This window comes from Nicotiana tabacum, chromosome 2, assembly GCF_000715075.1.
Source record: "Nicotiana tabacum cultivar K326 chromosome 2, ASM71507v2, whole genome shotgun sequence".
Classification (NCBI taxonomy): Eukaryota; Viridiplantae; Streptophyta; class Magnoliopsida; order Solanales; family Solanaceae; genus Nicotiana; species Nicotiana tabacum.
In genome coordinates, this window is record NC_134081.1 from 99,273,697 (window position 1) to 99,345,785 (window position 72,089).

The window sequence follows — 72,089 nt, forward strand, 5'->3', positions numbered from 1 at the left end:
ACTTGTCACGACCCAAAAATCCTAACCTATCATGATGGTGCCTATCTCAATACTAGGCAAGCCGACAATCTTAATAAGCCACAATTTCTTTTAAGTTTGAAAACATAATATTTGAATTTCCATAGAAAATATCACAAATTACTGACATAAGATACATTCACAAAATCCGGTGTCACTGGGTACATGAGCATATAAATGATAATAAAGTCTGACTGATAAAAATATTGTCTGAAAATATAGAACATTACAATAACTGAAAGGAAGTGAGTCAAGGTCAGCGGACGCCAAGCAGCTACCTTGATAGTCTCCAACTGATAACACTCTGAGATCTATCACTTTTCATATCCGAAAGTACCTGAATCTGCACACGAGGTGCAGGGTGTAGTATGAGTACAACCAAATCAGCAAGTAACAATACTAAATAAAGAATTAAAAGTAGTGACGAGCTTCACAACTAAGTCCAATTACAGTAATTTCCAACATAAGAAAGTAGGCATGCTTGCAAGTTCAACAATTAAGGCCCAAACAGTAATTTCATATCAAGTTCGACTGAAACAGAAGATAATATCTCTCAGAAATTTCCAAAACAATGATATATGACAAATGTAGTACAACAATAATGAAATCAATGCATCATCTTAGAGCAACAGTCACTCAGTCCTCCCACTCGCTCAACACTCACACTCAGTAGGTACATGCGTTTACTAGGGGTGTGTACAGACTCCGGAGGGGCTCCTTCATCCCAAGCGCTATAATCTGCACGGACAACTCATGTATTGTACGGACAACTCACGTGCTATAGTATAATATCTGGATCCACACGGATAACTCACGTGCTGCATGGACAACTCACATGCTATAGTATAATATTTGGATCCGTACAGACAACTCACGTGCTATAGTATAATATCTCACAATCAGGCCCTCGGCCTCACTCAGTCATAAATCTCTCCAGTCTCTCGGGCTCTCAGTAATCATGAAAATCAGCCCCAACAGAAATAGCATAATGTATCAACAAGGAACAATAGAGACTGAGATAAAATAAACAAGTAAACTATGACTCAATACAAAATAGCAATTTAGCAGATAATTCAACATGTACACGACCTCTCTTGGTCCCTACAATGCCAAGACATAATCTAAACATGATTTCTAACATGGTTGGTGGTTCAATTTCTCTACTACATGGAGAATGTACAGATAACAACAGATTATTCAACTACACATTTCCATGGAATTTGACCAAGTCACAATTTCTATGGTGCACGCCCACACCCCCGTCACCTAGCATGTGCATCACCTCAAAACCGATCACATAACATATAATCCGGGTTTTCATGCTCTCAGAACCAAATTTAGAACTATTACTTACCTCAAACCGTGTAATTCATTATTCTGCTATGCCTCTGCCTCGCGAATCAGTCTCCAAACGCCTCGAATCTAGTCACAAATAATTCGATTAAGTCAATACAAATTATAGGAATTAATTCCATATGAAAATACTAATTTTTCAACAAAATCCGAAATTGCACTCAAAAATCGCCCATGGAGACCACGTCTCGGAACCCGACAAAAGTTACAAAATATGAATGCCCATTCAACCACGAGTCCATCCATTTCAAATTTACCAAATTCCGACATCAACGCGACCTCCAAATCTTAAATTATTATTTTGAAATCACTAGGCCCAAATCCTCTAATTTCACTTCCAAAATATGTAATCTAGTCAAAATACTCAATGATAATTCAATATTATCGACTAACAATGATCATAAGTGACTTACCTCAAGTTTTCCCGTGAATTCTCTCTGAAAAATCGCCTCAACCCGTGTTTGGAATGTCCAAAAATGAGAAAATCTAGGATCACTCTGTTTTTGTACACTGCCCAGAGGTTCCGCACCTGCAGAATTTTTAACCGCTCTTGCGCAACCGCTTCTGTGCCATTCTCGCTTCTGCGAAGAAGCATCCGCTTCTGTGGTCCAGTGCCTTCCTGGCCCAGGCCGCATCTGCGACCATGTTGTCGCTTCTGCAGTCGCGCTTCTGCGACATTTTGTCCACTTCTGCGCACCACACGCTTCTGCGATTCCAGGATCGCTTCTGCGAGCTCGCACTTGCGAGCCAAATTCCGCAGGTATGATTGCATCAGAAGACAAAAGGTTTCCAGTTTTGTTCTAAGTCCGAATTTGATCCGTTAACCATCCTAAACTCACCTGATGCCCTCGGGTCCTTAACCAAATATACCAACAAGTCTTAAAACATCATACGAACTTAGTCAAAACCTCAAATCACATCAAACAACGCTAAAACTATGAATCATACCCCAATTCAAGCTTAATGAAACTAAGAATTTTTCAACTTTTACATTCGATGCCGAAACCTATCAAATCAAGTCCGATTGACCTCAAATTTTGCACACAAGTCATAAATGACATAATGGACATATTCTAATTTCCAGAATTGGATTCTGACCCTAATATCAAAAAGTCAATTCTCCGGTCAAACTTCCAAACTTAAATTTTCATTTTAGTCAATTCAAGCCTACTTTAACTACGGACTTCCAAATAATTTTTCGGACACACTCCTAAGTCCAAAATCACCATACGGAGTTATTAGATTCATCAAAACTCTATTCCGGGGTCGTTTATACATAGTTAACATCCGGTCAACTATTTCAACTTAAACTTTAAACCTTGGAACAAAGTGTTCCAATTCATTCCAAAACCTCATCGGACCCGAACCAATTACCCCGACAAGTCGCATGACAATTATAAAGCATAAATCGAGTAGGAAATGAGGGAACAAGATTGTAATACTCAAAACGACCGGCCGGATCATTACAACTATAAAAATCAGAGAGCCTACGGGGCTAAACACTTTTTTCTTTTGTGTTCAGATAAATATTTTTCCGGTATGATTTCTTTAGTTTTTACTCGAAGTATGTAGTTTTTTGCCACCCTGAAGGTATTTTTGCTTTTTGAAACAAGCTAATAAAAATATCCAGATCACCATAAGATATCAAGAACTTATACTTCTTTCTTTAATCATCATACTATACTAAACGTAGGAAGACTTTAAGTTGTAAAGTTGATTTACTAAAATATTCTTAAAAAACTAGATGACATTTATACCCTCATCTAAATAATACTCATCATATCATCATACTATACTAAAAGTGGGAAGACTCTAAGTTGTAAAGTTGATTTACTAAAATATCCATAAAAAACTAGACGACATTTTTACCCCTCATCTAAATACTACTCATATAATAAATTTTTACTAAATAGTAAATTTACATTCCAATAAATAATAAATATATCAATTAAATGGGAATTCATTGGCTTGAAAGCTCCATGTATCTGCCAAGCACTTATTCACTTTCTTGAAATTTGAATTACTTTCATCTTCCAGTAATTATTACTATGCCTATTCATTAATGTTTTGAAAACTTTCACTTTCAAACAATATTGTCTCAAAATTAGCCGAAGAGTTGTAACAGAACTGGGTTCTTGTGGCCAGCCTTTAATAGGACAATCTATATTACAAGTGTCACGACCCAAAATCCATTATAAGTCATGATGGCACCTAACGCCGACGTCAGGCAAGCGAACTGTGATTGATCAATTTAATTACTCATTTTATTACTTTCAAAATCATAAATTTTAATAAGAAATAAAATTTACACTTTTAAATCCACAAGAATGTACAAAATTTATAGTTTGTAAGAGAAATAAAAGGCGATGATAATATACAGAACCGTAAGCATCAATATTATATCCCAAAACTCGATGTCATAAGCATGAGCATTTACTAAGTAGTACAATAATAATACAACATCTATCTAGAATGTAAATGAGATGGGATAAAATAAATAGTACGATGGAGAATCTGTGGACTGCGATGCGTAGCCTGGAATGCAACTCACGTAAAGTCTCTTCAACAACTGCGCCTACGCGCCAAGATGATCGCCAAATGAACTTGTTAGATCATGCACATTTAGTGCAGAAGAGCAGCATGAGTACGTAAATCAACGCGTACCCAGTAAGTATCTAGCCTAACCCCAAAGAAGTAGTGACGAGAGGTCGATATTGACACTTACTAGTGGTCCAATAAATCAATATGGTAAATCATAAACAGATAAGAAGTACAACAGTAGTAGTGAGGTAAATCTGTAATTAACACAATATTCTAATAATTTCTTTAAACGATATCAATCTCTTATCTCGTATTCTATCTTGATAAGTGGGGATTTTGACTACTTATTATCACCTTTTATCTTTCGTTTTAGTCCAAAACCTTTTAATTGTGTTCCCAAAAACTGATGACATATGCTTAATTGTAGGAATATTGAAAAATGAGCCTCCAAGATAAAATCCAACTCAAGAATTAGTGATCTGAATTCAAGGACAAAAACAGACACAAAAGCTTAAAGTGCGGACCGCGGAACATCATATATGGCTGCAGATTGTGCAGAAGAACTTATCAGAGAACTGTGAGAAGTGCGTCCGCAGAAGCTAGGCAAGAGCAAAAGTACAGAGAACCTACATATAAAGTTCTACGGATGTGTGGACCGCACAATTATTGTGCGGACGCAGAAGATCAGCTACACGGCCGCATGTTCATTTGTTCGATTCGAAAAAGAGCCATGTGGGGCCGCACTCAAAAATGTGTGGACTGTAGAAAGAGAGAGATGCGGTCGCGGTTTAGAATTGTATGGCCGCAAGATTCCAATCCTGTCAGGTTGAAGCAAAGTGCAAAACCTCCGAAAATACATTTTTGTCCAAAAATTTCAGCTCTGTATAAATAGAAGAGTTTCACTTTTTTAGGTTAAGTTTTTGACATCAGCAGCTACAGTAGCCATTTTTCTTTACTCTCTTTAGTAGTTTTTGCCATTTTGAGCTTTTTAAACATAGATTTCTTTATTTTAATTATCAATATGAGTTTAATTATTATTTCTTCTTCTATTTCTTCCATCTTAAGCATGAGTAGCTAGATTTTTACTAGGGTTGTGACCCAAACCTAGAGTGTAAACTTAATGGGTATTTGATTTATTGCTTACTTATAGTTAGGTGTTTATTATTTAGCATTGTTTGTGTTTTTAGTTGTAGAATTAATGGTTACAAATATTAGTTCATACCTATTTGACTTGGTCTCTACTTGAGAAAGAGAGACTTAGTCTAGAAAAATTTGGCTAACAAAAAATTAGGGTGAATCAAGAGATTGATAGTCCCAATTAAAGGCTTGAATCTAGAGATAGTAAAACCCGACCTGAGCTTTGTATCAACCATTTTGTTCAACACCCATTTGGATTTGAGAAAGTCAAATTGGGCAAAGTCACTCTCTGACCGAGAAGTATTGAGTGGGTACTCAAGTGTTGACAGCTATAATACACCCCGACCAATAAAACAAGCTTTAAAGTTTACAACCCGTTAGGCAAACACCTAGGTAAAGGTCATAGCCCTAAGCCTTTTACAGTATTTGAAAAACAACAACAAAATCAATTCCTTAGTTTTATTACTTAATCTTGCAATCTTAAATTGGAATAGACATAGAACAAGCATCAATTTGTGGAAGTGTAATTTGAAATAGTTCATACTCATACACTGAAATTTATACTCCTAAATCCCACGTATAGCTCCCTGTGGAATTCGACCCCGACTCCTTGTTGGGTATTACTATTGCAATCGACCATTTCATAACCTTGAATTAAGGTATGAACTTGGACGAGATCAATTTTTGGCATCGTTGCCGGGGAGCTAAAAACGGATTTAGCTATATATTTGGTTTTGTGTGTGAATTGTCTTCTTTTTCTTCCTTGTTACTGATTTGTGTGAATCAATTGTAGGTACCATAATGGCAAACAACAACGATCAACTCGGAAACATGCATGTGGGGGATGTGACATTGCAGATGACCAAGTTGAGGAGGTTCCTCTTGAACCTCAAGCAAATAGAAGAGGTCGGGCACCTCAAGACAACGTCCCAACTCCACCTCCACCAAGAGCGGCTCCACACCAGGTGTTGCCGAATGAAGGGTATGCAAGTTTCATTGTCCCGCTCCGTATTAGGGCGGGCAACGTTCAAATCACGAATGTAATGCTCACATTGTTAGAGCAACGAGGATTCTTCACCGGGGCTCCGAGTCAAAATGCATACAAACACTTGAAGGGGTTTGTGAATACTTGTTGGGGGAGTAAACAGACAAACGTCTCTGAGGATGCTTTTAAGGTTGAGGCTATTTTCTTTCTCTCTACAGGGGAAAGCCTTGTATTGGCTAGAAAGATTGCCAAATCACTCCATCCATACATGGGATGAATTGGCGGAGAAATTTATTTCCAAGTTCTTTTCTCCCTGCATATGGATACCCTTAGAGACGAGATTCTAGCATTCAAACAAGAGCCCAATGAACCGTTGCATGAAATATGGGAGAGGTACCGAACTATGGTCAAAGAGTGCCCAAATAATGACATGACGGAGGCTATGATTCAACAAACTTTCTATTGGGGGATCAATACTACTAATCAGTATGTGGTTAATCAACTTGCCGGTGAAAATTTCATGACAACATCGTATGCGGAAGCTTGTGAGATTTTAGATGAAATGGCGGATAATTCTTCGGTATGGAAAAGTAGAGCAAATGTTCCTCAAGGTGATCCGAACATGATTTACCTACATAAAGAATTGCATGACAATGGGCAAGCCATTGTCGAGTTGACCACCACAATGAATCAATTAGCCAAATCTCAACTTCAACAAGTGCAAAATCTTAAGCAAATCAATGCCATGGAGGGAGTTAGTATGATGGTGAACAAAAGAAGGCCCAAAGGTCCACAAGTGCTAATCCGAGTGGAGAATTAGTGCAAGAAGATAGTGGGTTTGATCAAGATAAATCTTACAATGAATAAGAGGAGGAAGTGCAATATGTGAACAACTTTCAAGGGCAAAGAAACAACTCTCAAGGCTCGAATCAACAACAATGGCGACCTCAAGGTAATCAAGGGAATTGGAATTCTAACAACTAAGGTAATTGGAATGGTGGCAACACTCAAGGGAATTGGAATAGTAACAATAATCAAGGAAATTGGAGTGGTGGTAATAACCAAGGCAATTGGAGTGGCGATAATCAAGGATATTGGGGAGGCAACAACCAAGGGGTATGGAACAATAATCAAGGCATTCGGGGGCCGGATTTTCAAAGGCCCCCGATGTATCAACAATTGAGCAACCCGCCTCCTTATCCTTCCCATGGTTCAAATTCTTCCAACAATGAGATGGGACGAATTGAAAATATGTTTAAGCAAATGGTGGAAAAAAATGCCGACTTCGATGCCTAACTTGCCTCTCATAATATATATATCCGAAACTTGGAAGTCCAAATGGGGCAAATCTCTCAAGCCCTAAACAGTCGACCTAAGGGGGCACTACCAAGTGACACGGTGGTGAACCCAAAAGGTGGAAATAATACGGGACATGCCATGGTCGTTACTACAAGGAGTGGAAAAGGTGGGGATGCACCCACCTCGAATCAACGGAAGCTTGTGGATGATGAGCAAGTGGTTCAAGAAAATGAGATCCTGGACAATGTGGTGAAAGAAAATGAGGAAGTGCAGATTGATATTGATGACAATGTGGAGGAAGCTCAAGAGGAAGTGAACCCGTCTAGGGATTACATTTTTGACATACCGTAACCGGTAGTGCAAAAGGCTAAGGCACCAATGCCTAGGCCTCCTCCTCTATATCCTCAAACGCTCGCCAAGCAAAATGGCAAGAATCAATTCAAAAGGTTTATGGACATGATGAAGAGCCTATCTATCAATGTGCCATTGGTTGAAGCCTTGGAGCAAATGCCCAGTTATGCAAAGTTATGAAGGATTTAGTGACAAAGAAGCGATCGATGAATTTTGAAACCATAAAAATGACTCATCAAGTGAGTGCAATTATGCATTTAATGTCTCCCAAAGTGGAGGATCCCTACGCTTTCACGATTCCTTGTACCATTGGGAGTGTCGATTTTGCAAAAGCTCTTTGTGATCTTGGGAAAAGTATCAATTTGATGCCCTATTCGGTTTTCAAGACTTTGGGAATTAGGCAACCAAGACCCGCATCTATGAGATTACAAATGGTCTATCGTACCATGAAGATACAATTGGGAGTGATTGAAGATGTATTGGTTCATATTGATAAATTCATTCTCCCAGCGGATTTTGTCATTCTTGATTGTGAGGTTGATTATGAGGTGCCGATTATTCTTCGTAGACCTTTCCTTGCTACGGGGAAGGCTCTAGTTGATATTGAGGCCGAATAACTTACCTTCCGGGGTGGTGATGAAAAAGTGATTTTCCATGTGTGTAAGTCCATGTGGCAACCCAATAGCAAAGAGGTGTGTTCTTTCGTAGACTTGCTGACCGATGTGATTGTAGATGAAAAAAGTGTTGTGATGAATGTTGATGATACATTGGAGGCCGTCTTGCTCAACTTTGATGTTGACGAAATGGATGGATTCATGGAATGTGTGAAATCGCTGCAAGGAATGGGGTCGTACGCTTATGAGCCCTGCAAATTGTCCTTGGATCTTGAAAATAGGACAACTCCTCAAACAAAGCCCTCGATCGAGGAGCCTCCTATCTTGGAGTTGAATCCATTGCCTCCACATCTTCGGTATGAATTTCTTGGCCCTTATTATACTTTACCAGTTATTCTTTCCTCTTGTTTGACTAACATGCAGGTAGACTCTACATTGGCGGTGCTACAAAAGAGGAAGAAGGCTATTGGATGGACATTGGAGGATATTCGGTGGATAAGCCTGGCATTTTGCATGTACAAGATTAACTTGGAGGAAGGTGCCAAACCATATATTGAACATAAAAGGAGACTCAACGAAGCAATGCAAGAAGTTATCAAAAAGGAGATCATCAAGTGGTTGGATTCTGGGGTTGTCTATCCCATTTCCTATAGTTCGTGGACTTCTCCGGTTCAATGTGTCCCAAAGAATGGGGGCATGACGGTGGTCACCAATGATAAGAATGAGTTGATTCCTATAAGAACGGTGACCAGGTGGAGAGTGTGTATGGACTATCGTAAGCTCAACAAAGTCATAAGGAAAGACCATTTTCCACTTCCCTTCCTAGATCAAATACTTGATAGATTGGTTGGCCGTGCTTTTTATTGTTTTCTTGATGGGTATTCCGGCTACAACCAAATTCTTATTGCTCCGGAGGATCAAGAGAAGACTACTTTTACATGTCCTTATGGTACTTTTGCCTTCAAGCGGATGCCATTTGGGTTGTGGAATGTACCGACGACTTTTCAAAGGTGTATGATGGAGATCTTCACGGATATGGTGGAGGATTACCTTGAAGTCTTAATAGATGACTTCTCAGTGGTAGGGAATTCTTTTGATGATTGTCTCGCAAACTTTAATAAAGTGTTGGCAAGATGTGAAGAAACAAACTTGGTGATCAATTGGGAGAAATGTCATTTTATGGTCGAGGAAGGCTTTGTCCTTGGCCACAAGATCTCAAAGAATGGCATTGAAGTCGACAAGGCAAATATTGAGGTGATTTCTAAACTTCCACCTCCAACTTCAGTGAAAGGCGTACAGAGTTTCTTAGGTCACGCGGGATTTTACCGGCATTTCATCAAAGATTTCTCTAGAGTGGTGAACCCGTTGTGCAAGCTTTTGGAGAAAGATGCTAAGTTCCACTTCAATGATTATTGCATGAAAGCCTTTGAATTGCTAAAGTTCAAGTTAACTACTACTCCCATTATTACCGCTCCAACTTGGAGTATTCCTTTTGAGCTCATGTGCGACGCAAGTGATGTGGTGGTAGGGGCTGTTTTGGGACAACACATCAACAAGTTTTTTCATCTAGTCTACTATTCTAGTAAAACCATGAATAGTTCCCAAGTCAACTACACCATCACGAAGAAAGAGCTCTTTTCCATTGTCTTTGCTGTGGAGAAGTTCCGCTCGTAGTTGATGGGTGCAAAAGTCATTGTCCATACGGATCATGCGGCACTTCGCTATCTTATGAGCAAGAAATATTCCAAATCCCGGTTGATGATATGGGTGCTTTTATTGCAAGAGTTTGATATTAACATCCAAGATCTCAAAGGAAGTAAAAACAAGTGGCGGACCACTTATCTCGTTTGGAGGAGGAGGGGAGGCCGCATGATGGCCTTGAAATCAATGACTCCTTCCCCGATGATCAACCCTTGGCTATTTCAATAAAAGAGGTGCCATGGTTCGCGGATCTATCAAACATCCTTGTAAGTGGTATCATCCCGAATGAGTTCTCCCCAAACCAAAGGAAGAAGCTAAAACGGGATTGTAAAGACTATTATTGGGATGAACCGTACCTTTTTCGAATTTGTACAGATAGAAAGATTAGAAGATGAGTACCGGAGGAGGAACAAGTTGAAATTCTTAGGGCCTGTCATTCTTCGCCATATGGTGGCCACCATGGTAGAGCAAGAACGACGGTCAAAGTGCTAAATTGCGGTTTCTATTGGCTCACACTTTACAAGGATGCAAGTGGTCTAGTCAAGCGTTGTGATGAATGTCAAAGGACCGGTGGAATCTCAAATAAAAATGAAATGCCCTTCACCACCATTTTGGAGATTGATATTTTCAATGTGTGGGGTATTGACTTCATGGGTCCTTTTGTGAGTTCTTGTGAAAACACCTACATCTTGGTCGCGGTTGATTATGTGTCCAAATAGGTTGAGGCCGTTGCTCTACCAAACAATGAAGTGAAAAGTGTGGTGGCATTTTTGAAGAAACATATTTTCACAAGATTTGGTACTCCAAGGGCTATCATAAGTGATGGGGGATCGCATTTTTGCAACAAAGCTTTCGACACCTTACTCACCAAGTATGGTATCACTCATAAAGTCACAATTCCCTATCATCCACAAGTAAGCGGTCAAGTGAAATTCTTCAATCGGGAGATAAAGAGTATTTTGTCCAAAACAGTGAATGCTAACCGAACGGATTTGTCCAAGAAACTTGATGATGTTGTATGGGCTTATAGTACGGCTTACAAAACACCTATCGAAATGTCTCCATACCGTTTTGTGTTTGGAAAAGCTTGTCATCTTCCGGTGGAACTTGAGCACAAAGCCATATGGGCTTTAAAGAAGTTGAATCTTGAGTAGGATGTCACCGCCAACTTAAGGGTGGCACATTTGAACGAGTTGGATGAGTTCTGGTATCATGCATACACAAGTTCGTCCTTATACAAAGAGAAGATAAAATATCTTCATGACAAGTTCATTTGGAACAAAGAGTTTAAAGAGGGTGATCTTATGTTGTTGTTCAATTCGCGGTTATGGATGTTTCTCGGAAAGTAAAAGTCTAAATGGTGTGGCCCGTTTGAGGTTGTGGGTATGACACCCTTTGGTGCTTTGGACTTGAAGAATAAAAATGATGAGGTATTTAGAGTCAATGGTCATCGGGTGAAGCATTATCTGGGAAAAGTTAGTGATGGCCACGTCGTGGCGGTAATTAATTTCAAATGATGGTAATCTGCGTCGTGCCGCAACGTTAAATCAGGCACTTCTTGGGAGGCAACCTATGTTTATTTTTCTTTAGATAGGTCTTATTTTGTGCTTACTGGTTTTGAAGTGTGTTGCAGGAACTGTGCTCAGACAAATTATCTAAGTATGGAAAAAGTGCGGACCACACATGTACTGTGCGGACCGCACAATTTTGAATGCTATAGCAGAAGTCAATTGGAGCCGCACAATTCTTGTGCGGACCGCACAACTTGAGATGGGAAAATGCAAACTCTCTAAAGTTTGTTTATCAGAGAAATGGCCATAGTGCGGCCGCACAAGGAAATCTGCGGACCACATCAACATCTGCGGTCGCACAGCTAATTATGTGGACCGTAAATTAACTAAGGGAACTCGAACAATAGGTAACAAAGTGCGGACCGCAGAAGGAATTCTGCGGCCGCACTCGTCTCTTGAACCATTAGCCAAAACCGGTTAGTATAAATAGTAGCCCTAATGCTGCTGTTGAAACTTTCCAATCTCTAAGAAATTAAAATAAAGGCTACAATCTTGCACACAACTGATTCAAACATCTGCCACTAAATTGAGCATCTGTGATCACTTCTTAGAACTGTTGGGGAATATTGGTGTTGGACCCGACCTTTCTGTTTGCTCGTTACTACTTTCAACCTAAGGTTAGGTTTGTTACTTATTGAGTATATGGGGTCGGTTGTACTCATACTACACTTCTGCACCTTGCATGCAGATGTTGGTTGCTGATATTGCTGTGTTCGATGGGAGATGGATTAAAGATGTACATGCGTTCCGGTTATAGCTGCCCCTTGTTTGTGGTAGCTTTAGGTCTATAAAACTCTGTTTATGTACTTTTCAAACAAGACTATATATTTAATTCATTTCAGCTTTGTAAACTCTATTCTTAGAAGCTCATGATTTGTACTACCAGTTCTTGAAAAATATATTAGATTCAAATATTTCTTCACTTAATTGCTTTATTAATTGTTATTGGAATTGGTTAGTGGTTAATTGGTTTACCTAGTGGGTTGGGTTAGGTGCCATCATGACTAGTCGGATTTTGGGTCGTGACAAGGTGGTATCAGAGCTCTAGGTTCATAGGTTCTACAAGTCATGAGCAAATGTCTAGTAGAGTCTTGCGGATCGATATGATAACGTCCATACCTATCTTCGAGAGGCTACATGACATTTAGAATATACTTCCCATCTTTCTTTCCTTATCGTGCGACATTGATTCAGCTTGAAGCGTAACTCTTTGAATTCCTTCCACACATCCGTATACGCATGCGATCGCTCGGTATCAGCTGTGCATCGCCGTCTTGTGATTCTATGAACGGGGTGCGAGATATGATTTCTGTGTGCTAATGATGGGCCAGTCTGGAGGACTGGAAGCCAAGTTTTGACTGTAGCTTAATCACGAAGATTTTGATTGTATGAGCACGTTCTTTTAGGACTTATACGTCCGGTAGCATTCCTATGGGTGGAATTTGTGGCTCGATGAGCGGTAGAATGACTATGTGGTGAGTATGATGTGACTGTAAAATGTGTTCAGATTGTTCAAATGTGACGAGAAGATTTACTTGATATGTAGCAAGGACTATGGGGTGTCTGATTTCTATCTTGATTTGGCGTATGATCTCGAGTTATGGGTGTGTTGAGGGATCTCTCATGTTGTTTAGTTGTGGAGTGAAGTAGATTCTCATGTCTTGTCGATGAGTTCAGAATCAAGAAGATTAAGTGATTGCGTATTAGTCGTGACTGTAGAAGGGTATAGAGAGATGTCAGTTTGAGGCAGAGCATACGGGTTATCTCTTGCGAGGTGTCCTAAGGTTATGTGGTCCTTATGATGTTTTGTAGAGAGTTCTCTTTTACCAGTGAATGATATATGTTGCAATTTGAGTTTGGATCGCTTGTGGAAGTTGGCTTGACTATTACAAGGGTGAATGCGAGATTTGCAGATGATTTTAAGGTATTATATGGTTTGTGTTACACGGGCTTGCGAAGGATTTAGTTGAATTTCAGCGCGGAATTCTAGCAGCAATAGAGTATGGATATCGTGATGTTATCGACTGTTTTGTTCTATGGCTTCGAGCCAAGTGGGGAAATATGCTATCGACGAGTGGATTGCACGGTTATGTGTTATATTGGTTTCAGTTTGAGGTATACTGGTGAATCAGTTATGACTTGTAGAAGTTGAGATTGAGGATGACTCGAGTAAGGGAATTTCTGGATACGGGTTGTATTACACTCTATGGGTATATGGGAATCATAAAATAATTGAGTGGTTATTCACAAAGGATGTAGTGTTCATGGAGTAGGAATTTGCTCGGTTACTTAGGAGTGTGGGTTACTCTTTATTCCCTTGGGTGTTGGTGTGCTAATGGGGCACAGGTCGTTCGGTCCATTTGGTCGGTTCAATTGAGTTGAGTTGAGTGGATAACTCTCGAGAATGGTTCTAATGGATTCAAGATTTATATGTAGCGATTTGGAACTTTCAAAATTTATATATGGCTAGAAACTGGGAGTTGCATTGGATGATGTCGAAACTTATGGCATTTTATATCATGGTGGATTGTGCATTTCAGTATCAAGAAGGTGAAGGAAACCGTTTTAGGTTCACATAAGGTCTCTTTAGAGTGGGTGTCTCGGTTGTGGTGCCTTGGGGTGCATAAGAGGGGAGTCAGCGGCTTATGGGCCTTAGGGCGTTATGGTTTTATACTAGGGTCTCTTGTGTGGTGAATTTTGGTTAGGGATCGTGATGTTCTATCAAGGAGAAATACCAATTTGAAGGCAATTTGGAAAGGACTTGGAGAAATAAGATAGCGTGGTAGTAGGTTGGGTTAGCACAGTAATGGGTATGATCGGTTCTCTGGGTACTTATGATGTGGCTAGCCTCCACAGGTGTTTCGTGGCAATGCTCTTGGGTTTTGGCGACCTGCGTGGCTGGGTTGAGTTAGAAAGATTCGGTTCTGATAGCTTGGTTGTGTGCAAATGGGTTTCGAAGAGTTCTCAATGGTTTTTACCACGTTTTGAGAAGTATATTTCCTACCGGTGTGAGGAATATGTGGTGTATTGGGATTTTCTCCGGGATAAGATCAAATGGAAGGTCCTTGGCTAATTGAGTATGTAGTTGCTTGTGACTCAGAGCGGACTATGAAGTTATCGTATTTTTCATATGATGGCATGGTATATGCGGTGTGTTGTGTGGGATTGAGATTTACGTGAGCGGGATCACAGTTCTGTTTGGAAGCATGGACGGTTTCAGATGACTAGGTAAATAATATTACTATTTGGTATGGCTTGATGAGAGCATACATTTCAGAAGGGGCAATGTGCTTTGATTTATGGATACTTCACTGGTATTGCGGCACTCTTCTGGTTTATCGACTGCTGATATTCAAATTTTGCTATGTGGCACGGAAGAATTTTAAAAGTATTCCTCGTGGGATGATCGTGTATGAGAGATGAGTTAGACATTCTGGCGATAGAGTTGGGATCAGATATGGGATTCGTGTGTTCTATGGATTTAGAGACTGGGAGTTCTCAAGAGCAGGTTGTTTTCATGGTTGTGGAGCCGAAGCTAGCTAGATGATAGTAAGCGTTATGATTCGGTTATTGTGGGCTTTTGGAGGGCTATTTATCCATGTGTGGGTGCCCGGAGTTGAGTTGGGGGAGGGGGGTCCATTGGTAGGCCCAATTAGGATGTTTATTCTACACCGAGCCGGATTGGTTGGCTCCATACTGTTATTGTTGAGGGATGTGTCATTCGGTTGTAGATGAGCTTATTCGTGTTCTCTTATGTTCGGTGAGTTACTCTTCTATGCTACGAGGGGTCGTGATTTGTTGGTTGTATGCACCTATGGTGCAGTTCTATTGGGGCCTTACAACAGAATTCACGTGAGATGGGTATTTGGGTGATGCATGAATGGTTGCGCATTGGTTATGTTCGTTCGGGTTTGTGTGGCATTGTGTCATTTGCTTCTCCATGGTTATGGTAATGCACTGTGAGTACTTGATGTCGGATTGCGCGTAATTATTGATTTTGAGCATGGTGGATAAGGTATTTCATATGGATCAGTGTTTGGATGGGGTCGCACATTGCGGCAGAGTTATGTTGAGATATGATCCTTTGTGTTAGATTCGTTTGTTATGGTAATACGGTGTGTGATGGGTTCTTTGCATTGTGTTGGGGTGGTACCCGTCGAGCTTGTGGGATGGTTCTCTTATTTGAGTCATTTTCGTGATTGAGTACATTTAGAATAATGCTTATTGGTGCACGGATCTAGGATGGGTGCTATCAGATTTGATTGTGGTATATTTGGAAGGAAAATATCGAAAGTCGGCTTAGAAATTTGCTATGGTTCTTGTCGAAGGAGAGAGAGCTCCATGGCTGGTGGATCTGATGAATGGTTACGAGTTTCTGCGTGTTTCTTTCATCATCGGTAGTGTACGAAGGTTTTAGAATGGAGTCCTATTTGATATGAGGTTTATTACCGAGATTGGGTTGTTTTGAGCAGCTACTGTGATTAGAAATCATTGCTTCGAGCATTTGAGCTATGTGGTATTTGAGTTTTGAGTATTTGAGTTATGGTTATGGCTTTTGGTACAGCTTGTTCAGACTTATACAGTGTGTAAGTTGCGGGATCCAGATCTTATAAGAAATTCTGGATGTTGGAAATTGGATTCGAAGGCTTGTGGGCTAGGTTGCATTAAGAAATTTCAGTTATGTTATGTTATCGGACCTGTATGGGATAGGGTGATGTGGGATCACCCCCGGGTATGTGCATGGTAAGGTTATATGGAGGTTTGATGGCTTTGAGAACAACTCTGGACATGTTCGAGGACGAACGTATGTTTAAGCGGGGGAGGATGTAACGACCCGACCGGTCGTTTTGAGTATTTGCAATTTGCTCGGTAGTTTACGGGCATGAATAGCTCTGTATGATACAGTATGACTTATGTGAATCGTCGGTTTTGATTTTCAGGTTATTCGGAATCGAATTGGAAGAATGGATTTCATTGTCGAAGCTTTAAATTGGGAGAGCTGACCAAGTTTGACTTTTTGTGAATTTGAACCCGGAACGGAGTTTTGATGGTTCTGTTAGCTCTGTTGGGTGATTTTGGACTTAGGAGTGCGTCCGGATTGTGATTCGGAGGTCCGTAGTGAAATTTGGCTTGAAATGGCGAAAGTTGAAATTTTGGAAAGTTTGACCGGGAGTGGACTTTTTGATATCGGGGTCGGAATACAATTCTAGAAATTGGAATAGGTCTTTAATGTGAAATGTGACGTGTGTGTAAAATTTGAGGTCAATCGGATGTAATTCGATAGGTTTCGGCATCGGTTGTGGAAGTTGAAGTTTCAAAGTTCATATATTTCGATTTGAGGTGCACTTCGTTGTTTCGATGTGGTTATGCGTGATTTGAGGCCTCGAGTAGGTCCGTGTTATGTTATTGGACTTGTTAGTATATTCGGACGGGGCCCCGATTGGCCCGGATGAGTTTTGGATGAGGTTCAGATCATTTTCACTTCATGTGCAAAGCTGGAGGCTGTTGGTTCTGGTATGATTGCACCTGCGGTTGGTTTATGCAGGTGCGATGGCCGCAATAGCAACAAAGGCATCGCAGATGTGAGAATAGTGTTGGGTGAGAAAGACCGCAGAAGCGGAGATTTGGGCGCATATGCGATGCCTCAGGTGCGGTAGATCGAGCACAGGTGCGGAGTTGGAGGGTGTCAGCAGAGGTCACAGGTGCGATAGGATTTATGCACCTGCGATGGCGCAGATACGGGCAGGAAGTCACAGAAGTAGAAATGGTGAGGAAGCCAAGCAGCGCAGGTGCGAGGTGTTTCCGCAAAAGCGGTGGTCGCAGGTGCGACGAATTTTCCGCAAATGCGGATGTGCTGGGCAGAATGTTATATACAAAAGTTCGCGCTTTTGGCTTCATTTTTGCATTTTCAAGCTCGGATTGAGGCGAGTTTTGGAGCAATTTTCACCATATGAATTGAAGTAAGTGTTCTCTACTCGGTTTTGATTATATTCCATGAATCTATCTTCGATTCTAGCTTTTGGTTGATGAATTTAAAAGAGGAAATTGGGGGGTTTGGCCTAAAGTTTCATAATATGAATTTTTGAGTTTTCAACATCGAATTGAAGTCGGATTTGAGTGAAACTAGTATGGTTGGACTCGTAATTGAATGGGTTGTTGAATTTTGTAAATTTTGTCGGGTTCCGAGGTACGGGCCCGGGTTGGGCTTTTGGCTGATTTCGGGTTTTTGATTCAAGATTTGATCTTTTTCGATCGGGATTGGTTCCTTTAGCATTGTTTGATGTACTTGAGTTATTTTTGGTTAGTTTCGAGCCGTTTGGAGGTCGGAACGCACAAGATGGCATCTTTGGAGCACCTCTTGACTTGTTCGGCATTGGTATTGGCTTGTTCGAGGTAAGTAACTCTTCTAGTCTTAGTGCTGAGGGTATGAAACCCCGAAATACGTGTTATATGATTGGTATTGAGGTGATGCACATGCTAGGTAACAGGCGTGTGGGCGTGCACCATGTGAATTGGGACTTTGTTGTTTCCATGGCACTGTATAGTGGTCCTACTTTGTTGATATCCGTATTTTCATCATGTGACAAAGTAGTTAAGCTGTCAATCATGCTAGATATCATGTTTAGGCATTTTGCCGATATTGTTTGGACCCATAGTGGTCGTTTCTTACTGTCATCTCACTGATTTCATTGATATTTCGTACTCAGTCATATTCATACATTCATATCATATCTCAGTCTCAGTTATTTATCGATACATTATATCATTGTTATCGGGCTAGTTTCATTACATTGTGAGCCCGTGAGTGAGACTGGAGAGATTGATGACTGAGTGAGGGCGGGGGTCTGTTTGTGAGGATGTTGTCACTATAGCATGTGAGTTGTCCATGCCATTCCAGATGTTGATATTATAGCACGTGAGTTGTCCGTGCGATTCCAGATATTGATATTATGGCACGTGAGTTATCCGTGCAGCACGTGAGTTGTCCGTGCAGATTATAGCGCTTGGGCTGAAAGGAGCCCTTCCAGAGTCTGCACACCCCCAGTGAGCGCAGTCGACTATAAATAGGGATCGGGTTGCACGCTGCAGCGGGTATGGTACAACGCTGAGTGTTTGAGTGTGCTGAGCATAATGAGAGAGAATGCGAGACAGTGAAATTGAGTACTCTGAGAGTGTGAGTACATGAGCTCATTATCGAGATGCATTGCCTTTGACATGCGTACTTGAGATAAATGCATAGAGGTGCATTTCCTTTTGCTACCCAGTTTTGGGGACATTTATGATTTTACCTATATCTTGACATGTAGGCATAGAGATGTACTTTACTCATGCTATATGAAAATGAAACATTTTACTATTTGTTGAAAGGAGTTTTGGAAAAAATCACAGTTTTCAAACTTACTCGTATATTGGCTTTTCGGTAAAAGATTTGGATTTTCACTGAGATACTTGAAAAGAAATGCCTATTTTTCTGGAAGTGTGAACGAACTGAGCCTTTTATTTCTAAGATTCTTCTTTTGTTATTGTACTATGTTGTTATGAACTATTGGGGAATATTGGTGTTGGACCCGACCTTTCTGTTAGCTCGTCACTACTTTCAATCTAAGGTTAGGTTTGTTATTTATTGAGTACATGGGGTCGGTTGTACTCATATTACACTTCTGCACCTTGCGTGCAGATGTTGATTGTTGATGTTGATGTGTTCGATGGGAGCTGGATTAAAAATGTACTTGTATTCCGGTTGTAGATGCCCCTTGTTCGTGGTAGCTTTAGGTCTATGAAACTCTGTTTATGTACTTTTCAAACAAGACTATGTATTTAATTCATTTCAGCTTTGTAAACTCTATTCTTAGAATCTCATTATTTGTACTACCAGTTCTTGGAGAATGTATTAGATTCAGATATTTCTTTACTTAATTATTTTATTAATTGTTATTGGAATTGGTTAGTGGTTAATTGGCTTACCTAGCGGGTTGGGTTAGGTGCCATCACGACTAGTCGAATTTTGGGTCGTGACAGTCCTAGGGGTATGAAACCCCGGAATATGTATTATGTGATTAGTTTTGAGGTGGCGCACATGCTAGGTGACGGGCGTATGGGTGTGCGCCGTAGGAATTATGACTTGGTCAATTCCATGAAACTGTGTAGTTGAAAAATCTATTGATATCCGTACATTTTTCCCCGTATTAGAAAAATTGATCTATAAATCATGTTTAAATCATATGTTTACACTGTTAGGACCCACAGAGGTCGTGTACTTGTGAAATTATTTGCTAAATTATTGTTTTGCACTTAGTCACAGTTCTATTTGCACATTTTTACCTCAGTTTCTCTTATTCATTATTGATGCATCATATCATTATTGTTGGGTTGCTTATCATGATTTCTGAGAGCCCGAGAGACTGCAGAGGTTGATGACTGAGTGAGGTCGAGGGCCTAATTGTGAGGATATTTATGGATCGGGCTGCACGCCGCAGCATGTTCATTGATTTATGCCATGATTGGCTTGATATAGTGCTTGGGCTGAAGGAGCCCCTCCGGAGTCTGTACACACCCCAAGTGAGCGCAGGTACCTACTGAGTGCGAGTGCCGAGTGATGAGTGACTATGAGGAATGAGCGACTGTGAGGAAAGAGTGACTGTGAGGTTGGAGCGAATGGGAGGACTGAGTGACATTTACTCTGAGAGGATGCATTAATTTCATTATTTGCTGCATTTCAACTGTCATATATCACTATTTTTGGAAGTTTCGGAAAAATATTATTTTCTGTTTCGGTCAAACTTGATATGAAATTTCAATGAAATCTTAAATGTTAAACTTGAGAGCAGGCCTACTCTTTTATATTAGAAAGTATTGTATTTGGACGTAGCTAAGAAGCTCGTCACTACTTTCAGTTCTTTATTTATTATTGTTACTTACTGAGTTGGTTGTACTCATACTACACCCTGTACTTCGTGTGCAGATCCAGATGATCCCGGATACAGTGGGTGTTGATTCTTTCACACAGTCGATTTTTCGGAGATTCAGAGGTAGCTGCCATGTTTCGCAGACCTTGTCTCTCCTTCCCTATCCTTTTGTTTATTGTATTTGATCTCAGATTATTATAGACCACGTTTTCCAGACTTGTAATGTATAGATGCTCATGTACTCAGTGACACCGGATTTTGGGAGTGTGTGTATCGGTATTTGCGAAACTTGTGGATTGTGTGTAAATATTATATTATTGAGGTTATCGGCTTGCCTAGTATCGAGATAGGCGCCGTCACGATAGGTTAGGATTTTGGGTCATGAGAACTTACCAATTGCATCCCTATACAATTTTCTTAAATAACTCTATGTCAATCTGTCCCCTGGTAGTCAGGTCGATTCTATTGGCATAGTTGAGTTCAACCATCATGATAGCAAAGAACTTATTAAATTTTTATACTCCCCGGGTAGTCCAGGCGTCTACTGTAAAATTAAATAATTCTTTCAATCCATGCATCTAATGCAATAAATAATTTTAACATATTCTCAAACTATAAGTTTTCTGGTTGTCAGGCCGCTCCTTATAAACAAAAAATAAATAAAATTATTTATTTTGATGGATAGCTTTATAATAAAATATCTTATATTTTATTAGTAAGAACTCAAATTTTAACAAGAGGGAATTGTTACTAAAACAAATTTTAATAACAAGATGATCAAATCTTTTATAGAACATGAATTTTGTTCAAGTTGTCTACACGCTTAGTCCTAAATTAATTAACATCACATGTAATAAATAATTCAAAATCGTATAACGAACAAGCACGTGACATAAAAACGGAATTCAACATACTTCTAACATGTTTATCTTATATATCACATAAAAAATTCATGCCATAATATATTATTAATTAATATCTCATAGACTAATAACAATTAAAATAATTGTATAATCTAATAACCTATTATAGATTACCGCCGTATCTTATACGATATTTCAAATTCAAGTTACGAACTATCTCGGTAGTTTAACTTATATGAATACATATTTTATTCACAATAAAATAATATCAATCCATATGTATTCAAATAATTTGACTATTGCACAAGACACATGTATTATGGTTTGAACTTTTCAAATATAATCTTAAAATATTTCGTAAATAAATTTTAGACATGAGAAACCATGGCTCTGATACCACTGTAGGAATGATGGAGGTATTCATAACATGCAACGGAAGACAATAATAATTTTAGACAGGTCTTTTGTGTTTAAAATTTATTTACATGTCAAAGGAAAGGTTAGAGGCGGTGAACTTTTGTACAATTTTAAACCAAAAGTAAGTTGCTATTGTTAAAAAATTAAATCCCATTCTAAATGGGATTGTGGCTACCCACATGTTGGACTTTCCAATACAATTCAAATTTGGATTCTTGTCTAAACCGAAAGTAATTTTGCTATTGTTGAAAAATTGAATCCCGTTCTAAATGGGATTGTGGTTGCCCACATGTTGGACTTCACGTGAATCCAAATTCACTTGACAAAGTTTCCACCAAGCTTCTTTCTTAATTAATATTTTATATAACATCTCTAATATAAAATAAGTATTAATTATATATATCACATATATATCCTAACCAAGAGATACGATTTAATTTTCTATTCCAAATAGAAAACTTCAATTTGTTCACAATATTAATTATATCATTTGTGCTAGCAATAAATATAATAATATTTTATTTGGACTAATAACTAAATTTATTTGACTAATTAAATTCTTTAATTTAATTATCAAATAATAAAATAATTAATTCTTTAGCAAAGATTAGAACACTCGTTAGTGTGCGACCCCATAGGTTCAATACTAAGCCGGTAGTAAATTAATCACATCAATATACTAATCAAGGGTGACGTCTAACAACACTCCTCAACGACCGAATAGAATGAAGTATACAATTTACTCTCAAGAACCAGTAGAAGAATAATATAGAAATTCCTTCTGTCCTTATAGCTCTGGGTCACCCTAGGATATGGTTCAACTGTTAAATCCTAATAGGCGACCAACTATGTATTTATCTTAAATATTATCGACCATTGAATGACCTAAGAGACTCTATTCTTCTTTTATTCAATTGCCCTGGCCAAGGTCTTAGTTTGGTCGTTTATAATTCATGACAACATGGAGCTTAAACTCATTACCAAGAATTGACAGATTCTATCTTGATCAATCACTAATTCTACAAGTATTTAATCGTACTCAATATCCTTTCAACTATCGTCCTAGGGCCATAGGTGTCTAGTATCAAAGTACAATAAATAACTTGTCAATTACTATAATGATATCAGGTCAAAGGAAACTCTTACATCACATTCTTCAAGAGAATATCCTATTGACAGTTTTATGGTAATTCTAACCATTAGAAATTATCCAATGAGTCGGTTCAATGATCATATCTCTATATGCATCATCTATCCATGTGATTTAGTTAATGAGATCAATTAATCTTTATCAAATAAAGACGATCATATAAATATTGATCTAACCGGATTACTAATGTCCAAATTTATAATCCTACGATCAGGAATAAATTTAGATTAAATTATAAGAAACTTTACTCTCACTATCATGATCTCCATCACGATGACAAGTCTCAAAATTTAATCAAGGACCTTATTAAATTAATCAAGCAATTAATAATAACTATGATAAACGAATATCAAATGCCATATATTTTTATATCAAATAACATTCACTAAAATATGTTCAAATCATCAAATATGAGATTGGATCTAGGGCATATCTAATATATCCCTAACACTATATGCTTGTGATAGACTGATATTCATCATTTTTTTGGAGATTTTATTCTTTACAACAAGCTGGTTGGCCCATAAAGATAGAATAAATGTGAATATATCATAATTTTTATTAGTAACATCTAATTAATTAGTCTGTCTTTGCATGTTTGATATATCATTCCCTCTTAGAGAAGTATGATATATGCCTCTAAGTGCTCAGTGCTTGTTACACCCCATATTTTCGTACGTAAGAGTACGTCGTAAGTCAATTGATGTAAGCTTGAAAATGAAATTATCTTTGAAAGTACATAAAGTAAGTTAATCATGTTACCTTGGAGGTTACAAATATTTAAGATCATGAACTGCAAATACCAAAAGGGTTGGAAGGTTTAGAAGCTAAACGAAACGAAGAAAATAAGTTTCGTCGAAAGTCATCAAGTTGGGAATGTTATAACCCATACTTTTGGGGTGATACGAGGGTGTTTAATATGATAAGGAGGTGATGTTATGAGGTATTTTGGTTGTATTATAGTTGTGTGTTAAGTTTTGAAGTCAAACGAGTTATTAAACAAAAAGTTATCGCAAGTTACGTTTATAATTTTACTTAAATTTTAGGTCTAATGTTACTGAACCTTTCTCTCAATATACTTGGAATTACGGGGTAATCCACCCACCAAATTGAAGATCTATGAGTCTCGTTTCTAATTCATTAAACCGTTCATTAATACGACATCAGAGTGGAGATATATTCGCGTTTTCGTGAGATTGCGCAAGCAGCTTCCTTTGGGACCCACAAGGTCAGTTGAGGATTATCTTGTAGCCTTCGTCTCTAAGTCTCATTTCGACCAACATCAGACCTAATAACTCTGTATAGACAACCTAAAGACACCCTTAGGGTTTTGAAGCAATTCCATCATCCGCAACTCAAAATCAAGAGGCGAACACATCAATGTGATCCTTACGACATAGGTAAGACTTTGTCATCCCCCTTTCTCCTTATAACTTGAGTTTTGGAAAGAATTTCGTGGATAAGGAAGCTTGTAACCTCTGTATTTTATCCAGACAAGCATAAGTAAACAAGTTTGGAAGTAAGAACACAAGAGGTATGTAGGGTTTTTGTTTTGTTTTCGGCATGATTTGGTTTAGCTATGTTCTAGCCTTTCTTCTTGGTCTTTTAGGGGTTGTTCAAGGGAAATATCGTATTTATTATATCCTTGTATATTATTCAATTCCATATGTGAATTATGGAAGGAAATATCTTAGATTAGAACTTCAAAACACAACAAAAACAAAAGGGAAAATCGCCAATTTGGCTTATGTCATCCGGACATCCGTTTGTTCCGTTCCTTTGATGTTTTTATGTATACCCAACCCCCATATGATACTAATAGCTCAATTTAAGATTTTATAAGCTTAATTGTCATGTGTTGATGCTTATATTATTCTTAAATCATATTTCAATTTTCATGTCACAAGTTAGCCAATATGGGTCGGCATTACATTCAAAATTCTGTTTTGTCGATCGTTTAACACTATTGTGGATAACTGGATCTCCTTTAGTTTGATGTTATCATTTTGGTCGGGTATCCATTCCCGTGTATATTGTAGTGCTTTCTATTATTTTTGGGGATCATCCAGTTTCAGGGAAAACTCTACCGAAAATTTTGAAAATTCGAAGAGTTGGACAAATCTTGAGTTCCTTGGTTCTAAATTGATTATAGAGGGATCCTAATGAGTTAATTAACCTTAGTATCTCATGTACATACTCAAATTCTCCCTAAAATGGGGATAGGCTCCTCCATCCAACTTATGGACGACGGGCATCATATTACGTTTGTGATTCCATTTATGGTTTCCTTCATAATTTCTTGAGTCCATATGATGTTGCCACATGTGTAATGCCTCATACATGCTTACATTGATTGTGCTGGAGATATAGCCTATAACACTAGCGAGGCCTACTGATTATATGATGGGGGAGATAGCCCATAACACCAACGAGGCCTATTGATTATAGGCTGGGGGAGATAGCCCACAACACCAGTCGGCCTATTGATTATATATTTACATGCTAGGGGGATATAGCCCATAACACCAGTCAAGCATGTTATATACGCGTATATAGCTACAGTTTGCATTGCATGACTATACTTTAGGCTAGCTCAATTTTACAGTTACCTGATTAAGGGGATATAGCTCATAACACCAGTCGGGTACCAGTTCAGATAATTGTTCAGTTTCAGTACAACTTCAGCTTAAACTTCGATTTAATTCCATATCAGTTGCTAGTCCAGACTCTTATTTAGCTTTCAACTTATATTGAGATTTACATCTTATAGTCATACTTTAGTATGCTTTACATAGCTTTCCACCTTGCATACTTTATACATATCGTACTCACGTCCCTTCCGGGGTGCTGCGTTTCATGCCACGCAAGTACAGATAGATCAGCGTTTGAACCACATCAGTAGGCCATCCACCAGCTGTTGGAGTCACTCCACTTACTCTCGGAGTTACTTATCTTTTGGTATGTGTACAGTCAGCTAGTTTGGGTATGACAAGCCCATTTTCCATCCAATACTTTTTCAGTTCAGCGCTCCTAGAGGCCTGTAGATATGCATAAGTGCAGTTAGTAGGTTTTTATATGTCAGCATGTGTTAGCCTTGTCAGCTTTCCAAATTGTACAGTTCTTATTAGTCATGCTTATGCTCGTTCAATTTATCCGTTTATATTCATGATTAGTAGATTATCAGTAAATTTAGTGATGATTGACACTTAGTATCGGTTATCCGTCGCGAACCTATGCTAGATCGTGACAGTGCTTTAGCTACTATTTTCTGGAGTACCTGTAGTCTTTGAGTAACTAGATTAGTACACATGTTGGCACTTGGCAAAGGTTCATCCCATTGTTTAATATGTAAAAATTGTTATGCGTCATAGTTAATACTCCCTCCGTTTCAATTTATGTGAACCCATTTGATTGGGCACGAAATTTAAGAAAATATAGAAGACTTTTGAATTTGTGGTGTAAAATGAGGCATATATATTTTATGTGACTATAAATTATTGCATAAAGGTAAATTATTTCCAAATAAGGAAAGTGGTCATTTTTTTTGTACGGACTAAAAAGGAAATATGTTCAAATAAATTGAAACGGAGAGAGTATGTTTCTTTAATTTATTTTTTTACTATTCTTAATATATTTACTTTATAAATAGTCTCCTACTTATATCCAATAAATTATGGCGTGATTTCTTTAACTTGTGTAACTCAAACATAACTTTTTGATGATATTTATGTACTAATATTTTAAAAGTTTTATATTTATTAATGTTGGAGTACAGTCGCAACTTAAGGCACAAAAACTAATATATATATATATATATATATATATATATATATATATATATATATATATATATATATATATATATATATATATATATATATATATATATATAATTGTACATATTTGTCGATTATTTTTAATTTAAATGGTTGAATTGAGGACTATTTAAGCAAATTTTTCTAATTAAAAAAAAAGCAACAATCTTTGTCAAGCCATTTAGCCAACCACAAATTAGTGTTAAAATAGCAAGGCCGGCAAGTTTTTGATTGATAATTGAAAATAGTCAGCGTTTGCAAAGTCATTAAAAAATAGCCCTTATTTTATGCGGAGATAAAATTTAAACAAAAACATCCTTAGCAAGCATGCATGTAAAAATCTAGCATAATATGCTAAATTATGAAAAATATGCATACAAAACTCGTATTGAAGTTCAAATTTCAAAGACACCTTGTATGCAAATTACAACATATTATGCTAGAGTTTAACTTGTAAAAATTCAAATTTTGAACTCTAACATATTATATTGGAATCTTTTCAGAAATTAATTTAGGGTATTTTTGTCCACATTTTATTATCGCTTAAAAAATGACTAAAATTTAATTAAATTTGAAAATGACTAATTTTCAATTAGTCGGTGATACATTTTAAATTAGGTTAATTTTGAATTTCTTCCCAAATTATTTACCAAATGTGCTTTTTACGCACTTCATTTGTCAAGAAGTTTGGCGAAACATACTGTAATTCCTCTCTCTATACGGCGCCACTATTTCTCCGAGAGAAGGAAAAAAAACAGGAATGGGGTCATTGAGTGGTGGAAATGGGAGTCTATGGGGAATGGGATTTTTTCATTCTCAAGAATGGAACTTTGAACGAAGGAGAAGAAGAAGCAGTGGTGAAAAAGAAGGTAAAAGCAGTAGTAATGCATCAAAATCCTCACATGCCGATGTAAATGGTGGAAGCGGTTATCGTTTTCCTTTGAAGCAAGCCATGACTGCTAGCTCTCTTGCCCTTACTGGTGACACCTTAGCTCAGCTCCGTGACCGCTGGCTCAAGAACAAAGACACCCTTCCTAATCCACCTCATCCTAAGGTCAATTTTCTATTCCTTTTTTGGGTAAATTAAGGTCATTTTTCTAGTATAACAAAAAATCATTGACTTTTAAGTTGTGGATTTGAAAATTTGGTCTAGTTTCTTGAGAAACCACTTGAGTTTCTTGTACCCATTTTTTGGTAATGGGTGCTGGGAATTTTGGCTGTTTTATGAAGGTAATTTTGGGAGTTGTGGTATTGTGAATTGTCTCTTTTGTCAGTTTATAACTTTGGTAAATTTGATTGCTTATGATTTTTATGTTACAGGGATAGTTTTTAGAAACTCAGGTGTGCTCATATTAGTGAAGTTCTGACTGCTGATATAACAACGTTTCACCTATTCTGCTTGTAATTTCACAATATCAGCTTGACATTGTTTTATGTTTAATAAAACCTTACTCTGCCTGTACTATATACGTGTCGCTTCTGTTTTCCCCTTTGTCAGTAACAACACTTACATTTGGAATTAGGTTGTAGCATTGATTCTCTATAGCAGGACAACGGGCTGGAGAAAAATGTATTTTGATTGGCTTTTGGCTTCTTAAGCACAACATGTGCATAGTTCCATCATTATTGACCTGTCAGGTCTATTAACCTCTCCGCACAGAGGTACACGATATCATGTGCTTCTGTAAAGTGAAAGGAAAAGCCAAGCACAAATAAAATCTTGATTTCTTGCTTATATTTTTCCTGTTGACTCTACAGAAGACAATTGGGGAAAAGGGAAGGGTTTACTTTCTATTCAGCTTCTTCTTCTTTTTTCTCTCTAAGGGCATCCGGGTACAACAGTGTTTTGGATAGCGTGTGGCGACAAATAGCAACGAGGGCCCGCTTCACTGAGGCGAGAGGCGCGCAGCGAAGCGCTCGCCTTTTTGATGTGAAGCGACAATTTATACAAAAACATAAAATATTATATACATATAACTATATAAAACTAAAAACTCAATAACAATAATATATTAATAAATATATCAATTCAAAACTCAATAGATAGTCATAGTAGATTCATAAACTAAAGTTTATAAGAAAGAATAAAGAAAAAAGAAGACAACAATGGTCGAAGTCGAACTGACGAAGAAAAAAAGAAGACAACAATGGTCACTGTCGCTGAAATAGAAGAAGAAGAAAGTAGAAGAAGAAAGGAGAAGAAGAAGAAAAGAAAAGAAAGAAACATACCTGGGTTAGTGGGTTACTGTCGCTGATGGCTGAAGATGAATCCCAAGCCTAATTTTTCTGTTGCTGAGAGAAAGGTTGTTGAAGGAGAAGAAGTGAAAAACCCAAGCCCTAATGTTTTAAGTCGCTGGTCTTTGCGCCTTTTTCTTTCTTTTTTTTTTCAAATAGCGACGCCACAGCTCGCCTCTCACTACACAACGCCTCTCGTTACACAGGCAGAGGCGCTCGCCTTTTACAATCGCGACGCAACAGAGCCAAAATAGCGTAGGCTGCTCGCTTCGCCTCGCCTCGCCTCACGCTATTAGCGCTGAGGCGAGCGCTATTTATAACACTGGGGTACACAAGGTATCCCGCGTTCACGGAGTGTTCAGGGAAGGGCCTCACTCCAAGGAGTGTGATGTAGACAACCTACTCTAATGCAAGCATTAGTGGTTGCTTCCACGGCTTGAAACCGTGACCTATATGCGGGCTAGAGTTTGTATATCCTTTTTCATATTAGATTAGCTTATTCCCCTTGGGGTTTTGAATAAGGAAATACTCACCTGTAGTCCTACCAGATAAGAGGCAAATGGAGAAATCTCCCTGTGCGTGGTGCATATTGCAACTCATCTACAGCTTAGGAAAAGAGCAGGAGTGGAGTTAGAATCCGACATACGGGTTCGGTCGAACCGAGTAGCTTTAGTCCAAACTCTGTATTTGTATTTAAAAATCCACTAAACATGTACAAAAATTCAACTCAGAACCCAGTTAGGAACATAAAATGTCGCTCTCCTAGAATTTAAAAGCTAAAAAGTTTAAATCCTAGCTCCAACTCTGGAAAATAGGTCAAATTCCATCCACCTCTGCACCCTTCAACTTCACAACAGACACTTCCTTGCTTGATCAACGTACCATATGCCAGCTCCATTTGCATATTGGCAACTTTAAATTTATTCTCACTTTGACTCTCTGGAGGGTTGCTTTTTCTGCTTAAATGTTTTGCTTTATCAACTTAATGTTTTCTCTAATAATTTATTAATTTACGTGTTGAATGTTGTCTTTCTCTTGTGAATAAAATATCCAATTACTTGATAATATTTGCCGTCTTTCTGTTGATATTTGTTGGCCAATCAACCCCTTAGGGAAATTTCATATTATTAACGAACTATTCAATAGCGGCATCATTCTTTTTTCTATTCCCGAATATAATATGCAGCTTTAGGAGTTCAATAAAATTGATTAATACATTTTAGAGCCAGTAGCTTTTCAATACATTTGCCAACACATCTTAATGACTAAAGATTTTGCATGTCTTATGAGTTAGCACCAAAACAAAAAATTGCATGTCTTGTGCACTCTCATACAATGGCTTCCCTTTGGTTATCTGATTCACTGAATTAAGGAGGTAAATTTGGGGGTATTTACACACTAATCTGAATTTTGTATTTAACCAAATCCCGTTTTAGGATATGATTGGTGCTCTCCTATCTGAGCATGACTGGCTTCGATCCATCCGGATGGCTTCATATGGATTTTTGTTATATGGTCCTGGTACTTACGCATGGTACTCGTATCTCGACAGATGTATGCCCAAGCAAACAGTGGAGAATATATTAATGAAGGTAGTTAGGCTTCTGAGCAGATTTTTTTTAATGATGAGGTTAACTTGCCAATTAAAAAAGAATTCTTTATAAGTAATGAGTTTGACCTGGCTCCATCTGACCAGTACCTTTAATACTCTTTGTTTCAGGTTGTATTAAACCAAATTGTACTAGGTCCTGCTGTAATTGCTGTTATCTTTGCATGGAATAATTTATGGCTGGGGAAACTTTCAGATCTTCCGAACAAATATCAGAAAGACGCCCTTCCAACTCTACTTTTTGGTAAGCATTTCCATATTACATTCCTTTGCTGGTTGCTTTAATTCCTTCTTCCCAACAAAGCTTGATTTCGTTCTTCATTCTCTTGCAGGATTTAGGTTCTGGATCCCTGTCAGTGTATTGAACTTTTGGTATGTCTTTTACTACCCTCCTTAGCACCTTCCTAAAAGATGGACAATATAAATAAAAAAAAAAATCCTGATCTCTGTTAGCCTAGCTGTAATCGGAGCTTTTCTCATTCTCGTAAAAACGTTTTTCTGGGGTCCTGGTTTTGTTTTAGTTATATGATTTGCTTGTGATATGTTGTCTATTGCCCTTGCATACAATGCTTTATACTTCAATTAGTACCAACGCCAGAAGTCATATCTGAAATATTCCATTTCTGGAACTATTTTTTTAGTTTTCATCTTCTCTTTGCAATCAACGTTTGGTCAGCGAAACAGTCCATATTTTGGTAGTATTAACGTATTTTGAGCTATGATTTATGCACCTGCAGTCGATTTTAGTGGCTAAAAGCTTGTTTTCTGAGCATTTACATTGTTTGCATTACGTTAAGGACCTGTTACTGCTCCTTAGCATCATTAATACGTCTGAGCATGCATGTAAGATTTTTAATCTCCACAAAGAATTTTTCTTCTAGTGCAGGCTTGTAGCCCTATGGCATGATCTCATAGAACACTTATTTTGTCATCATTCTGAAAGGATAATCATTTCTGGTTTAGTGTTACAAATTGTATTGATCTTTGTCATCAGACAAACTTTTAGCAAAAGGCATATGCAATCACACGTTCCTCTCTTTTCATCTATTTGCCTCTGAAACCTGCTATTGTTAATTTCCGTTCGTTCAGGTTGAATTATGTGGTTATACTAGTAATTTACCTGCTCTTAGCATGAATTTGTGGTTAGACTAGTAACTGAATAGCCTTTAGTATAATGAAATATGACAACTTCTGTGTTGGAAAATCATAGGGTGATTCCTCTTCAAGCTCGTGTTGCTTTCATGTCGATGGCTTCTATATTCTGGAATTTTTGGTTGTCAGCAACTATGAGCAAGTAACTGTCATCGAAGTGATTGACAGGGGAAAGCAGGTTAGTGCTAGCCTAGCCCATATTTGAGATTGATACATGTCATGTCTTAGACTAATTTTAATTTGGTAATTTTAGGATGCGCAATTGATATAACAGTCTGTCTGTCAAGACAAAAATGGTGTCTGGAGGCACTAGTTGAAACCTTTCTGATTTTCCAAAGGTGATTTGCACTAGCGTTCCACAGTGTCTCAGCTGGCACCTCGTTACACATGAAATGTTAGAGAATTTGTTTCGCCATTGCTATAAGTTCTCCAGGAGTGGAGCTTTCTTCGGTTTATGACTCCAGTACTATCATGGAAGGCATTTGATTGGCTATTTTGACCAAATTATTTCATTAATTTTCTTTCTTTCTTTGGTTCTTGGCCTTCTTTTCCCCGTTAGGTATTGGCTCGAGCCAGATGACATATATGCAAAAGGAAGTTTTTGTAGTATACAATTTGAAAGCAAGTGCTGCTGCACTTCCATATAGGAAGTCATCATGTCAAATTTCTCTATGATTGACAGCTTGAGGATTGAGGAACTCCCTGTTAGAATGCCAACTATCTTAAGTGGAAAGTGTTTATAAACTTCGCTTTCTGAAATGTGCAATGTTACAACAACAACAACCCAGTATAATCCCACAAGTGGGGTCTGGGGAGGGTAGTGTGTACCCAGATTTCTACCTTGTGGGGTAGAGAGGCTGTTTCCTATAGAATCTCGGCACAAGAAATGTGCAATGTTGGTTGAGGATTATATAACATGGAGTGTGCAACATCTCTGCTCATGGAGAGTGTTATCATTTCTTTGATATGCATAATCTCAAGTCATACACCTGCACATTGTGCCAATTATCTCCGATTATGAATAGCATCATATCTATCAATTACGTTAAACTAGTTGAGCTCGGCTATATGAATCCTCTGTGACCATTTCACTCTGTAAATCAATATTAGGAGGATTCAGCACAATCTTATTATTCTTACGTTGGTCGTCCACCTACTCTAGCTTCTGTTTTTTCCAATTTGATTCCTTCACACTTACGGTTCGGCTTTGGACGTTCTGCAAATCTGATTAATCCAAGTTGGTAACATGATAAGATAGTGAAAGACAGGAATCCGGCCGTTGATTTTGCTGCTCTGGAAAGTCACTGACACTAAGTTAAATTATGAAGAGAATCTACATTCAGAACCAAAGGCACCAACACCAACTACCCAACTAGCAGCCAAGAACTGGATTCTTTACTTCTCTAATACTTTAATTGGTCTTTTATTCCATGCACCACCCACCGTAGAGAAACACCTTTTGATTGGGAAAAAGCATCACATTTCACTTCATCGTACAGTATTATGGCAACTCGAAAGCTATAATGGATCAATTATTATGTGCCATTTATTTGCCCAAACTTAAAGCTTCCTAAGCTATAGTTTCTTATTCCTCTCCCCCTTTCCCCAAAAATACAAAACTAAAGAAGAAAAGAACACACGAAGAGGTTACAGGTACAGAGAATTAGTGATCAATAGGAAATAGTGGAATCATGAGCAGCAACAGACCTTATAATTTTACACCAAATGAGAATTGGAGTCCTGAACAGTGGCATGATTCTACTTCACATGAACCTGAGCACAGCAACTGGAACAGATGGCGAGTCATTTACCCTCGTCCTACACCTCCCCGAGATATCCCTCAGGTAAGTCTCTTCTTCTCCTATACATGACCAGAGGTTGAAGCCAGTATTTTAGACACTGAACATAGATATACATGTTATTTAACCACCAAAATTTCAACAAATATTAAAATCTTGTATACATATTTTCGAAAGTACAATTTAGTGTTAAGAACCTTAATGTTGAACCTATTAAGTTTAAATCATGAATCTGCTTTTGTATATATTTACACCAGATAGGGCTCGTATACTTGATTTGATTTGAAGTGTTTTGTGTTTCATAGAATTATAGACATGTCGTTCATGATCCATGGTTGCCTGTAACAGAGAGACCAATACCAGTACCTCATGGTGCAACCAGGTAAACATTTTCTTCTATTCTTTATTCAGATTAAAATCCAAGATTCATTTCAAGAACCACTTGCAGTTATCCATATCCAGGCCAACCACGACATAGACCACCTCATCCTCCTGTTCGAGTGCTAGTCCACGACGATGACATACCAAGACATGCACCAGATCCTAGGCCAAGCCAACCTCCATTTGAATCTCCCCCTCCTTGGTTTCTACAGAACCAGCCACAAAACCGGGACGAATCCAAATTGAGCCCAGATGAGCAAAAGTCTGCCTTGAATAAGCTCAAGAAAGAAATCTACAATCCTGTACAAACAAAAGTTGCAAGACAAGTAAGCCTTTATTTTAGAGGTTTGAACAATAACATGAATAATAGTACTGCCAATGAATTGAAAAAGGACAACGACGAAGATGGTAAAAGATGTGCCATTTGCTTGGAAGATTTTGTGCCTAAAGAAATGGTGACAGTAACTCCATGCAGCCACATGTTCCATGAAGATTGTATTGTTCCATGGGTGACGAGCCATGGCTCGTGTCCTGTTTGTCGCTTTGCAATTTGCGAACGGATGAAAGAAAGCACAGACTCATCGGTCAGGACTATTGCAAACACAATGCCACATGATCTAATGGCGGAAAGGGGCCTGATTTCCATAATGAGAGCATTTGATGAAGCTTTTGAATTGGATCACATTAGATCCATTCTCTTCCCAAGATTAACCAGAGGCTAGATCGGCTTGCTTAGTTTTTTAGGCTAATGTTACTTGCCTTGCGTTTATTCACTTTCTGTTGTTAGCAGATAGTACTAGTATCTGAACACACAAAGAGATGTATAATGTATTTGTTCCTTCTTACAAATGAATTATCTTGCTTGAATAAAAATTGGCTCTTTCATAATTGATGTGTGTACGCTTTTTCTAACGCCTAGTAAGAGATGCCAAGTTGTTTTGCAAAAAATGATTGTTTGTTGTCAACTATAATGAAATTGCAGTCACCTTTTAGTTGCTTATATGATCGGGAAAGGTGGTAAGTTGTCCATCAAAGTAACAATTCTTAATTTAGCCTTTTTCACTTTTAGCCCGCTACAAAAATTATTTATATTCGTTAGTCTGAAAAAATGTACAAAATTTGTATAATTTTTGTATATAACATACGGAATATATATACTCCATATATATATATATATATATATATATATATATATATATATATATATATATATATATATATATAAAGATATATTTTTTGACTATTATTTTAACAGCAGCTATATAATGCCATTTTGCCATCTTCACAAATTAAATGCTTTGTACATAGTCTAACCTTGTTCTGTTAAATCACAGTTAAATACTAGTAGTAATAAAGACTACTAAACTCATAGTACAATTTTCATCCTACTCTTGACTAAACTTTTCTGGTAAGAATAATATTTCACTGCAACACATAGTTAGAAAAGTGTGGAGGTTGAGGATAAAGGTAAAAAGTTATGATATGTCGTCTCGCGTTGTCCTTGCCGGTAACGGTAGCTTTAGTACATGAGTTAGTATTATTTATGTATTTGCGTATTCCTTGACTCCTGTGTTTACTTGTCGTTGCTTTCGTTCCGGCCTTCTGATTACAATACTCAAATTTAGTTTTGTATCTTTATATTTTTGCTTCGATTTTCTAATTGGTGTACTTGATGCTGCCGTTCTTTTATTTTTCTTAAGTCGAGGGTCTTCTGGAAAACGAATATCTCTGCCTTCTTGAAGGTGAGAGTGTGATATTACACTATATTTGTTGTTGTTGTAATAAGCAACAAAAGTTTTTATTCCACCAAAGGTCTTTTCCGCACCTAAGTTTGAAAAATAAAGAATTTATTTTAATTGAATATACGGCCACAAAATTTGTGCGGACTGCGGAGTACCATGTTTATGATGCCCAAGGCAAGAAATTGAGAAGCCAATTGACTAAAGAGTGGCCACTCAGATAGGAGGCCATAAAATAAAATCTCTCAAAAATAGCCAAAAATATTCTCATAGAAGAAAATCAAACAGCATTTTGCGAAAGAATTGTAGTGAATTATCCATTGAGGAAAAGGCCACGTACCCTATTCCTAAACCACATCCACTCCCTCTAAATTACCCCTCTTTGTTCTTCCCATCTTCCCTCCACTCCAATATCGTTCCTCTTTCAGCTTGTCAGGTACTTTCTCTTCCTTCTGTTACTCTGCTTCCTTACTTAGCTCCTAACTTTAAATCTGTATTGTTATCTGATCGAAATCTGTTTGTTATAATGCCTCAGTGAATTTACTGCTCCTTCACCTGTAGTTTTTTTTTTTTTTTTTTTTGCGCGCACACACCCACACCCACACCCACACCCACCAAGTTATGAAGATAGTTTCTTGATGTTATGGCCTATTTATTCGCAATAGAAGTGGAGCTATGGATATTTCAAAAGCCTTAGTTTTTGACATGTGGAAAAGTTTTAACTTCAATTGGTTGGGTTTTTATTTGTTATTATTAATGGAATACACATAACTGGCTATGTTAAGGGGAGGATTTGAATTTCTTGAGCTAACAAAGCTCAATTTTTACTTGATAACCAGGTGCCAAGCTAAAAAAATTATAGAAAAATTCTTGAGATTGGAAATAATCAAAGGTTTTGAAATGAGTAAATTTTACCTTCATATGAATTTCCTTCACTCTCTTTCAAATTGGCACAATTGAAATTCCAATTAGCATTCAGATCCATATGTCTCTTTTTAACAACCTATGAAAATGTTTAAGATTTGAGAATTCTCTTGATTAAAGTATCCATTATAATGTTCAATTATGATTTATGGGGTTTCTGTTTGTTTTGTAACTTAAAAATTAATGGAGACCCATCTTTAAAGCTAACTTTTTAAAGTACTTAGATATAGACACTCTATTTGCATGGTAAACCAATACAATACGGGTGTGTGCAAATATCCGATATGGATGTGTTAGTTTCTTGCTAATTTTTAGAGTATTTTAAAGAATATGCATGAATTACCCATATCCATGTCACATCCGGTTGATACGTGTTAAAGTAAATGAAAGATCTTTGTAATATAGGTTAAACTTCAAAAATCAGATGCTAAGCATTTGCATGCAGTAAATACACCTAAACTTTTGCTGCATAATTTTAACTGGCAATGTTCGTGCCACCCAGAAAGGAAACTAGGAGTTATCAATTGCTAAGAAATTGATATACTTAAAGATGGGTTGCAGAATTATCATCATTGAGACCAGTGGTATTTATCTTAAGTATGTATTAACTTGAGATATAAAATAGAAAAGGGAAAAAGTTGCTAGCCCAATGAATTCCCAATAATTTTAGAAGTTATTTAAATGGGCATGATTACCAGTCCTATGCCTGATTGATTATTTCCTTGTAACTTGTTGAGTTGCAGTTATCAACTTTGCCGTTTCTTGTTTGCAGATCTATCAGTAGAAGTGATCTCTGCAGGTTATTGTTTCTTGTGAGTGTATCAATATGGCTACTTCATCAGTATGCATAGCAGGAAATAGTTTGTCTACTCATAGAAGGCAGAAAGTTTTCAGGAAGGAGATTTATGGCAGGAAAATTTTATTTTCCTCAAATCTTCCATCGTCTAGTAAAACATCGAGAATAGCTGTAAAAGCATCCCTTCAGCAAAGGCCAGATGAAGGAAGAAGAGGTTTTCTCAAATTATTGCTTGGAAATGTTGGGCTTGGAGTACCGGCTTTGTTAGGTGATGGAAAAGCCTACGCTGATGAGCAAGGTGTGTCTAACTCAAGGATGTCGTATTCTAGATTTTTGGAGTATTTGGATAAGGATAGGGTGCAAAAAGTAGATTTGTTTGAAAACGGAACCATAGCTATTGTTGAGGCTATATCTCCAGAATTAGGAAACCGGGTTCAGAGGGTTCGGGTACAACTACCTGGGCTCAGCCAGGAACTCCTTCAGAAGTTGCGAGAAAAGAACATTGACTTTGCTGCTCACAATGCCCAAGAGGACTCGGGTTCTTTCCTATTCAACTTGATTGGGAATCTGGCATTCCCGCTTATTTTGATTGGTGGTCTTTTCCTGCTATCAAGGCGGTCTCCCGGAGGAATGGGAGGTCCTGGTGGGCCTGGTAACCCATTAGCATTTGGTCAATCAAAGGCTAAATTCCAAATGGAGCCAAACACTGGTGTAACATTTGATGATGTTGCTGGTGTAGATGAAGCAAAACAAGATTTTATGGAGGTCGTAGAATTTTTGAAGAAGCCCGAGAGGTTTACCGCAGTGGGGGCTCGTATTCCAAAAGGTGTTCTTCTTGTTGGTCCTCCTGGTACTGGGAAGACCCTGCTAGCAAAGGCAATTGCTGGTGAAGCGGGTGTTCCATTTTTCTCAATTTCAGGTTCAGAATTTGTTGAGATGTTTGTTGGTGTAGGAGCCTCTCGAGTCCGTGATCTTTTCAAGAAGGCCAAGGAAAATGCTCCCTGCATTGTATTTGTTGATGAAATTGATGCTGTTGGGCGGCAAAGAGGGACTGGAATTGGAGGAGGGAATGATGAAAGGGAACAGACCCTGAACCAACTATTGACAGAAATGGACGGTTTCGAAGGAAATACTGGTATAATAGTTGTTGCGGCAACCAATCGTGCAGATATTCTTGACTCTGCTTTGCTGAGACCAGGGCGATTTGATAGACAAGTAAGAATCTGTACTTGCTTCAGTTTTTGAACTGTGATTTTTGCAAGAAACTAATTTTTGATTTCTTGTGCAGGTAAGTGTGGATGTTCCAGATATCAAGGGAAGAACAGAGATCTTAAAGGTTCACGCGGGCAACAAGAAGTTCGATTCTGATGTTTCTCTTGAAGTTATAGCCATGAGGACACCCGGTTTTAGTGGTGCAGATCTTGCTAACCTCTTAAATGAAGCAGCCATTCTTGCTGGTCGGCGTGGTAAGACAGCAATCGCATCCAAAGAGATTGATGATTCAATTGATAGGATAGTGGCTGGAATGGAAGGAACAGTCATGACTGATGGCAAGAGCAAGAGTCTGGTGGCATACCACGAAGTTGGACATGCCATCTGTGGGTGAGTTGCTACACTATTAGCTAGTTACCCTTGGCTCCTGATTTACATCTGTTGTATAAGCATTATTGTAAGACAATATTATGAGCTATTTATTATTGTGTTGGCATTTCAATTCCCTCTAATGGCACTCTATGTTCCTTTCCATGCAGAACTCTTACTCCAGGGCATGATGCTGTTCAAAAGGTCACATTAATCCCACGTGGTCAGGCAAAAGGTTTGACCTGGTTCATTCCTGCAGATGATCCAACCTTAATATCCAAGCAGCAACTCTTTGCTAGAATTGTCGGAGGACTTGGGGGAAGAGCTGCAGAGGAAGTTATCTTTGGTGAACCTGAGGTGACCACTGGTGCTGCAGGCGATTTGCAGCAGATCACCGGTTTGGCAAAACAGGTATACATACCTTCAGTGCCTTTCTTTTTGTGTTTAAGGATTCTGGAATGGAGTATATGTTGAGGTAATCTATAGATACTAGAAATTTTATAGATTGATTGATTTAAATTAAATGAACTTTAATCTCTTGTCCACCATTTGACTTGACACATAGTTTAAAAAAAAGAAACAAAGATTTTGGAACTTGTGGTCTTGAACATGCCATGAGATTTTTGTGGCTATCAAAGCATTCATAGGGTAAAGTGAGAAATCTAAAGTTAACTTGTTTCCAAACATAGAAACGTCACATTCTTTTTAGATGCTAACAGAAAAATAGTGTCACATAACATGGAATGGAGGCAGTAGTTTTCATCTTAAACTTGTCATTCTAAAAATTTCTTTCTAGATGAGTTAGTTCTATAAAATGACAAACTTTCCCTGCAGATGGTTGTCACTTTTGGGATGTCTGAACTTGGCCCATGGTCACTCATGGATTCTTCTGCCCAAAGTGGTGATGTAATCATGAGAATGATGGCTAGGAATTCTATGTCAGAAAAGCTAGCTGAAGACATTGATGGTGCTGTGAAGAGGCTTTCAGACAGCGCATATGAGATTGCATTGACCCATATCCGCAACAACCGTGAAGCAATTGATAAGATTGTGGAAGTCCTCCTTGAAAAGGAGACGATGACCGGAGATGAATTCCGCGCTATTCTCTCAGAATTTGTTGAAATTCCTGCTGAAAACCGAGTTGCTCCTGTTGTACCTACCCCAGCAACTGTATAATAACATGAACATATGCTTCAATTTGTACAATATACTCATCCACCTGATTGATTCAGGGTATATACAATAGTTTGAGATAGGTTATCAAAAAAGTGAAAATATTTTATGCATGTGTGTTGTAAGCAGTTTTTGCAATTGAAATAGAACTAGTAGTTTCTTCATTGTAAATTTGTAATGCTTTTCTCCAAGATGTGGGATGAGTTGTTTCATTTCCCATGCTTTCAGCATTTTTCAGGTCTCAAACTCCTCTGTCACAATTCACTCACATAACAATATGACAATACAAACGAGATTTTGTCCATGGATTCTCTCAGGATAATGTGGTTGTTTGTTACTGTGAAACTATGTTCCCAAGATCACTTACTTCAGGTTTGTGTAGTTTACTACGTCCAATGATACTTTTATTGGATGACGTGACATATTTAACAGCCTGTTGGGATGATTTTTCTCATTGTTTCACAATATTTGATATTGTATTATATTATATTGTTATGTGAAAACAACGGGTAGAATCTTGATGTGATAACATTTTTATTGTTTGATTCGAATGTATTGTATTTACTAGTATGACCTAAACTGATGTAAATATTAAGTTTATCACAACTTTTAATAAGATAGTTTTAGACTTTTTTTTAGTAATTTATCACCAATTATGCCTTGTAAACGTGTCGAGTTCTTATATTCATGCAAGTGCTCCAAATGAAAGATTACATAACATTCATATATTATCCATTCATGTTATCATCAACCAGAATAAGGATATCATATTTGCTTTGTTTTATTATGCGAGTGTGACAGAATTCTACATGCAAAAGTTATCACATGGACTCATAATAAAAAGATAAACAAACAAAAAATAACTATGACAAAATATTAATCATTACACAAAGTAAAGAGAAAAGAAAAAGAAGAAACCATGACGCTAGTACACGATGAGTTCATAGTCATGTTAGATGATTGTGATCTCAAATTATATTGGAAAATACTACAACACGTAGGAAAAGGCAGCACCAAAACACGAACCAGAAACATGGTGGGGACTGCTGGGAAAGAGAAATAAGGTGACTTAACCAGGAGCGGAGCTAGAGTGCAGGTTCGGTCGAACCCGATAATTTTAGTTCGAACCCTATATTTGTCTTAAAAAATTCATTGAATATGTATAAATTATTAATTTAGAACTCAATAACTTAAAACGATTAGAATCTTATCCCATAAGTTTGAAATCCTAGCTCCGCCTCTGAACGTAACCTCACTAATCACTCGTTATATAAAACTAGGAAATTTGACGCGTTCAACGCTGTTGCGAAAAACGCCATTAAATTTAAAAGAAATATTTATTTTTAAATTTTAATATGAAACAGATATGTTTTTCAATTATGTGAATAATAAAACTAATTCTACATATTGATAAGATAACAATATAAAAATTTCTGTAGAATTAGAGCTTAAATGAAATACAACAACAACAACAACCCAGTAAAATTCCATTAATGAGGTCTGGGGAGGATAGTGTGTACGCAGACCTTACCCCTACCCCAAAGGAGTAGAGAGACTGTTTCCGAAGAAAACAAAAAGACAAAAAAGACAAAAGGAGATAATATTAATATAAGCTTAAATGAAATAAATACTTTATTTTTGTTCTTTTTTGCTTTCATTAGATAGTGAAAATAATCTTGCATAAGTTCTCTTCAATTCAAGTAGAGGAAAATGAAATGAAAAATATAAAACCAAAAGTAAGGGGAAAAAGGAGTTTCTATTCCGTTTCCCTTTTTATTTTTTTACTTCTTTTTTCTTTCTCCATCTATTCCTTAGTTTCTCTCAATTTTGAACCCTAATTACAGACGTTCCCTTTTTCCTTTGCGATTAAGTTTTAGGGGAAGTTCCATACTTTTGCAGCTCGACTAAAAATATTAACACTAACTATAGACAGCTACACACATATATACATATATTAAACTTCTTCCGATTTATTTTTTTTCTTTTCCTTATATCCCTGTTTTTGTTCTGCTAAACTTTGCTCATTTATTTGATATATAAATATTAAATAAATGTTTATTTTAGTGAAATAAAATAAAAATACTTTTACATTATATCAAATAAACTTTAATTAACAATCAAATGGGTATTTTCATCATTACCTAACCTCTAATTCTAAAAGAATTTTTAATACTATAGTATATGCACCTTTAATTTAAAATTAGAGGATTCCAAACCAAGACACATAAAATGAGAGGACAAAATAAAAGGCAACGACCAACTTGAACTTTGAAACGAATGGGACAGTCTTGTCTAAGACCTCTGAGTTTCCTTCCCCTCCGTTCATCAAACTCTCGGCCGTTCTCGACAGCCTCCACTGAGTTTTCAATCCTATGTTCTCAAGGTTACCTAAAAGAAGCGTTCAATAAGTTCTCTTTCCTAATATGGGACAATCCATCTCATTTCTCTTACCTTCTACAATCATGCATCCAAAAAAATTCTTTTTCCCTCACCAAACAGTTGCATTCTCTCATACTAACCTCTGGCTGTTTCAAAGACAAATTTGTTTCCAACCACCTCCTTAATGCTTACTCTAAGTTGGGTCAGCTAGATACGGCGGTTTCACTGTTTGATAAATTGCCTAAAAGAAATGTCATGTCTTTTAACATTTTGATTGGTGGGTATGTACAAATTGGCGATTTGGATAGTGCCTCTAAGCTGTTTGATGAAATGGGTGAGAGAAATTTGGCTTCTTGGAATGTTATGATTACTGGATTGACTCAGTTTGAGTTCAATGAGAAGGCATTGAGTTTGTTTTCACAAATGCATGGATTGGGTTACTTGCCTGATGCATTTACTCTTGCAAGTGTTTTAAGAGGTTGTGCTGGCTTGAGGGATGTGAATAAGGGCAGGCAGGTTCATGGTTGTGTATTGAAATTGGGCTTAGAGGACCATCTGGTTGTTGCAAGTTCGTTGGCGCATATGTATATGAAGTCTGGTAGCTTAAGAGAAGGGGAGATAGTGATCAAGTCAATGCCAGCTCCAACTGTAGCGGCTTGGAATACCCTTATTGCTGGTAAGGCTCAGAATGGATGTTTTGAGGGTACACTGGAGCTGTATAATTTGATGAAAATCGCTGGGTTTAGACCGGATAAGATAACATTTATTAGTCTGATCAGCTCGTGTTCGGAGCTGGCTACGATAGGACAGGGACAGCAGATTCATTCTGAGGTTATAAAAACTGGAGCAGTTTCTGTGGTTGCAGTTGTTAGCTCCTTGATTAGCATGTATTCAAAATGTGGGTGTTTAGATGAAGCTGAGAAGATTTTTGAGGAAAGGGTGGAAGCTGATATTGTTTTGTGGAGTGCTATGATATCTGCTTATGGGTTTCATGGGAAAGGAAAGGACGCAGTTGGGTTGTTTCATCGCATGGAGCAGGAAGGACTGGTACCTAATCATGTGACTTTCTTGAGTTTGCTCTATGCCTGTAGTCATAGTGGGATGAAGGATGAAGGACTTGAATTTTTCAACTTGATGGTAGAAAAGTACAATGTGGAGCCTCAACTGGTGCATTATACATGTGTGGTTGATCTCCTAGGAAGAGCAGGCCGTTTGCAGGAGGCTGAAGCTCTTATTAGATCTATGCCTGTGAAGCCAGATGCTGTCATATGGAAGACGTTGCTATCGGCCTGTAAAATCCATAAAAATGCCGATATGGCTAGGAGTATAGCTGAAGAAGTTTTGAGGATTGATCCTCAGGATTCAGCTTCATATGTGCTCCTTGCTAATGTTCATGCATCTGCTAAAAGGTGGAAGTATGTTTCTGAAGTGAGGAAATCAATGAGGGATAGGGGAGTAAAGAAAGAACCAGGTATAAGCTGGCTGGAGTTGAAGAACCAGGTTCACCACTTTATTATGGGTGATAAATCTCACCCACAGTCGGAAGAGGTTGATGTATACTTAAAGGAATTGATCGCAGAACTGAAGTTAGAGGGCTATGTTCCTGATATGGGGTCCGTTTTGCATGATATGGATTTAGAGGAAAAAGAGCACAACTTGGTCCATCACAGTGAAAAATTAGCAATTGCTTTTGCTCTAATGAACACCCCCGAGGGTTTTCCAATTAGGATAATGAAGAATTTACGAATTTGTGGCGATTGCCATGTGGCTATTAAGTACATATCCAAGATCAAAAAGCGAGAAATTATTGTACGCGATGCCAGTAGGTTTCATCACTTCAAAGATGGCTGTTGTTCATGTGGAGATTATTGGTGACAATCTGACTGTAGGTAATGGTCGTTCCCCCTTTTCTCATATCGAGACTGTTTATGAACCCTTATTTCCTCTGTTAGATGTAACAATATTCAAACCTTGAAAGAGATTCACAAAAATTAAATCTTCTATTTATTTTCATTCATATTGAAAAGTGAATACAGTATTTCTCAGAATACCATGTGTCCAAATGTATTTACATATATGTTCTTCGACCCTATTTTATTTCCCTTTAGTTTGATTTTGTCCTTCAGAGCAACCAGATTTCTCCAGGAAGAGAATGGATTCTTTTGTTTCCTTTTTTTACTGGTAAAGATGCTTTACTACTATAATGTAGTTACTAGTTTCTCCAAACGTGTGAATTTGAGATTTTAAGCATAATTGGTTTAATATTTATAATTAATTTCTATTTCCAAAGTAAAAGACTATTTTTATTAGTTTAATAAGTCTAAAGCAAATTCCAGTTGACTAATATGTGCTCCAATTATTACTTCAAATTTCCAACAGATTCTCTCACATAATATCCAATAGAGATTTCCGTTGTCGTCCCAAAAGTGTATCTCTTCCATCCCCTTACTGTCCATGTTACAATCTTTTTCTTAACAAGAAAATGATAAATTAGTTCTAAACTACCAACTTCTTAAAAGAGAGCATCACAAGAATTGAAAGGAATTCATCAAAAGACCCTATATATTCTCCCAACATAAAGAGTACAGAAATGTTGCAAAGGCAAATAAATATAGGGATTAGTAAATTAAAAACAAACAGAATGCACCATCAAGATAGTCAAAATAGATAGGTGGCAGAGAGCTTTATGATTAGAAAACTCTAATCTTTAAAACAAAATGCTCTTGCATTAACTTATATCCAAAATGCTTTTGATAGGACCAAATATTATTTTTTTTAAAAAGGGAATTTCTCCCAATTCACATCCTATTCTTAGACTGTACAATTATAAAACTGCTGAAACCATTGCCTCAAATCACATTCTTGATGCTTATTACCCAGCTACAGATTCCATGTCCACAGACACAATGCTATAATCTAAACTAGGTCCAACATACGACCAACTTATAAGAAAGAAGAAAAAGAAGAAGAAAACCTCATATACTAACCATTCAACTTTCAAGCAGCCAGAAGCAGTCTTCAGAAGCTTTGCCACCACAATTGGCGTAAGCAGCCCCAACGGCAAGAACTTCATTAGTTTCAGCATATTTCAAGAATGACACAAACTTTTGTCTGTCCTAATACATTCTCTGCCCTTGTCGGTCTTACAGAAACCATGTCTAACATCTTTGGCTCAGTCCCTCTCTTCTTATGATTCTCCGATTCCGCATAAATGCTCAATGCCCTCCAGCACTGCACAATCTCTTTCCCTTAAGAATCTGCATTCATCTTCTGTATTTCTCCCCTTCTAATAAAATATATTACATCCAGGATTGTGATAAAAGAATAGAAAAAACCAGAAAGGAAAGAATGATTGAGCAGAATTTGAGACTCCATTTTTCTTAAACCTCAAAACCTAAACTATCAAATGGACAAACTGATCTCCGACCTGGAATATACATTCAGCAGAGAAGGTAACCAAAGCAAACCAAGCACCTGCGTAGCTACATTCACGCGGAGCTCTCAGATTCTTCATCGGAAGTCACTGGAGTATCAGTGGCTTCAGCAAGGGAGTCGAGCATTAGCACCACCTCCGATGTGTCATCCAAGTAATACTTAGCTTTGCTAGGTTTTTGTCCAACTGTGCAAGCAAATACCTTGGTATCATATGAAATAATATTTCTGGACAAAGCATCGCCGATGATTTCAAACATATCTTCATCAGATCTATCATCACCAATGCAAAGCACAAAATCCGCCCGTTTTCCTTTCTCGGCTAAAGATGTAAAGATTTTTTCTGCAACTAAACCTTTGGTAACACCCTAAAATGACAAGACAAAATTAAAGTTATTAAAAACACAAGCTAAGATTGACACAATAGAGACTGCAACCACTGCTTACAATACACGTCAAAAATCATTAAAATAAGAAGATATACTCTGGATACTCAAGAATTTGACAACAGCCATCAGAATAGTGGAAGATTAAACAACACTGTTGTTAAAATCAGTACTTAACATTAATTTTTCAAGACAGGACATGTATGCCATCTACTTCCTTGTCACCTACTTACATGAATGTTAGAAAATACTTAAGGCACCTTGATTTGTAGATAAGCTACACATGGATTTAAAATGGGATGATGCTTTGCACTAAATGTGGAGAATGATGGTACTCACTTACAAGATAGGGATTGTTAATGGAGATCGATGTATACCAGCTTGAATGCACACCATTCACACTTACAATAGGAAGAATGTACACCATCCTCATAAGCAATATAACAAAATTGGCAACTCAGAAAGCAAATGCCAGACTTAATGTTGAGATCAGCACAATTATTGTACACAGAAAACGAAGATGTAAAAGTTATATGGTCAACACCATATTCATATTTCGCATCAAGATGCCCGATTGCTAATAAAAAGTTGCATCCAGAGATCATTTATAGGAAACCAAAAGTGTACAGTGTTTGGGTGAGGAGATTGTCATCAACATGAAAGGGGGTTATTTACTGAGGACGCTAAGTACCATTTGGTAAATGTAAATCTTGGAATATAAGAAGCAAATAAGAATGAAAACATATGGAAACTGGGATAAGCAATACGTGCCTGGGGCTTCACTTCCACAATGAACTGGCCACTTTTCACAGCAACCGGTTCATTTGCTAAAACACTCTCTAGATGATCAAGCATCTCCTTTGCCTGAGAAAACCCAAATCCAGAATCCGCATCACGATACTGCCACACTATAGCACTTTCCTTTCTTTCTATGCAAGAACCATCTGTAGCGTCTGTGTAGGATTGCATTACGGGTTCAGCAAGATGCATCCAACCAAAATCAGAGCTCTGACTGCATACTTCCCATTCCTGATCTTCAGCCCATCTGCATTGTCAGAAAACTAAAAGTTAGCAAACCTAGAAGAGCAAAAGATTGATCTGGAAAACAGCATTCCCTGATTCATGCAGATAATCTTGGCTGAGTCAGACCATATCCTGATGGCAGCAAAGATTGCCAGGAATCATTAGCACAGGAATCTCAACAATCACTAAGGAGCAGATTGTCAGGGCATGAAGTTCAATGACTTAAGTTGACTACAAAACTATATTAACCACGATAGAAAAATAAGACTAAATAGTACATTAGAGATTGTTTTGATCAGGTAGTACTATAGAGATTGGAGAAAGTACTGCGATGATTGGATTAGTAAATGAATTTGAATTACTGAAAGATGTAAAGCTGCATAAAATACTATACCATCATTCTAACAACTATATCAAATGTTAGGGACATCCTAAAATGGAAACTGTATCACATGAGATAAAAAATAACCTATATCACTTTTTCTTCATTTGCAAGAATACTCATTCTGCATTACACCAACAGCACACTAGACTATTTGTTTTAGACACCATACAAAAAGTAGATATAGGAAACAGGGATAGTCCATATCAAGCCCACAGCAACTAGAATGATTGACATTGTGAATAACGTAACCAAAAGAAACACTAGTAATTAAGGTGCCAAAATGCAGGTAACATTGATATCAGTTGACATTGTACAGGGAAAGAGAAGAAACAGACCTCAAAAAGTAGCCATGTTCTGCTGCAAGTCCCAGTTTCCTACAAGGAGAAAACCACTTGCTTAGGCTTTCCCTCCCTCTTCCACTAACAATGAAGACTGTATTGTTTTGATCACCACAAATTCTATTTAGGATGGAGATAACTTCAGAACTTGGAGACTTGATGATAGAATTCTGAGGCATCACAGTTCCATCATAGTCCAGGAATATGGCCCTGCTCTTAGACTTGATATAGGCATTCACAATATCATCAATTGACAGCTTCCTGAAGTTGGGATCTAGGGCAACAACTCTAAACCCAAAGCCCAAACCAATACCATAGCATCTTTTCCTAAAGTGATCAGCACAAGTTCTCTCCATATCTTGCAAGAAACTTCTCGACCAATACGCAACATCGTGAGTGCTGACAAAACGGTAATGCTTCTCATGCCGTAGCTGTTTCTCTTGTTCAGCCATTGATACAGCCTCATTCATTGCCTCGGCAGTTGCTTCAACATTCCATGGGTTAATAGGGATTGCCCCACTTAAGGAAGGTGAACACCCAATAAATTCTGACACAACTAGCATGCTCTTGTCGGGTCCACCTACACCTGAATCCGTTTCTGAACCAGATACCCCGTGTCGACAGACGATGTATTCATATGGAGTCAGGTTCATTCCATCCCTAACAGCTGTGACAACAACACATTCAGCAAGACTATAATAAGCCATTCGTTCGCTACTTGACACAGGCTTATCAATATAAACTATAGGTTCATACCCAGGCTTGCCAAATTGTTTATTAATTCTATTGCAGTTTTCCTGTATCTCAGCCTGTATTTCCTCTAAATCTATTCCTTTACCCCACATAGGATTGGCAATCTGGACAAGTACAGCCTGCCCTTGCCACTTGGGATGCTGTTTCAGCATATGCTCCATAGCTAGAAGCTTTAAGTTGATACCTTTGAAGATGTCCAAGTCATCAACTCCAAGCAGAACAGTTTTTCCTTCAAATTGCTGTTTTAGCTCCTTAAACTTTACCTCTTTATATGCAATTTTCTTCATAGACTCAATGTGACCCATATGTATCCCTACGGGCATAATCTTTATACCTACTGTCCTTCCAAAGTATTCTAAACCTATATAACCTCTCTTAGATTGATACTCTAAACCTAACATTCGACTGCAACAAGAAAGGAAATGTCGAGCGTAGTCAAAAGTATGGAATCCAACAAGGTCAGAACATAGCAGAGCTTTAAGTATTTCCTCTCTAACAGGAAGCGTCCTGTAAATCTCAGATGAAGGAAATGGACTGTGAAGGAAAAACCCAATTCTCAATCGATTGAACCGCCTCCTCAAGAAAGTGGGCAACACCATCAAATGATAATCGTGAACCCAAACAAAATCATCCTCGGGATTAAGCACCTCAACCACTTTCTGTGAAAACATCTTGTTGGCAGAAACATAAGCCTCCCACATAGAACGATCAAAGCGACCTCCGTGATCAGGTGAAAATGGCAACATGTAGTGAAAAAGTGGCCACAAATGCCTCTTGCAGAAGCCCTCATAATATTTCTCCAAAATATTAGGCGGAAGAAATGTTGGCACGCATCTAAATTTATCTAAAAGATAGCTAGAAACGTCATCCTGTTCAATTGGATCAACATCAATGGATAAAGACCCAACAAATAAGACTTCCATATCTTCAGGTAAACCATCCTTAAGTCTCAAAAGCAATGAGTCCTCATTCCAACTAAAGCTCCAGCCTTTATTATCCGGTCTCCTTTTTGCTTTCAGTGGCAACAGATTTGCCACAATAATCATCCGATCACCAGCAAGGGAAGATAAGTTATCAGAAGAAACACTATGAGCAAGGTCATCATCCAGCTCACATATACTCCCAGGCACTGTCATTACGCGTGGCATCATCCGCGGCCGCTCCCTCTCTCTTCCCATTACAGGAAAATTCCCAGATGCCAAATCCAAAAGATTGGTATATGATCTGGACATCATCTTGACAACGAATCTTTTTTTCCTCTAATTGGGGAATTTCAATTTTCTACAATTAAACAAAAGAATTCAAGTTTAACCATACTTCTATAGCTAAAACAGAAGAACCCTAGCTGAAAAACTGAATCACAGAACAAAAGGGCAAAAAGATGCCGAGTAAAAAGAATCAAACAGAAACCCATGTGAAGTAACTACATAAAAATATGATCTTTAATCATACCCATATGAAATTAAACATATAAAAGAGAATCAAACATTTCAAAATTTGTAGCAAATTAAAACATATAATATAAAGTACAGAAAAATAGTAATTTTGGGAACTCAGATTTTCACCTCAGAGATTCAATAAGCAGAGAATCTTGGATCCTTTTCAGTAAAGACTCGATCTTTAGAGTTGAACGGGGTGGAATTTAGGGTTTGATCTATCCATTTGTTCTCTGTTTGAAAAGGGTGATCTCCAAATGCGTAGAAAGAAAGTCCTTCAGAGAAATAAAAATATAAAAATTTTATATACAAATTAAGAGTAGTTGTAGCTGATCTTGCAAGAAAAATTAAGATTCTTTGCTTGACCCAGACATAGACAAAAAACGTGCAATGCATATGTAAAACGGGTGTTTAAAATTAAAATCAGCACCGAGTATGTCCATTTTCTGTAGCTAAGGCCACCGAAAGGGGCTAAAAAGGAAAGGATAAGGATAAAAGAAAAAGCTTTGCATAAAGGTGCAATAATGGAATAAATTGACTTCCTTTTTTAGACTCGATTAATTTAAATTCGTATTAAAAAAATTTATTTAGAATAACAACCTCGACTTCATTTCTAAGACTCCACCGTGAAATATGTGTTAAAAATAAAAAATAAAAATTACTATTTTCACATAACTTTTAATGATTTAAATTTATAAATTTATTTGTATATTTATGTGTCCAGACAAATAAAAAATGTTTAATTGGACAACTTAAAAATTGAGGGCCTTAGATTTGTGTATTAATCCTAAAAAATAATAATTCATAGTATATACTATATCTATAAATGTTAAAATTGACAGCTCACTCAGAATTGTTTATGAGATCATGGGGGCAAGGAAATCTATGTTGAAATGTGATTGATGTTGCCAAAACGCTCAAACTTAAAATAATGTTTTTCATAAAGGTTTAAAAAGTGAAGAAAAATATAGATAACGTTTAAACTTTAATTTTGTTTATGAAAGTTAGGGAAAAAGTTGCTCAGCACTGCCAAATTTAACAAAGTAAACCACTTCAGCAAAAGGATGTTGTAATATCTACATTATTGAATTGAATGATGTTACTCAAGTCTCAACATGCAATTAATGAATAGTGGAAGTGGAGTATTTGGACCACGGACAGTGGGATATCATTCACTCTTAACCAAAAGTCTCGGGTTCGAATCCTGGATATGAAATTATTTTTGTTAGGGAGCGCTTCACCCTTAAATGGACCTTTTTGTTAGGGAGCGCTTCTCCCTTAAATGGACCTTATGCGGCGTGAATTCAGATATAATCGACTCTAATATAAGTAATTGACATCCGGTGAAAAATATATTTGGAACATATCAAATCAAATAAGTCCTGAATTTTAAGGACAAGATTCTTTTCATTTTCTTTTAATATAGCAATACACGGACGAGAAGATTTTCATATGAAACAAAAGGATAGCAGCATATTTCGCATAATCAAGTACAAATAAATTGCCTTACTTTAACAGAAATAAAAAATCCAGACTTTCCTATTTGGTATCTAGGCAAACCCATCGAGTTAGAAAATGTTTATAAAAAAAAAACGATAGATCAAACTTTTGTTCAAAGAATATGTGGAATGTGATTGCAAGAAAATTCTGAAAATCACCCAAAATTGTGGTCTAATAAAAAACACTTACTCTTTTATGGACCTCACGTAATTTGATTAATTGAAATCGAATTGCAATAGTTTTTAAAAAAAATCTTCCTACCCCTTATTCCCTTTAATTCGAGTTATTACTCCTTTGATGATTCAATAACACAATCCTAAAATTATAGGTGAGGAGCGTTAACCATTAGAGCAACCCCTTCATGTGGATTGCAATATTGACATAGGGTGAAAACAACAAAAAAAGAATTAAAAAAAAAAGAGAGGGAATAAGGGACAGGACCAGCCGACTTGGGTCACTTGTCCTAAGCGGGCAACGCTGGATAGAGAGCCACGTGCGACACACATTACATAGCGAAAATGATACTAGGGATATTTGTAAGCACGAGTGTTCATCGATCGGTACGGTACGTTATTTAAATATTTCAGTTTGGTATTTGATTTCTTAAAATATTATATCAATATAATACCTAATTAAATTTGATTTGGTTCGATTTTTCTTCTTTCGGTTTCAATTTATTCAGTTTGAATACTAACTAGTGTATATAGTCATAGATGGTAATATTCTTAATTAAATTACTTGAAAGTACAAAACTAAAAACGTTTGTTAACAAAAGTTTTGTCCAAAAATATCAAATATCAACCTAGAGAGAGAAAAATATACATAAAAGAATAAATTTGATCATTAGAAATGTCTTGTTACTTGATTAGAGTTAATTGATGAATTTAGAGAATAAAGAAAAGTAAAATTTTAGATTTCTTATCTTTATATTATAACTAATAGTATGTGTATTGTGTAATATAATATATATTTTGGTACAATATCGGTATTTCAGTATTTTATTTTAAAATACCAAATACCATACCTAATACCATTTTTTTAAAAACTTAAACCAAATATCATACCGAATACCAAAATATCGAATACCAAATGCCAAAATTTTCGATTTCGGTATTTACCAAATTATGTACAGCCCTACTTGTAAGTTGTAAATTATTTTCGGGTCAACCCATTGGCTTAGAGAGTGTTTGGCTAAGTTTATAAGTTGATCAAACTGGCTTATAAACACCTTTTGGTGTATCTACGTGTTTGATAAACACTCAAAGTGCTTATAAGTTAAGATCAACCATAATAACCTGTTTGGCCAAGCTTCTCAAGAGGCCAAAAGTATTTTTTTCTCAAAAACACTTTTTTCCCTAACTTGAGGTGTTTGGCCAAGTTTTTTTGAGGGAAAAAAGTGCTTTTGGGAAGAAGCAAAAGCAGTTTCTAAGAAGCAGAAGCAAATTTGACTTTTCTTCTTACAAAAAATATCCTTAACAAAATATAGTATATACCAAAATAACCGTCAAACCTAATACTTAGGATATTAATGTATAAATATTTCTTATTATTTTTAGGATAACTTTATAATATATAGTGACTTTAGGGGTGAATGTTTTTATATTTGTTGAATGATTTTTAATATATTTAACTTATATTAAAAGAATTAAGTACTTTTAAATTTTATTTTCATATTTTACTTAAATAAAATAAAAAAAATTAATTATTTCTTGTAATAACAAATTTTGAAGATTATTTATTTACTTATAATATTAACTATTAAGTAAATTTATTTATGTCCTTATTCGTAATTTGATACTTAAAAGCACTTTCTGAAAAGTTTGGCCAACACAAATTATTGCTCAAAAGTATTTTTGAGAGTGATTAGCCAAACACAAACTACTTCTCTCCAAAAGTATTTTTTTTAAAGCACTTTTGAAAAAAATACTTCTCAAAATAAGTTGATTTCTCTATCTTGGCCAAACATGCTATAAGTCATAAGTTGGTCACCCTCATCTTATGATTTTTTAGCTTATAAGCACTTTTAGTTTGACCAAAACTTTTGCTAATTTATCCTTAATAATATTTTTAATTCACATAACACTTTTCCCAAAATAAATTTTCTAAGTTTCTCTTCGTTCCATATTCATTGTTCATCATTTTTTTCACAGAAAAAACTTTTTAATTTATAATCTTTTATAAAAAAAAATTAAGGGTATTTTAATCATTTTAATAAAAGAACAGTTTATCATCACTTTTCTGTCAAACACATCAACTGTTTATTATCAGTTTCAGCAATCTATCAAAACACGTAAATATTTAATTAAAAAAATTAGTTTCAACACTTAAAAATACTTTCCAACATTTCAAACTTATCAATATTTATAATCAGCTAATTCAAACGAGCTCTTAGTGAGTAGATACGGATTAACCGGATATTTTGTTGCGAGTGCTAATAGGGATGCTTTGTTGCCTTGCCAGCTCTGTGCTCAACACGTGGCAGCTGCTAGAGGCTGGCATGGAAGCATGCAGATGATTTTCTCCTGTTGCTGGTACGTAGTAAAAGACTAGATGATGGTAGGCTTGTGGCTAGCACGGGCCCAATCTCGAAAATGAGTGTATTTCACACGTTTCTTTATAAAAAAAAAGTTCCTTTTTTATGTGATTGATTTGTGATATTCCTAGTTTAGTTTCTTGGGTATTTGATAATATACTCACTTCCATATCTTATTTAGTTAAAATAGATCTACTTTAGATGGGTAAAGAAGTGCTTGTTGACTATTTGTGCTTGAGGTAAGGCATTTCATTTATCTTTTATTCTTGCGAAGAGAAAACATTTGAGATTGTGAGATAAATATTTATGTATGAGACTTTGTATATGATTATACCAGTATGCCATATAATTGTTTTGATTAGTAATGGCATGGCTTAAGCTTTAAATCTTCTTTATTGTTCCGCACTTCCACTTTCCTGGCGCCCAATTTACTTTTATAAAATGTTGTCTATTTATTTGTGTGATGTTATTTATGATTTCTTATAATTCAGTCGTTGTGAAATTGTGCTTCTCTTTTTAATCCTGTCTTTCTGATTCAGGTCCATGCAAATTGTAATTTTGACCTCAGATAATCTTTCTTTTTGTGTGTCGCGCCCCCTTTTTCTCGCGAAATCGGGTTTCGATATGTGACCACTCTTTTTTAGGAGGTATTAAAGAGGAGAGTCGCCACCTAACGATTTAAGGTGTGTTAGAGCACCTATTATGAGAATGACTCTGTTTGATTAGTCAACGCCACCAAAGATCGGGTAAGGGCTCAAGTTACCTCAAAGAGAAGGTGTTAGGTTGTCACGACCCAATTTTACCTATAGATCGTGATGGCGCCCAACACTACAGCTAGGCAAGCCAACAAATAAATTAAACATATATAAATTATTTTCAGAAAAAATTCTAAGTAATTTTTTATTCTTTTACTAGCAACATTAAAGAGAATAGAAAAGACACCGATTTATTTAAATTCAAGAAAAAGATACCAATTTCAAATTCTATCAATTTGTGTGCCAAGACCTAGTATCACAAGTGTATGGGCATCTAGTAGATTATACAAAACTCCAAATACTGTCTGAAATAATATAGACAGAATGTAAATACAAGAAGAGACACTGGTAGTTGCAGAACGACTCAGAAAAGCAGCTCACCACTACGCCTCTGGATAACGTTTGTGTAAGATGATAGGTCCTCCACTAGTACTTGCCTCAAGTCCTGCACAAAAAGTGCAGCAAGTGTAGTATGAGTACGTAAACAACGTGTACCCAGTAAGTATCAAACCTAATCTCGAAGTGGTAAAGACGAGATGACCGACTATGACACTCACTATGGGTCAATAATAATAATTGAAATAAAATTAGAATATCTAAATCAACATGATTCACAGAGTTAACAATAATTTATTTAATTAGCAAAAATAATAAAAATCCTTCAAACGCAATAATTTCCAATCTATTAATTAAATTCACGAGCTGCAATTAAGATATCAAGGTAACATGTAATTATTATTATTAGACACAATTTCTATCGAGGTCGTACGGCCCGATCCATAGTGTCGTGTACACTGCCGAGGGACGTGCGGCACAATCCATAGATGCATCTATCCTGCCAAGGCATTCGGCCCGCTCCACAAGAAAGGAGGACATTTTCTTATGTACCTCCGGAAGGAGAGTATATTTATTAAAAGATCAATTCGAGAGGATGAACAATTAATTAATTTAAACAGAAAATTTAAGCATATGAGATTTTCATCTTTTTATATTTTTACCTAACAATTCACAATATATATATTAATTAAGTAAGGAATACAACTTGCACAAGTAATTCATGCTTTGAGTCCTAAACTATCCGGACTTTAGCATTAAGAGTAGCTACGCACAGACTCTCGTCATCTCGTGCGTACGTAGCCCCAGAATTAGCAAAAATTATTTATTAAATTATCTATGGGGTAATTTCCCCCTCACAAGATTAGACAAGAGACTTACCTTGTCTCAAAGTCCACTTTGTGATTACCACGTCGCGTTAAATTCTCAATTCGATGCCGAAAAATCCGAAGCTATCCAAATATTATACAAAATAATTAATACATGTTCAATAATTCAAATTTAGGCTATTAAATAAATTACCCTAACCAAAACAGTAAAATTTCAAAAATTCACCCCGGGCCCACTTGCCCGGATTCCGAAAATTTTTGGATGAAAATGTTACCCATAATCTCAATAACTCAAATATATAATTTCTACCCAATTCCATAACCATTTTCGTGGTTAAAATATCATTTTTATAAAAATCTAGTTTTTAAAAAAAAAATCTAAACCTTTGATTTCTAAGATTTACTAGTTATATTCTACCCATAATCTATGTATTTAACTCAAGGGTGTAGAATTAACTTACCTTCCAATTGCTAGTTGAAATTACCCTCTCAAAAGCTCTGAAATCGCCCGAAAATGGAGGGAAAATGGGCTCAAAATGGTTGATTCCCGTTCTTTTAAGCTTTCTCCCAAACAGGCCTTTCGCACCTGCGGAGGTGGGAACACACCTACAACTTCGCACATGCGCAAAAGCCTCACAGGTGCGAGTTCCACTCGTATGACCAAGCCTCGCATCTGCACGCCTAGACTCGCTCGAACCCTCGGAACGTGTAAAACTACATCAAAACTAAGAATCATACCCCAAACCAAATTGAATCAAACTTAAGAATTTCAAATTCTTCAATTTACTTCTAATACGCCGAAACGTACTTAAACTACCCAGAATGACACAAAATTTTACGTGCAAGTCTTAAATCACTATACGGAATTATTCCCAAACTCGGAATTCCAAACGGACTTCAATTTCTCAAAAACCTACTCTAAATCAAATTTAAAGAACTTTAAACCTTCAAATAGTTGATTTTCACTATTAAGCGCCAAAATGCTCCCGGGTTATCCAAAACCCGATTCGAACATACGCCCAAGTCTGAAATCATCATACAAACCTATTTAAACCGTCAAATACCGATTACGGGGTCGTTTTTTCAAAATGTTGACCGAAGTCAAACTTGACCTTTTAAGGCTAACTTAAGGTACCAAGTATTCCGATTTCAACACAAACACTTCCAAATCCCGAACTAACCATCCCCGCAAGTTATAAATCATTAAAAGCACATATGGGGAGTTTTATTTTAGGTAACAAGGTTCTAAAAGTTAAAATTAAGGGCTCAAGTTACTTCAAAGAAAATGTGTTAGGCACTCCTCGAGGTCCACAATTGTGGGTCCCGATTGAACTTAAGATTATGTGGATTGTGATTAAGCTAGGTGATCAAATAAATAAAGGAGTTCAGAAGTCACCGAACTTTATTACAGCATGATTGACACAGATCTTAGTGCGAATATAGGGATACAACTATTTAGATCTAATAACGACATACAAAGAGAACAAGGGAGGGGGGAGGGGGGTCCTAAGGTTTTTAGCCTAAAGGATCACCCCGTGCAACATAAATAATACTTTGTAACTCCCTCAAGATGGGGTGTTACTCATAATATTCAGCGGGCACATACTATCATCTCCTATTACCCGATTACTATGTTAAAGTTGTTACCTAGAAGCTTTCTAATTCAATTATAGGTCGTACCCTATGCGTGCACTATCCGTCCCGTACCTATGGTACATGAGGTATTGGACCTTTACTTTGGATGGTTCTAGATCTCACTTAGGCTGCTCAGAAATGTCAAAACTAGGCGACATACAAAACACATTGAACTTCACATATAGGCAGTCAAGGCTCAAGTTTGCCTCCACACTTAAGCAACAATTGCACGCAAATATATATACCGATCAGGAATATGCAGAATCCTATAGACATGCTTTCTAGGCGATCAAAGTATGCAAGTGATTTCAGATGCAGGATATAGCTTATAGACAAAATTATGCGGGTATCACAAGCTAATTATTGAGAGTTTTAAGTTACCAATCTTATATGTGCGATGCCTAAGTGATTTATGCAGTTGGGTACAACAGAATCTTCTAGGGAAAGAGTCCCAGAATTATTCATACGACGGGCATGAAGCAGTGTTTATATGGTCTAGAATTAACCAATTATAGCGAGCAATTATTTCCTATAGACAGGATCTCTAACGCATAGTACTTTAGAGCTTGTTTATTTATACTTAGTCCTATGAATAAGATTTCTAGTGATCAATGTGGTACAATAGCAAATGAAGTGATAAAAAATCCTATAGGCATAATTTCTAGTGAATAACTGAAGCGAATTGAAGGAAAATTCATTTGTTCCTATAGACAGGTTTCTAGTATATTCGAAAGTAATCATGCAAGTTGAAGGGGTGCTTACTCCCTATAAGCATGCTGTCTGTAAACACGTAGTAGTAGAGATATCATTTGAACTCATGATTAATAGTAAACAGGCAGTGCATGTGTGATTCTCCTAATGTCATGATCTCCACAGTGCTCATGTAATTGAATAACACATATAGCGAACACATTATCAAGTCTTATAGGCATGTCATCTACCCATCGCATGTAAATATTAAGATCTACCCTCATTCCCTTTTACTAACAACCCCAATTATTTATACAAAGATTATTACAGGCCCAACAATGAGTACAAATATTACATAACAGTGAACATGCCCACAGTAGGCCCAAATAAAATAACTAAATACCCAGCCTTACTGGGCATTCAACAAAGAGCCACGTTCAATACACGATCATGGGTCCATAGAATAGACCATATCCATTCAAATGAGCCAAAACACCAAGTGTTGCACCACTTGGAACAACCAATATAGACATGCAGTACATGACAGGGAAATAGAGTGTTAGGGACAATTTTGGAGGTTGAGAGAATGACTAGGACCAAGCCCAAGTGCGTCAGAGTTCACAAGGGTCTCAATTGGACCCCGAGCAGTGCTCACACTAGGGAGGTCGACAATAGAACCTAGATAGCCTTGGCTTTCAGCCGGCTAAGAATGAGAATTAAGAATAACATGAGTAGCAAATAAGGAGAGTGGATAGTGATAGAGGGACAACAATTAGGTACTACACCAAGTTAAGCATACATAGCAAGTAATCAAGCAGGCCAGCAGGTTCAGCAAGACAACAAAGCACCACATAGATAGTCTCATATTGAAAGAAATTGGGGAAGAAATAGGTTTTAAAGATATACATTATCATTCATGAGATTAAACCAATTGGGACCTAAGAGGTTCGGATTAAGCTAAGCATGCATCTTAGTATCATAAGACAAACATGTTAATTCTCATCAGGAGGCAAGATTGCATTGAAACATGATAGGGAGCACACATTATGACAGTCCAAGCAATCACTGAAGGAACATGGGATTAAGACATACTGGAGGTATATTACCAGGGAAGCAAGACCACAGCTGAGGGAAAAGGTCTTATAACATTAAAACACATTGTGTATGCAAGACAATCATCATAGAGATTCAGCACAAAGTGAAGAGTAAGCTAATGTTAAATAGCACATGTAGGTATTCTATCATCGACACAATAGACTATTTAAGTAAAGAAGGTCCAGATTGTGCTAAGTATAGATCTTTATGTTATGAAATAGACATGTTAACTCTCATCAGGGAACAAGACAACATTTAGACATGACATGGGAACACATATTGTGACAAGTCAAGTAATCACTGAAGGAACAAGGAATTAAGTGAGCCAAAGACATGTTGGGGGACATATTAGCAGGGAAGCAAGGTCATAGTTGATAAAAAAAAATCTTAACACAGATCAGAACACATTACATATGCAAGATAATCATTGCATAGATTCAGAACAGAGGGAAAATAAACACATGTCAAATGGAAAACGTAGGCATTCAAGTATTGACCAGTAGACTAATTAACTAGGGAAGGTCTAAGCTATGCCAGGGATTCATCTTAATATCAAAACAGTTCAAACATGGTACGGAAAAAAAGTTGAGATAATTGTTCTATAATTGAAAGCCATCATTAAAGGAGTATGAGATCAAGTGAGCATGTTGAGTGACACAATAACATAGAAACAAGTCATAGTTAACAGTGAAGGTCTTAACACAAGTTATTATAGATGTGAGGCATTCATTATAGAGATTCAGGATAAAGTAGGTAAGCATATTCATGAACATTCGGACACCAATACACTAGCTAAACGAGCTTAGGAGGGTTCAGATTATCCAAGTTAGACATAGACAATCTCAGAACTAGTAGCATTAGGAGGAGTTAAATGCTAGAGAGATTTAAAACGAGTGTAAAGCTAACAGAGTTGTACATAAAAGTAGCCCAGAAACACTTTAAGCCATAAATTTCAGAAGCGAGAGTACATGCAATTCAGAGACACATAAAAAATGAAATTGCAAAAGATCAAGTGACTTACCAGTTAAACGGGCAGCAACAAAGAGCAAAAATTCCACAAAACCCAGAATCTCAATGCGTCAAAGTTCCCAAGAGCTTCAGAAGAACTCCGGGCAATGCTCGCACCAAGAGAAAGTTCTAATTACAGAATCTCAGTGGCCTTGGCTTTCAGGCGGCAAAAATGAAGTACAGAACAAGAGAATGAGGGAATTGCAGAACAAAGCTCCAATTTTTAGTGAAAGTATATCGATTCCAATCTCTCCTTCAAAGGAGAATGGGGAGGGGTTTATATAGTGATAGAAATCGAACCAGTAAACAAGGAAAACTGTAAAATCAAACATAAATAAGGAAGTATAACATGCAGAATCAATAAAAATGGATTAGGGAAAACATAGATAAACCCTAATTGACAGAAATCAAAGATTGGCCAAAAATCTTGGCTAATTGGACCCATAAAGCCATGGTCATGATGTATATGGACTAAATACTGTCCAGATTCAAGCGATTGAAGTTGAATGGACGGATTATGAGAGATAGTACTTGCCATGTTTAGGAAAGTACTAGGTGATACCATAGTTTTGTAGAAAATAACGAGATAACACACAAAAGGTAAGGAAATTATAGAGAGAATCCATGTTTGAGATGGATTTGGAGAGATTTGAGGGGGCGGCTAGGGTTTCTGTGGAGGGAGGAGAGGTTCGAGAGGATTTGGGGGGGGGGGGGGGGGACGGGCGAAAATCAGTCTTTAGGGTTTAGGGTGAAGGGTAATATAAAAGGGGTAGGTTAATTATGGGTCGTTGATCATTTAAGATCAACGGCCAAGATCACAAGGGAAACGATGCGGGTTATTTGAGACAAGTACCGACAGGGTTTGAGACTAAGGGTCGTTTGGCTTTTGGCTGGGATGGACTGGGCTAAGGTTTGGGTAGATTTGGGCCACTAACGTTGTCCAGAATTGGTTAGAATGGGCTATTATTTAAATACCCAAAATTTTATCAGAATGATTTATAAAAACTGCTTAATAAATAAATTAAAAAATTATTTATGCACTGAAATTCTTAAAATAATAACTTAGTATTATAAAAAATATAAATATGCTATTTTGGCACAACTAATATAAAATAAAGATCAATTGTGTATGAATATAGGTCATTATTTCAAAATTAGATAAATAGCTTTAAAATGCTAATATAATTATATTAAGCATATATTATAGGTGCAAAATAATAATTTTAGGTAACTAAGTCATAAGAAAATAATTTAAAGGGATAAATAGTAGATATTTATATAATTTAAATGCAAGAAAATTAATTTAAGAGCTCTAAAAATATGGAAAATTATAAGAAATGCTTGTATAGATTTGTAAACTAAATAATGATGCATAAAATGCTATTTTGAAGGCACATATATATATATATATATATTGGAAAATATGAGGGCAAAATTGGGGATCAACAGTTGCCTCTCTTTACCCCGGAATGATGAAAGAGTTGTCGTGTAAAGAATATGATGACCAATTTTGGCCGAATTGAGTGAGGGATGGTGTGATTTGAAAACTAGGACCGAACCCTAGTTATTGAGTTGCCTATATATCCCCGGTGTTACGGGAATCAGACTGTGTATAGTTTTGGATCCAACGGTGAACTGAATCGATGGAGTTGTCATAGGAACGGTCGTATGCTTCGAAAAGAGTTCTTTTGGGTAGGACAATATCATATGAATTTATAAGGAATCGTGAATGCGAATCTGAAACGTTATGGATGTGTCTCAAAATGAGTATCTGAACGGTTATCAAGTAAGAGTGGGTAACCGATGGTGATTGGTTGCGTTTGAAGTAATTGCAGGATGTGAACGTTAAACGGAAACTGGGGCGAAGATTTCTCCCGTTAGGAGAACGGTTACTTTCTGGATTACCTGCAAAACTTAAAACACGATGCATGCAAATATATATGGGTTATTGCGAAAATTCAAAATTGATGCAAATTCCCTTTGGACCATGAAGATTGTCTTTTGGACGGTGAGGATGATATCCTTAGACCATGGCGTCCTGGGCTATGAAGTGTATGAGAAGGGATTCGCAGGCCGTGAAATGATGTCCTCGGGCCATAAGGATGGTGCCTTTGGACTATGACACCTTTGAATAATGATGTACAATTTCGAGAGATCCTCAGGCCATGGAATAGTGTCTCCCGGCTATGAGGATGATGTCTTCGGACTATGGCGCCTTCGGAGAAAATGCTGATATTTCGGCCTATGAATTGCAAAGATATGACGCTTGGTCACATGCGAAGATGAGACAAGACAAGTCTTAGTCTTGTGTAAGATGAGGGCAATACTTAGCCCTAGGTGAACAAAGGATAGTGCTAGGTTTTAGATGGCGTAGTGGAGACAATATTTAATCTTGAGGAAAAGGCAGTGCTTAGCCGTATGCAAGAGGGGGAGGCAGGGCTTAGCCTCATGCAAAACTAGGAGACAGTTCTTAGTCTCATGCAAAGAAGGGGAAGCGGTACTTAACTTCATGAAAAATAGGAGACAATGCTTAGTCTCATGCAAAGAAGGCAGTGCTTAGCCTTGTGCAGTTAAGGAGGCAATGCTTAGCCTTATGCAGTTAAGGAGCGATGCTTAGCCTCGTGCAAATAGGAGACAATGCTTAGTATCATGCAAAGAAAGGAGACAATGCTTAGTCTCATGCAAGGAAAGGCAGTGCTTAGCCTTATGCAATTAAGGAGGCAGGGCTTAGCCTCATGCAAAATAGGATACAATGTTTAGTCGCATGCAAAGAAAGGAGACGATGCTTAGTCTCATGCAAGGAAAGGCAGTGCTTAGCCTTATGTAATTAGGGAGGCATGGCTTAGCCTCATGCAAAAATAGGAGATAATTCTTAGTCTCGATGTAAGGAAAGGCAGTGCTTAGCCTTATGTAGTTAAGGAGGCAAGGCTTAGCCTCATGTAAAATAGGAGACAATGCTTAATCTCATACAAATAAAGGAGACAATGCTAAGTCTCATGCAAGGAAAGGCAGTGCTTAGCCTTATACAATTAGGGAGGCAGGGCTTAGCCTCATGCAAAATAGGAGACGATGCTTAGCCTCATGCAAAGAAAGGCAGACAATGCTTAGTATCATGCAAGGAAATGCAGTGCTTATCCTCATATAAATAGGAGACAATGCTTAGTCTCATGCGAAGAAAGGAGACAACGCTTAGTCTCATGTAATTAGGGAGGCATGGCTTAGCCTTATGCAAAGAAAAAGTGAGTGATAGTAGAGTATTTTTTAACTGGAGATGCTTGGGATAGATGATCTGCTATCTTGAAGGTAGTGACCTGACATGTCTGCATATATTATTGTCTTACTATGCCTGCATCCAAAGAAAAATTATGAGTTTTGTAGGGGAAGTTTGGTTCGCGCTTTTGTCTTTTGCTTTGCCTATGCTCGTGTCTTGAGATCCTGTTTGAGTCACCCTGGGTAACATCTGGCTGTTTATAGAAATAAAGTTTGTCGAAAGAAATGCGTGCATTTGATGAATGTAGTTATTTAAAATATAGTAGTATGAAATATCGACTAAGTTAGATGAACTAATGACTGTGACATATTTTAGAGACATTGCGGCTTCCTTACTCTAGAATTTTGTGGGTCCTCCTCAAAATTTTGCCCCTGTTTAAAAGCAATTCTTTGACTATTCTGTGTATGAATAAGTTGGCTGCACTTGCTTTAGAATTTTGAGGGTCCTCCTCAAAATTCTGCCCCAGTTTCTGGCCATGGTAAAAAATGAAGATTTTATTGAGATGTGACCGAACCCACAGGGCTGCCTACGTATCCCCTCTTAAACGGGAATCAAGTCAAGCGTAGTTCAGTTACATCAGATGAAGAAATGAAATAATCTAAACATAGTATCTCTTGACTGTGTCTGAGTTGATAGGTTTTGGCCAAACTTCTCCGTCCATCTCTGCGAGTATGAGCGCTCCTCCTGTTAGTACTCTGTGAACCATGTAGGGCCCTTGACAATTGGGTAAAAATTTCCCTTTGGTTTCATCTTGATGCGGGAAGATCCGCTTTAGCACTAGTTGCCCCGATGTGAATTGTCTAGGCCTGACCCTTTTGTTGAAAGCTCTAAACATTCTGTTCTGGTAAAGTTGACCATGACATACTGCGTTCATTCTTTTTCCATCAATGAGAGCCAGTTGCTCATAACGACTGTGTATCCATTCTGCATCACTGAGTTCAGCCTCTTGTATGATTCTCAAAGAAGGAATTTCTACTTCGGCGGGAATGACAACTTTAGTGCCATAGACCAACAAATAAGGAGTTGCCCTTGTTGATGTGCGAACCATGGTACGATATCCAAGTAGGGCAAATGATAACTTCTCGTGTCATTGTTTGTAATTATCTACCATCATCCTTAATATCTTCTTGATGGTCTTATTGGTGTCTTCCATAGCTCCATTCATTTGTGGCTTGTATGCTGTGGAATTCTTATGCTTGATCCTGAAAGTTTCACACATGGATTTGATCAAATCACTGTTAAGGTTGACGGCGTTGTCGGTGATGATTGATTCTGGTGCCCCGAATCGACAGACAATACGATCCCTAACAAAATTTGCGATGACCTTTTTAGTTACAGCCTTGTAAAATGCGGCTTCAACCCATTTTGTGAAATAATCTATGGCCACTAGAATGAACTTGTGCCCATTTAAAGCGGCGGATTCGATTGGACCAATGACATCCATCCCCAAAGCGGATAAAGGCCAAGGTGCACTTGTTGCATTGAGTTCATTGGGTAGCACTTGTATCATATTCGCATGTACTTGGCATTGATGACACTTTTAGACATACCTGATGCAGTTCGTTTCCATAGTCATCCAGAAATATCTTGCTCTTAATATCTTCTTAGCTAAAACAAAGCCATTCATGTGTGGTCTGCAAGTTCCGTCATGTATCTCTTTGAGAAATTTGGATGCTTCCTTGGCGTCGACACACCGTAATAATCCTAGATCTGGAGTCCTTCTGTACGAAATTCTTTCACTTTGGAAGAAATGGTTGGACAATCTTCAGAGTGTGCATTTCTGAGTATAATTTGCATGCTCCGAGTATTCTCATTTTGCCAAGTATTCTTTGATGTCATGAAACCACAGATTTCCATCTCAGTTTCTTCTTCAACATGTGCATAATAAGTTGGCTAATTATGGATCCCTACTGGAATAGGATCGATGATATTCTTGTCTGGGTGTTGTATCATGGAAGATAGAGTGACCAACGCATCTACGAACTCATTCTAGATTCTCGGAACATCTTTGAACTCTAGTTTTGTAAACCTCTTCATCAACTCTTGGACGTAGTACAAATATGGCAATTTTTTGGTATTCTTTGTAGCCCATTCTCCTAGAACCTGATTTACCAAAAGGTCTATATCTCCAATTATCACCAATTCCTGAACGTTCATGTCAATGGCCAACTTGAGCTCTAAGATGCAAGTCTCGTATTCTGCCATATTATTGGTACACGGAAACTTGAGCTTTGCGGATACTGGATAGTGTTGACCTGTTTCTGACACTAAAACCACTCCAATACCTACTCCTTTGAAGTTTGCAGCTCCATCGAAAAACATTCTCCAACCGTCATAAATTTCAGTAATACCTTCTCTTACGAATGATACCTTTTCATAGGGAAAATACGTTTTCAGTGGTTCGTATTCTCCACCCACAGGATTTTCTGCCAGCTGATCTGCCAACGCTTTACCCTTGACCGCCTTCTGAGTTACATAGATGATGTCAAACTCACTCAGTAATATATGCCATTTTACCAACTTTTCCGTAGGCATGGTTTTCTAGAAGATGTATTTTAACAGATCCATTCTTGATATGAGATATATGGTGTAGGCATAGAAGTAGTGACTCAACTTCTGAGCAATCCACGTCAAAGTGCAGCAGGTGAGCTCCAACAAAGAATATCGTGCTTTGTAGGGTGTAAACTTCTTACTTAGATAGTATATGGCATGTTCCTTTCTTCCCTTCTCGTCATGTTGTCCCAAGACACAACCTAAAGCCCCATCCAATACAGATAAATAGAGTAGCAGAGGTCTCCCAGGTTCTGGTGGAACCAGAACAAGTGGTTTGGATAAATATTCCTTGATCTTGTCAAAGGCTTTCTGGCATTTTTCAGTCCAACTTCTTGCAGCGTCTTTCTTTAACATTTTGAAAATTGCTCCACAAATCACAATTGATTGTGCTATGAAACAGCTGATGTAATTGAGACATCCCAAGAAATGCATCACATCTTTCTTGTTCTTCGGAGGTGGAAAATCTTGGATAGCCTTGACCTTTGACGGGTCTAGCTCAATTCTTCGGCGGCTGACGATGATCCCTAACAACTTTCCAGTAGGGACTCCGAAGGCACAATTTGCGGGATTTAGTTTTAGGTTATATCTTCGAAGTCGATCGAAGAATTTTCTCAAATCTGCTATATGATCTGTGTTTCTCTTGGATTTGATGATGACATCATCCACGTACAAATCTATCTCCTAGTGTATCATGTCATGAAAAATGGTTGTTATGGCCCTCATATAGGTGGCTCCAGCATTGTTTTGGCCAAACGACATCATTTTGTAACAATATACTCCCCGTGGTGTAATAAAAGTTATCTTTTCAGCATCCTCTTCATCCATCCAGATCTGATGATATCCCGCGATGCAATCCACAAAGGATTGGAATTCATGCTTGGCACAGTTATCAATCAGTATGTGTATATTGGGCAAAGGGAAATCATATTTGAGACTTGCTCTGTTTAAATCCCGATAGTCAACACCCACTCTAACCTTCCCATCTTTCTTTGGAACTGGCACAATGTTAGCCAATCAGGTCGGATATTCAACCACTCTGAGAACCTTAACTTTGATCTGCTTGGTGACTTCCTCTTTTATTTTCAGGCTCATATCTGGTTTGAACTTTCTGAGCTTTTGCTTTATAGGAGGACACATAGGGTTGGTAGAAGTTTATGAGCCACTATGGACGTGCTCAAACCGGTCATATCATCATAGGACCATGAAAAAATATCCTCATACTCTTTCAAGAACTGGATGTACTCTTCCTTCTCTGACGGTGATAGGTGAATGCTTACACGCATTTCCTTGACTGTTTCAGAGTTTCCCAAATTAACTGTTTCGGTCTCATCCAAATTGGACTTAGGCTTGTTTTCAAAGTTTTCTACTTTTCTGACAATTTTCTTGGGTATTATATCCTCTTCCAGATCCTCTGAATCATTGTCCTTATATTGCGTTGTCTCATTACATGTCACAGTGGTAGGTTCATCGGGATAGGTAATAATAATAATGTAGAGAGAAAAAATGTATAGAATAATAATAAATACTAAAATAACAATGCATTAGATAAATCTAGAAAGCGTCAAACAAGTACGGCTCGATGACTCAAGCAATTATTTCAAAACAAAATATGCTTAAAACAAAATACTGAAAATGTCTTAGATGCTCATAAAATTACTTTCAAAATAAATGGTGCTAATTGCCAGGCTACCCATGTACTCGACGGTCCCTTGATGGTGCGGCAGTCCAGTTCTTGAGAATAGCTCCCTTCTCCACGGTCTGAATAATAAGGCCTTCCTCTTCCTCCTCATTAACTATCGCACTGCAATCCATGTCTTCATCATCCATAAATAGATTCTTTATGCCAGCTAGAACTTCATCTTCTTCGGACTCCCACATCATGTCATCTTGATGAAATGACTGGCTCAAATGTGGTACTGGTTGTTCTAGAGGGTAATAAGGACCACGCCATGGTGGCGACCAATTCTGATACTCGTGTCAGGTGTATTCATACCCAAGCCCAAAAGTTGTGTTGTGATGCTTTAACTGTATTGGTTTGGTGATCCCCTGGATATTTTTACCAAGACCCTTGCCAGGTTCATACCAAGCCCATGTCAATATGCCTTCTATCTTACTGCTCTACCATTTGTCCTTTTCAATTGCATTGACGCGCTCGATACGATGGTATGTTTCTCCACCCAACTTCCTTCTATTCTCAATGACCAGAATAATTTGAATGGTCTAAATGGGATTACTTCCGTCTCCATAGATGATCACTTCCTGATAATTCCATTCAAACTTCAGGACCTGATGTAGAGTAGAAGCTACGGCCCCAAAAACATGTATCCAAGGTCATCCCAACAATAGGTTATAAGTAGCAGATATGTCCAACACTTGAAACTCAACATCAAACCATGTTGGGCCCATCTGTAGGCTGAGGTTGGTCTCCCCAATTATGGCCCTTTGAGACCCATCAAATTCTTTCACATTCATACTTCCTGCTCGTATATCTTGCAGTCCTTTACCAAATATTTTCAGAGTAGTTAGTGGACATATGTTGAGACTCGAACCCCCATATGTCAGGACTCTTGCAATGAACTTGTCCTCAAACTGCACTGTGATATGCAGTGCCCTGTTGTGACTTAGTCCTTCTGGTAGCAGCTCGTCTTCATAAAAAGTGATCTTGTGGCTTTCCAGCACTTGCCTTACCATGTTGGACATCTCTCCACTAGTGATGTTGTTGGGTATATAGGCTTCATTCAACACCTTCATCAGGGCATTCCTATGTGCCTCAGAGTTTTGCAGCAGTGATAAAATAGATATTTGAGCAGGGATTTTGTTCAGATGATCAACTACAGAATACTCTCTTGCATGCACCCTTCTCCAAAGATCATCTAGGCCAGTCTCAATGACAGGCGATTTAGATGCAGCTTCTTTGCTTGTTACTCCCAAATGCTCGGGTGTATAAATCCTACCCGTTCTGGTCATGCCTTGCGTTGCACCTGTTTCTTCCATTTTTGCCTTTCCTTTCCTTCTTGCTTCCGCAACATAATCCAATGGTATAACATTAGACTTATAAGACGACGTAGGTGCTACCATCACGGTGAAGGGCGTTGTTACTTCAACCTCAAACGGAGTTGGTGCAGCTACCTCAACTTCAATTGGTGCCTGAGTTTGTACCATGATAGGTGTGAGAGTGGCTGGAGATGTTTCAGATTTATCCCTTTCTCGAATGAGTCCAATTGACACCTCTGAGTCCCATTCTTCATCGGCCTCTATCACGTTTACTCTTCCACTCCTGTGATCTGGGAGAGGATTGTTACGAACATTGGGTGCAACCTCCTTTGCTTGTATGACTTTGGTGTCAATTAGTGTCTGAATTTTCTCCTTTAAAGTACGACACTCATCAATAGTATGACCTTTCATGCCTGAGTGATAGGAACATGTCTTATTTGGGTTAATCCACTGGGAAGACTTTTCCATAGCAACAATGGGAATGTGAGTGATATAACCGGCAGCCTCCAGTATCTCGTACAGTTGGTCTATGGGTTCAGCAATTGGGGTGTATTGTCTGGGTAGTCTGCGGTCGAAATTTGGTCTAGGTTTTTGGTAGTTTTGGCGGGCTGGTGGTAAGTGGTAGTATGTTGGTTGGGTGTTATAAATATGGTAAGTGGTGGTAGGTTGTTGGTATCTGGGAGGTGAAGGTTGATATATGGGTGGAGGTGTTTGGTATGTAAGAGGAGACTTTGGACCTTGGGCTACCATCACTGCACCTACTTCTTTCTAGAGATACCTCATGAATGTAAGGCTTTATTTGTGGCTTGGAGTGCTTCAAAATTTGTCACCATTCCGATTTTGATACCTTCTTCTATTCTTTCTCCCAATTTGATGATGTCAGAAAATTTATGATTTTCAATAACCAACAGTCTTTCGTAGTATTGCAGATCCTGAACTCAAACGAAGAACTTATTCATTTGTTCTTCTTCCAGTGCTGGCCTTACCTTTGCGGCTTCAGACCTCCACCAGGTAGCATAGTCGCAGAAAGTTTCCATTGGCTTCTTCTTGATATTCTGAATGTAGAAAATGTTTGGTACATTTTTTGTGTTAAACCTGAGTCGATCCATGAAATTCGATGCCATGCTCACCCAATTAACCCATTTCTTTGGGTTCTGACTGATGTACCAAGATAGGGCGTCTCCAGTAAGGCTTCTAATGAACAACTTCATGCATATTCTTTCATCCTTGCCAACCCCTACAAGCTTGTCACAATACGTTCTCAAATGCACCTTCGAATCACCAGTCCCATCTAACATTTCGAACTTAGGAGGTTTGTAACCCTTTGGCAGTTCTACATCTGGATGAATACACAAATCTTCATAATTCAAACCCTCAATGCCTTTGCCTCCTTCGACACTTTGAACTCTGCCAGTAAGTTTCTTGAGTTCCTTCGCCATGTTCCTGATGAGCAGGCTCTTCTCGGCGAATTTAGGTATGAATAGGGTTTGTTGTGGGGTATGGGGTAAGGTTTCCACATATATGGGATTGCTTTGGTGGATTCTGGGAATCTGGGCGTAATGGTGGTCATTAGTTGAGTTTTGCGGGTCAGGAGTAGGTTGTGGTGCATTATGAGGGATATGTTATGTGGTTGTTTGTGGGTATTGAGTTGGATGGTGATGGTGTTGTTGACGAGTAGGTCTTAGTTGAGGGTTGTGGTTCTGAGGAGGTGTGGCGTATTGATGTGGTGTGGGTGGATTTTGTGTGTTTTGGGGAGGTACCGGGTTTGGGCGTTGTGTTTTGTTGATTAAGGTTGGGGACGTTTAGGGTGAGGTAAAGGTTTGCCAAGTTCCGGACCTGGTCAAGTTCCCCTTGTAGCTCCAATATTTTCTGTTCCAGACGCAGGACCAATTCATTCTGTGCTGGAGTATTCTAACCGTCCGAGTTTTCAACGTTCTCTATATTGTCCTTTCTGATACCGCTTAAATCGTCCATTTTTTGTTTCCCTTTGCTTCTGCCTTTAGGATCACTTAGTGGAGAAGGAGGTGGAGGACCTCTGGATCTAGCGTGATATGCGGATGATGCCAGTATGCACGAACCAACCTTTGGGAAATGGGAATAAAAAAAGAAAAAAGAAAAGAAAAAAGGTAACCAAGTTAGTAAGGGATATTGAAAGGATGTTTACGATATTGAACATGTGTTGCAGAATCAGTAAATAAATTCGTATCCTAATTTGGGGGACCTCGCTGTGCCCGAGGTAGGCCTAAGAAACACATAGACTTGGAGAAAATTGATGCCAACAATTGTGTCATTTCATTAATGCGAAAATGAATAAGATCCATACTAAAATGACAATAATAAGAAAATTACTAATGGCATTTGCCTTATTAAAATCGAAATCTAAAACTAAGCTAAAAAGTGGTAAAGATCATCATTTCTTAATCTATTTGGACCCAGAGGAACCTTCTCCATGCTTGGCCTTCTTGGATCCATCAATCAAGTTCCCCAGGTCGCGCATGTCCAATAGTAGGTAAGCCCTTGCTAGGTTCCCTCCCTCATTGCCTTCCGTATTTTGACAATCTGAGAGCCTCTTCCTCATCTTCCCCTCAAGTTCCATTAACCCTTGCTCCAAATATTCCAATCTTTCTGTTGATTTTGTAGCAATTTCTTT

The 72,089-nt window shown here is 37.6% G+C and overlaps 5 protein-coding genes across 5 annotated transcripts; 4 read left to right on the top strand and 1 right to left on the bottom strand.

The window, feature by feature from the left end:
- Window positions 1–27,392: 27,392 nt before the first annotated feature.
- LOC107821641 (protein sym-1) lies at window positions 27,393–32,679 on the top strand. The gene is made up of 6 exons (XM_075236575.1): window positions 27,393–27,775; window positions 30,393–30,548; window positions 30,677–30,809; window positions 30,898–30,937; window positions 31,776–31,895; window positions 31,971–32,679. The coding sequence occupies exons 1-5, from the start codon at window positions 27,482–27,484 to the stop codon at window positions 31,861–31,863; spliced, it is 711 nt and encodes a 236-aa protein (XP_075092676.1). The 5' UTR covers window positions 27,393–27,481; the 3' UTR covers window positions 31,864–31,895; window positions 31,971–32,679.
- On the top strand, window positions 32,677–34,776 carry LOC107821632 (uncharacterized). The gene is made up of 3 exons (XM_016648070.2): window positions 32,677–33,561; window positions 33,822–33,898; window positions 33,965–34,776. The coding sequence occupies exons 1-3, from the start codon at window positions 33,409–33,411 to the stop codon at window positions 34,617–34,619; spliced, it is 885 nt and encodes a 294-aa protein (XP_016503556.1). The 5' UTR covers window positions 32,677–33,408; the 3' UTR covers window positions 34,620–34,776.
- A 948-nt stretch (window positions 34,777–35,724) lies between these two features.
- On the top strand, window positions 35,725–40,281 carry LOC107821650 (ATP-dependent zinc metalloprotease FTSH 2, chloroplastic). The gene is made up of 5 exons (XM_075236597.1): window positions 35,725–36,072; window positions 37,333–38,571; window positions 38,645–38,958; window positions 39,108–39,348; window positions 39,772–40,281. Exons 2-5 carry the CDS (start codon window positions 37,387–37,389, stop codon window positions 40,111–40,113), a joined length of 2,082 nt encoding a protein of 693 aa, XP_075092698.1. The 5' UTR covers window positions 35,725–36,072; window positions 37,333–37,386; the 3' UTR covers window positions 40,114–40,281.
- A 2,035-nt stretch (window positions 40,282–42,316) lies between these two features.
- Window positions 42,317–44,531, top strand: LOC107821660 (pentatricopeptide repeat-containing protein At2g41080-like). Its single transcript, XM_016648097.2, has one exon. The coding sequence runs from the start codon at window positions 42,388–42,390 to the stop codon at window positions 44,362–44,364; it is 1,977 nt and encodes a 658-aa protein (XP_016503583.2). The 5' UTR covers window positions 42,317–42,387; the 3' UTR covers window positions 44,365–44,531.
- A 664-nt stretch (window positions 44,532–45,195) lies between these two features.
- LOC107821671 (putative alpha,alpha-trehalose-phosphate synthase [UDP-forming] 7) lies at window positions 45,196–50,735 on the bottom strand. The gene is made up of 4 exons (XM_016648104.2): window positions 50,372–50,735; window positions 48,051–50,087; window positions 47,079–47,352; window positions 45,196–46,289 (listed from the first exon to the last, which is right to left on the bottom strand). Exons 2-4 carry the CDS (start codon window positions 50,039–50,041, stop codon window positions 45,978–45,980), a joined length of 2,577 nt encoding a protein of 858 aa, XP_016503590.1. The 5' UTR covers window positions 50,042–50,087; window positions 50,372–50,735; the 3' UTR covers window positions 45,196–45,977.
- Between the last annotated feature and the right edge of the window lie 21,354 nt (window positions 50,736–72,089).

Excerpts from the sequence above, each read along its gene's own strand:
- LOC107821650 (XM_075236597.1), top strand. The coding sequence starts at position 37,387 with ATGGCTACTTCATCAGTATGCATAGCAGGAAATAGTTTGTCTACTCAT. Across the intron at positions 38,572-38,644 it reads CAGGGCGATTTGATAGACAA|GTAAGTGTGGATGTTCCAGA; the intron begins GTAAGAATCTGT and ends TTTCTTGTGCAG. Across the intron at positions 38,959-39,107 it reads GTTGGACATGCCATCTGTGG|AACTCTTACTCCAGGGCATG; the intron begins GTGAGTTGCTAC and ends CTTTCCATGCAG.
- LOC107821632 (XM_016648070.2), top strand. The coding sequence starts at position 33,409 with ATGAGCAGCAACAGACCTTATAATTTTACACCAAATGAGAATTGGAGT. Across the intron at positions 33,562-33,821 it reads CTCCCCGAGATATCCCTCAG|AATTATAGACATGTCGTTCA; the intron begins GTAAGTCTCTTC and ends TGTGTTTCATAG. Across the intron at positions 33,899-33,964 it reads GTACCTCATGGTGCAACCAG|TTATCCATATCCAGGCCAAC; the intron begins GTAAACATTTTC and ends AACCACTTGCAG.
- LOC107821641 (XM_075236575.1), top strand. The coding sequence starts at position 27,482 with ATGGGGTCATTGAGTGGTGGAAATGGGAGTCTATGGGGAATGGGATTT. Across the intron at positions 30,549-30,676 it reads TGGAGAATATATTAATGAAG|GTTGTATTAAACCAAATTGT; the intron begins GTAGTTAGGCTT and ends TCTTTGTTTCAG. Across the intron at positions 30,810-30,897 it reads CCTTCCAACTCTACTTTTTG|GATTTAGGTTCTGGATCCCT; the intron begins GTAAGCATTTCC and ends ATTCTCTTGCAG.
- LOC107821671 (XM_016648104.2), bottom strand. The coding sequence starts at position 50,041 with ATGATGTCCAGATCATATACCAATCTTTTGGATTTGGCATCTGGGAAT. Across the intron at positions 47,353-48,050 it reads GAACATGGCTACTTTTTGAG|ATGGGCTGAAGATCAGGAAT; the intron begins GTCTGTTTCTTC and ends CTGACAATGCAG. Across the intron at positions 46,290-47,078 it reads TTGTGGAAGTGAAGCCCCAG|GGTGTTACCAAAGGTTTAGT; the intron begins GCACGTATTGCT and ends TTGTCATTTTAG.
- LOC107821660 (XM_016648097.2), top strand. The coding sequence starts at position 42,388 with ATGGGACAGTCTTGTCTAAGACCTCTGAGTTTCCTTCCCCTCCGTTCA.